The sequence below is a fragment of the Streptopelia decaocto genome (assembly GCF_964273445.1).
Source record: "Streptopelia decaocto genome assembly, chromosome: 1".
NCBI classification, from domain to species: domain Eukaryota; kingdom Metazoa; phylum Chordata; class Aves; order Columbiformes; family Columbidae; genus Streptopelia; species Streptopelia decaocto.
Genome location: NC_138663.1, coordinates 102256916 through 102329004, shown reverse-complemented (window position 1 = coordinate 102329004; position 72089 = coordinate 102256916). Strand labels below are relative to the sequence as shown.

The 72089-nt window shown below is 38.6% G+C and overlaps 2 protein-coding genes across 11 annotated transcripts; both read right to left on the bottom strand.

Moving 5' to 3' along the window:
- Window positions 1-33343: 33343 nt before the first annotated feature.
- On the bottom strand, window positions 33344-40653 carry TLR7 (toll like receptor 7). Of its 6 annotated transcripts, XM_082063519.1 has the most exons (5): window positions 40114-40146; window positions 39979-40025; window positions 38395-38474; window positions 36977-37048; window positions 33344-36495 (listed from the first exon to the last, which is right to left on the bottom strand). In XM_082063519.1, the coding sequence occupies exons 4-5, from the start codon at window positions 36977-36979 to the stop codon at window positions 33355-33357; spliced, it is 3144 nt and encodes a 1047-aa protein (XP_081919645.1). In that variant the 5' UTR covers window positions 36980-37048; window positions 38395-38474; window positions 39979-40025; window positions 40114-40146; the 3' UTR covers window positions 33344-33354. The 6 variants fall into 6 exon arrangements, with proteins under 6 accessions (XP_081919645.1, XP_081919643.1, XP_081919641.1 ...); XM_082063517.1 differs by having other exon boundaries at window positions 39979-40652; XM_082063515.1 differs by lacking the exon at window positions 38395-38474 and having other exon boundaries at window positions 39979-40653.
- Window positions 40654-43568: 2915 nt separating this feature from the next.
- PRPS2 (phosphoribosyl pyrophosphate synthetase 2) lies at window positions 43569-71798 on the bottom strand. 5 transcript variants are annotated; one of them, XM_082063561.1, is made up of 8 exons: window positions 71566-71788; window positions 60757-60940; window positions 58051-58071; window positions 54384-54482; window positions 53174-53298; window positions 50521-50694; window positions 46655-46814; window positions 43569-45709 (listed from the first exon to the last, which is right to left on the bottom strand). In XM_082063561.1, the coding sequence occupies exons 1-8, from the start codon at window positions 71685-71687 to the stop codon at window positions 45617-45619; spliced, it is 978 nt and encodes a 325-aa protein (XP_081919687.1). In that variant the 5' UTR covers window positions 71688-71788; the 3' UTR covers window positions 43569-45616. The 5 variants fall into 5 exon arrangements, with proteins under 5 accessions (XP_081919687.1, XP_081919690.1, XP_081919689.1 ...); XM_082063564.1 differs by lacking the exon at window positions 71566-71788 and adding an exon at window positions 71270-71418 and having other exon boundaries at window positions 60757-60941; XM_082063563.1 differs by lacking the exon at window positions 50521-50694 and having other exon boundaries at window positions 71566-71798.
- Between the last annotated feature and the right edge of the window lie 291 nt (window positions 71799-72089).

Here is a 72089-nt window from a genome sequence, read left to right as displayed (position 1 = left end):
ACTTTCTGCCAGTCACAGGAGCATGGATTTTGTGACAGAAGCCTGTGGAAATGTCTCGTTTCAGAAATCTGCCAGAGGGACAATATCTCTGCTGAAAAGGGAACTAACTACTTTGAGTTAAAAATATTGCTGGTGAGTAGGTTGCTATAACTAGTGGCATCACAGAGCAAATCCTGTTCAAGGATCCGAAATCCAATGGTCCATTCTGGCCAATAGTTAAACAAAGATACACAATCACATCAGTTTTAACTCATTTGGCTGTAAACTTCAGCAGTGAAGGAAAATGAAAATGGGATCTCTTTGCAGGTTGTAAATGTACCAATATCTGCTAGCGAATTTTCTCTTTCTACCAGCTACCAGTAGTGACATGTAACAGCAAACATTAGTCAGAAAGTTTGTTTTCTCAAGCTTTCATTAAGCATCACCAGAATTAAAGATAGGAAGAGTATGTAAATAACAATACTTGGTCTATTTTTACGATCTCTTTAACAGCAAAGAAATGAAAATAAAATCTGAAACTACTTGTGGAAACTCCCTGAATCTGGAAGAGTTACTTTCTTCATTGAAACAGCTTTTTGTTAAATTTAAATGGATGGTGAAAATAGATAGTGAAAATGCTGTAGTTTTGACAAATCCTTTTTATAACAATTTTTTTAAAAAAGCCTTGATGTTGTAGATGTGACACATCTGAAATTTTTGAAACTGAATTATTTCACATTCTGTTATAAAACTGAAATTATATTTTAAAATCATTCATCAATTTTTGTTGCTGAAAGGCTGGATTTAAAATTAAGCAGTTAAATGATAATTTATTTCATTAAAATTTGTAAAGGCTTTAGTTTTTTGAAATTTCTCAGTTTATAAGAACTTTCAAGATTTGACAAATTTTCCATGTTTCTTTGAGAATAATTTCTTAATGTTTCAGATTTTTTTTGCGAAGTAGAAGCCTGTGTCTGCACTGCTCAAACTGTGAGAAGCAATATAGCAGGAGAACCACTTTATTAACTCTTTTAACAAATTAGTCAAGTGTTGAATAAATTTAAGTCCTAATTGCATGGCTTTACTTCCATGTAGCTGAGTGAGGTGTGAATTTAGTGCCTTGTTTCATCACTCTTAAATCACTTGCAAAATTATCATTATCTCTTTTCTAACCTTAATTTAATTTTGTCTGTGCAGTCTGGTTCAGATTTTCCAGGGAACCTTTGGGAAGTAGGAAACTTTGAAAATCTCTTTCCTTATGAATAGTTTGGGAATGAACCACAAATGATGAAGGTGGAAGGACAACACCTTATATAATGTACAGATGTGAAGCAGGCAGCGAGGTGGCAACAGGACTATTCACATTCACTGGTTTTAAGATCAAAGGTAGATGCCCAGATCCTTGTAGTCAATGGAGGTGGTCATGCTCCCAAACATTATGGTCTGGCCCTTCAGGAAAAGCTTGTCTTTCTCTGACCGTAGGGGACCCAACATAGCCAACATAAGCATTTAGAATGCCACGTGAGAACATTTTCTCCTTGTGAAAAAGAGATTAATGGGCTAATTGTTCTATTTAGCACAAAACTAAAGGCCACCTGGAAGGGTAATAGTTTAGCAGCAACCTATATTATATGTATTATTTAATTCAAACAGTCTCCAAAAGCACATACCTATAACTGTCTCAGCTAATCTACTTGAGGCATTGTAATTGCTGGCAAATTTTCCACTAAGGTCAAAGAAAACAAGCAAAAATAAGTTGATTTTACATGGAAAGTATTTTTTTCTTTTCTTAAATTCAGTTTTGAAATCCATAAGGTTATAATCAAGAAAGAAAAAGAAATATTATTTTTAGGAATATTAATATCTTATTTGGGGAAGACAGAAGTGTCATCCTTATGAGTGAAATGATGTATTCCTCTAACACAATTAATATTCTAAGGAGCAAATCCATGTCTGTCGATGAACCCCTAAGTGCATCTTTGTGTCCTTCCTTTGTGTTTCTTGTCTATTATTAAGTAGCTCTAGTTCAGTCACTCAAAATAAATGATACTTAGCTGATGATATGAGCCATGAAAAGTCTGGACTTCAACCACTGCTTTTGTGCCTTCAGGGAAATAAATAAGAGAAAGTATTAATCCAGTTTCCATTAGACAGGAAAATGTACTAAAAGACAAGCAGGCGGTTGAGTACTTTGGTGGACAGGGAACTATTTGGACTGTAAAAAACATTTCAAAATGAATAATGAAAGAGGAAGAATAAAATAATTGAATGATATACAAAGACAAAAAGTATTTAGGAATGCCACTGGAAAGTGAGACCATAACTGTTTAAGCTGTGTAAATCCATAATATTTATTTTTAGCTGAAGAGTGTTGAGAAAACTTTTCCCCAAATCACCAGTTATTATAACATTTATGGTTACAATCTTCCATTTATATAATATGATCATGCTTCTCAGAAAATTAAGTCAGAGCTTCCTAGTTTCTGACTCTTCCAAACTTCTACAGTCTTTTCAATGCAAATACTCCTTTCCAATGAAATTACAGCTACCTTCACAATTCAGGCAATTTCTCCATGCTGATAAAGCAGTTTCTAGGGCAAAGGTTGATTTTTCTGCCCCATCACTCAATTAAGTCTGTATAAAATCTTCTGTTCTAGCTGCTATTTTCTGTGGGAGAAAACAGGCCCTCAGCCTTGCCCACCTCCCAGGCCTTTTCCTCCGGGCCAAAGCTCTGCCTCTTGGGTGTCCTGTGCAATGTGTGTGTGTTGTAGGGAGTGTTTTGTGTGGATAAGTACGGTAGACTGTCAAGGAATTTCTGGCAGGGAATATTACAAGGTTTGTTGTGGGATATGTCAAGATACACCAGACTACAAAGGTTTTTAATTTTATCTAAATAACTGTTATCTCCATCTTTTCACAAATAGCTAAGATTTTTTCCATTAAACACTAGCTTTTCAATAGAGTTATTGACTGAAATAGTCTCAGTGAGTGTAAAATGCCAAGTGACTTGATGATTGGAATGAACCACTGAGATCATCTAGTCCAGTGTCCATTGCTCAGAACAGGATCAGCTAAGGCAGGTGGCTCAGGATTGTGTCCAGCTGGGTTTTGAATGTGTCCAAGAATGGAGACTCAACAACCTTTCTGGGAAACCTGTTTCATGCTCATTTTGTTCTTCTGAAGACAAGGGTTGTGGTCCTGCCTTTTGCTTTGTTCCCCCCGCTTAGGATCCTGATCGCCACCATCTCATGGTTACTGCAGTCAAGGTTGCTCCTGACCTTCACATCCTTGACCAGTTCTTCCTTTTTCGTAAGTACAAAGTCCAGAAGAGTGCCTCTCCTTGTCAGCTCCTCAATCACCTGTGTCAGGAACTGGTCATCAATGGATTCCAGAAACAACCTGAACTGCATATGCCCCATTGTGTTTTGCCTTCAGCAAATATCAGAATGGTTGACATCCCTGATGAGGACCAGGATGTGCAAATCTGACACACCTTCCAGTTGTCTGAAGAAGTCCTCATCTATTTCTGCTTCCTAGTAAAGTGGTCTGTAGCAGACACCCACAGCACTGTCACTCATGTTGATCTGCCTGCTAACCCTGACCTACATGCTCTCAGCTGGCTCATCATGTTTTCTCACATACAGAATAACTTCACCACCTCACCATCCTGGGCTGTCCTTCCCCAAAACCCTGTATCCAAGCTCACAACATTCCAGTTGTATGATCTGTCCCTCCACATCTCTACAATCCTGATGAGGCTGTAACCCTGCAACTACACACAGACCTCTAACTCCTCCTTTTCTTCCCATGCTGTGGACATTAGTCTGTAGCCCTTTAGGGAGACATACACATGTGATTTCCAAAAAAAAAAAAGTGAGAGTTTCCACCATTATTCTGTCCTCTTGGCACTTCCTTATTGATGTGCAAACATCTGAGGTACACCTCCTTAAATCCTGTTTCTTTGCTTTCAAGGTCTTAAAAAAGAGATAGATAAAACTCAGCTTAAGTATTATCCCTGCCAGAGTAAGGTACTGCTTATTTTCACCAAGATCCAATGCTTCTAAAGGAGACGGTTCATGAAAAGCATAATGAGAAACTAAGTCTAGTTTATGACTGGAGAAATCTAAATAATTCATATTAAGTTAGAAGATAATATTGGTACCATTCAGAACTTGGCTAATGGTATTAAAAGACAAATTCAAACACAATATCCTCTAAACACCTTCAATTTTCTGTTTGTCAAAGAAGAAAAGCACTGTTTGAACTTGAAAGATTTATCAAAAATATTGCACTGAATTTTCCACAATATATCATTGCTTGGCTTATCTTCTGGCAAGGGCATATTATTTACTCCAGGCCTGTATCTGGTTTTGACTGATTTCCTCCTAACAGTACTGTTGTTGCCACCCAGCGATAAAGGTGATAATGCTGCTGCCAGGCAAAGAAATTGTACTTAGCTCAGTGAAAGATCGAGATCAACTCACTTGATAAATAGGCCTCCAAAACTGCAGGTAGGAAGATTTTTAAGATTTCTGAAGGGCTTTAGATGTTCATTATAAAGTCCTTGAACATCAAACCTCTTAAATACCGTTACTGCAGGGATGCAGGTTGCAGAAGTTGTTAGACATGTTTATGTACCTGGGATTGCACTTTTCTTCTGTATTTCAAAGATGAGTCAAGAAGCTATAAATGGTGCAGAGTAAAAACTCACTCCAGGCTGTATCTTTTGTTGAGCAGCTGAATTCAACAGGAGCAGGTTTTAGCCATAAAGCCAGCTGGGAGGTGTAGTTGGAGGGAGGCTGCAATGCCACCTGTGTCCTGGGTACCAATGAGTGGAGGGCAGGGTTTGGGAGGGTGGGAACCAAGAGGGCGAGGCTCGGGAAGCACGTTGGACAGCTCACGCCCCCTGTGGGTGCCGCCCTGGACCCTGCACTGTTGGGGTGGTCAGTCCTGGCCCCGGCCACAGGTCACCTGGGGAGGGGCTACTTTGCTTCAGCCTCCAAGGAGGCTCTTCACACACAGCTATGGTCATGAGATGTGGAAGCGGCAATAGTCTGTGTGGAATGGCTTGGGATTCTAGGGGGGTTTAGAGGGTGGTGTTTGGTTTGTGGGGCTTTGTGTTTGTTTTTTTGTTTGTTTGGGTTTGTTTTGTTTTATTCTTTTCCTTCTTTTCTTTCCTCCTTTCCTTTCCTTTCTTTTCTTTTCTTTTCTTTTCTTTTCTTTTCTTTTCTTTTCTTTTCTTTTCTTTTCTTTTCTTTTCTTTTCTTTTCTTTTCTTTTCTTTTCTTTTCTTTTCTTTTCTTTTCTTTTCTTTTCTTTTCTTATCATTGTAAAGCAGACTCTCCTCCAAATAGTTCTGCCACCATGCAAGTGATGAAAGAAATGTTGCTGACAGAAAATGAGCAATTATTTCTAAAATTCAGAGTAGTTAAAGAAAAAGGAAACCCAGCTGTTATTTTACATAAACATTTTCATCAGCCAGCAATTCCCTAGGATTTGTTAAGTTAGCAAAAGATTCATCTTCACTTTCCACCATTTTCTTGCATAAATCATGAGGCATTTCAATTACCTTTGGATAGTGGCTCCTGTCTAGATTTATTTTCATCAGCTTATGCAGAACCTGAAAAGAGTGTGCTAAAACTTTCTTCTTTTGGTTGTCTCGGAGTTTCAGTTCAGTTACAATTCCATGCTTTCCTTTCAGGTGGTGCATATGACAGCCAAGAATGACAGAGGAATTGTTCATAGAATCATAGAATGCCCTGAGTTGGAAGGGATCCACAAGGATCATCGAGTCCAACTCCTGTCCCTGCATATGACAACCCCACAGTTCACACCATGTGTCTGAGGGTGTTGTCCAGTCTCTTCTTGAACACTGTCAGGCTTGGGGCCGTGACACCTCCCTGGGGAGCCTGTTCCAGTGCTCCACCACCCTCTGGGGGAAGAACCTTTTCCTAATGGCCAACACAAACCTCCCCTGGCACATCTTCCTGTCATTCCCTCGGCTTCTGTCATCGGTTGCTAAAGACAAGAGTTCAGTGCCTGCCCCTCCTCCTCCCCTTGTGAGGAAGCTGTGGCTGCCATGAGGTCTCCCCTCAGTCTCCTTTTCTCCCGGCTAAACACAAGTTACTTTAGCTGCTCCTCATACAGCTTCTTCTCCAAACCTTTCACCAACTTTGTAGCTCTCTTCTGGACACTCTCCAATAGCTTAATACCTTTTTTATCCAGTGGCGCTCAGAACTGCACACAGTGCTCCAAGTGATCCACACCAGTGCAGAGCAGAGGGGGACAATCACCTCCCTCACCCAGCTGGCAATGCTGTGCTTGGTGCACCCAGGACACAGTTGCCCTCTTGGCTGCCAGGGCACACTGTTGGCTCATGTTCAACTTGCTTTTGACCAGAACCCTCAGATCCCTTTCTGCAGAGCTGCTTTCCAGCATCTCGTCCCCCAGTCTGTATGTACAGCCAGGGTTGCTGTGCCCCAGGTGCAAAATCTGGCACTTGCCCTTGTTAAACTTCATGTGGTTGGTGATTGCCCAGTTCTCCAGTTTGTCCAGATCCCTCTGCAGGGCCTCTCTGCTCTCGAGAGTGTTAATATTTCCTCTCAATTACGTGTCATCAGCAAATTTACTAAGCAATCCCTGAGGTCCTGAATCTAAGTCATTTATAAAGACATTGAAGAGTGCTGGCCCCAAGATGGATCCCTATGGAACCCTGCAGTGACTGGTTGCCAGCCCTACATAACCCCATTTACTTGAACCCTTTGAGCCTGGTCCGTCAGCCAATTGCGCACCCCATTGCTCATTACAATGTTAAGTGGTGACATTTTGGATACTTCATAACAGACTTATGACTGAGACATTCAAGTTTCCTTCAAAAAAGAGAATTTGCTTTTGCTGTTAACAGGTACTTAGCACTAGCTTTAAAAAATTCATATCATAAATACTTGTAGTCATGGACTGAGATTTTTCTAAGACATTTGTATGCTATCCCATTCAAGCAATTTAAAACAGAGAGGCTAGCAATTGAATTTGAATTCATGAAAGGTCTTTGCAGCACAAGGATGGCAGAGCTCATCTGGGTTTTGGTTGCTACTGTAGAGAAATTAGATGCCTCTCGAAATAAATAACAACAGCACAGACAATAGAGACTACTAAAGAGAAATAGAATTTATTGCTAATGGAAGATGAAAATGCTAGAAATCTTTCATGCCTCTGAAAGAGAGTCTCTGACCAGACTACTTTTATATGTTTGCATATGGGAATGTGTTTGTATTGCTATTATAATGTTGCAAAACCAGTTGACAGTAAAAAGACTCTAATTGAATGTGCCAGATCAAGTCTGTAGCATCAGCATTCAGGCATTTTCATTTCCCTGATTGGCTTATTTCCTTTCTTTTTTATGGACTGAAGGTTAAGAAAGATGCACCTGTCTCAAAACAAAAGTATTTTGAAGCACAGTCATACTTATGAGAAAAGACAAAGCAAAAATAATAACAAATATTTAAGAATATTATTATATAAAATAATACATCCATGGGTTAGAAAAAAGCTGTTAAAATGTTGCAGACAAGACTGAGATAGAGAAACATGTGAAGAAGAAGAAAAAAGGGGAAGAATGTGAGATGAAAGGGATAAAAGGACTATCATCAAACAGTCATTAAAATTGTGATTAAGCAGTGATATGATAGCTGTTCCACTGGTCTGACCACAGAGAAGATTGTGCTCTACAACTAGAGTGCAATAACATTATCAAAACCAATCAAACATATAAAATATTTCAAAAAAGCGTTTGAATTTCAGAATCGTCTGAAACAAAAATGAAAAATATCTTTAAAGTGAGATTACTATGCTTCAATGACAGCACTCAATATTTAATTAAAACACAGTGTTGTCTAAACAAATATAATTTTTAGAAATATTGGAAAGTTCTTATGGTTTTCACCATGACAGGGTTACCTGGGAGACTTCGTAAAGCAATCATAGCTTGTGTGATACTAAAAAGCAGACATTTTTATAAATTATTTTTTCCAGAAGTGCAATGATTTTCCAATCAGGAGCTGTGAGATTGATTGGAATGACACAGACACAAAACTATGTGTGAAGAGATATCAGTGTTTAGGAAGAGCAGACTCAGCCTCTGTTTTTTCAAATTCTTGGCAGCATTGTATGTGCTTTAAAAATGAAAATACTCATCCTCTTTATCTCTCTGCCATAGAAGATGTAATTCTAATAAAAGTTATCAAAAGATATATGGATCATAATAGCAAAACTGGAAGCTGTCATCTACTGATCAATTGGCCCAGAGGGACCAGAGTGTAGACAGGAGTGATCTGTGGTTCTCTAGTGTTTGTCCTGGAGTAACTGGAAGTTATAATGGAGTCATTTTTATACTTACCTGGATAGGAATATTAGTTCTAATGACAAATATGCCCAAGTGGCAGCACTATGAGCTGTTACATCAGGAAAGATCATGAAGCTTGTGACCCACTCAGGAGGTAAAGCACAAAGGAGAAGAAATGATCTGAGCATTGGGCCCACATTGCTCCATGCCACCCTGCTTAGTACCTTAAGTACTTTTGTAAAGACATATAAGGCCAAATGAACTCCAGCCCCAAGGTTTCCTTATGTACATGTACATTTATTGTTGCTCTCATAGGTCTTAAAAATAGAGTACACGATGGGCACATCTAGAAACTTCACTGATTATTTAAAATATTATTCTCCAGGGTAATGCTGACAATTTTTCAGTGAAGAGCTAGCAAGTAAGATTATAATGACTTTGAAATGTCTATACTAAATACTATAAATAAAATTATAAATAAATTTTATTTAATTTATGTACAGAGCCTGTAGCTTTATATATAATTACAGCTGCATAATTTATTCCCAGAAGCCTCAGAGACCATTAACAGCTTCTTTTTTTTTTTTTTTTTTACCTTCCCTTGGGCAAATTATTTAGAGAAAGAAAGTGCCCAGATGCTTAAATGGCTGAAACTTGTTCCAGTCTGAATTTTGGTGGCATTTGGGAAACCATATTACTTTTGATTATATTTGTTATGAAGCTATTTTCGTAGTCTTTACTCCAAAGATGACTGCATCATTAGTGAGCATGCTTATAAAAGCCTCATAAAAAAGACAGACATGTAACTCAGGAGAATATGACAAGCAGACAAGCTTTTGGAGCACAAGCAGCTGACTGTTCTCACTTGACCGTGATTTCAGTATGAATTTGAATAAAAACTCTCAGTATGTCTTCCATTCTGCTAGACACAACTGTAAACTTAAGGACAAACTCACAAATTTGGAACAGACGCCAGGGAGGGAAAGAAGACCAAGAATGAAGGATGAAAAAAAAAAAAAATTCTAAAGTGATTACCTGCAATTCACTAACCAGGCATAATCCCACTCTCTAATCAGAAAAGACACAAACCCCCCATATTTTCATTGTTTTCACCAGTGACATGATGTCATGGATCAATCCTGGCCCTATTGTGTTCAGTTTGACAGACATAAACACACCAGCATATGCCCAGACTAGGGGTTAGATGTATTAATCGCAGGAGGTGGGCAGGACTGCAAGCATGCCTCTCTCCCAAGGTACATCTCCTGCTGCTTGGCATAAGTACACCTCCACTCAATGTGCTGCCTGTTCTGAACTGCAACTTAAGGTGCCTTTCTCTGTGCCATGCCCTGTAGGAGAAACCTGTCTGAAGACTGTGAATTCAGCTCCCATAGTTGACTGTTGCCTTAAAGATAATTGTCTTTTGGGCCTTTTTTGTCTAGGTCCCTTTGAGGATTCCCCTCAGCTGGGCTGGAAGTGATTAACTTCATTGCGCCAGGTTATCTGATCTGCCAACTTCCATGATAGTTCCACGCAGGGAAGAGAGCCAGATAAAGCCATAGCTCACATGACTAAACACCAAGTCCCACATGGGGAGCAAACCTCAGAAAATGATCCTAATCATTGCATGCAACGTATGTGAGAAGGACAGGATCACCTGAAATGATCAATAGCAATATCTTGTAAATAACTTTAATAGCTTGAATATTGACTGGGCACCATTCTGAGAGATCCCAATGGATCTTCCCTTGGCAAGATGAGGCTCCCTGTGTCTTTCATCTCATTATCTCAAAGTACTTTACAGATGCAAAATGCAAAATGATTTGCAAAGCAATTCCTCTTATCTGCATCACACAGATGATTAAGGCAAAGTGTAAACAGCCTTAGAGAGTACTCCTGGGTCACTCAGAATGAGCAAACAAATATCCTTACACTCAAGCAGTAAACACTGTCAAAAGCAGAAAATTCTTTGAACATTATGGTTATGCCTTTCCCTGTATCTCTCTGAAGCAGCAGCTGGCTGAATTGTTCCAAACATTGGGAGAAGCATTGCCTTTCTACTATCTGGACATGTTGCATCTGGCTCCCAGGACCTTCCCTCTGGGCACAGCAGAACTGGACTCTCTCCTTTCCTCCAGACCAGATCAAAGATTGGTGAAGCTCAGTCACTGCTGCCTCTTTTGTGTCCATGTGATGCATGTGCTGTAGTGAGTGTTTTGTGCTGCTGTGGATATATAGCCAGGAACTTAGCTCAACAGGAGTGGTAGGTGTAGTGAGCATCCCAGTAAAGAAATATTTTGTGACTGTTGTCACAATTATGTTAGTAATAGTAAATAGGAAATTGTGTGAATGTCTGCAGACCAGTGTAGGTAGTGTCTGTTTGGTCCCAGGAGATGCTGGTTCTTTTGGGATCCCAGGAAGAAAGGCCCAAACACTTTCAGGAAAGTTAACCATGTTATTAATATCCCACAAAAAGTGATAACAACTTGCAGTGATACAGCATCAGACAGACCTCTGGCCATGGCATGACACACTGCCCAGAATCTCAATCCATGGTGAGGTCCACCAGCTTGCTGTCTTTAGAGTTTTTATAGGATTTTCTTTGATGCAAAGCAGCTCTAGTGATAATTTTTACTGTGGTACAAAAAGATGTTTATATGAAAGTATGCTGCCTAGCTTCAAGATAAAAATCAAGGGTGTGCTAATGGCATCATTGCTGGTGACAAGTGCATGCTGCCTACAGGCTCTTTGATTACAAATAGCCAGCTGCATTTATCCTACAGCAAGGGATGTGGGCAGCATAGCACAGTCCTCGAGGCCAAGCCATACATGTGGTAAGACATGGCACGGCACAAGCCTGTGCTGCTCAGCTCAGCATGGATCACAATCTCCTCTATGTGCAATGATCTGCCAGGTAGGACTTCCACGGGGTTATTGTTTTTATGGTTGTGTGGAGCTGCACAGTGATCTGTTGTTGCTGCCTGTGCTATAAAGGTGTTAGCAGGCTGTATCCATTTGACAAAGTGATTATTTTGTCAGTTTGCCTCTTCATGATGTACCTTTTCAAGCCTTGCAGGTTGACAGACTCTCTTAGCATGATCAAGGTACTGAGGACAGCCTTTTTCAACAGCCATGCCATAAAAATCTCTGAAATCCTGTTAAGCCTTATCAGCAGAGTGAGCCAGGTGTCTCTAGGTGGAGCATCAGCAGTCATGATAAGGCCAAAACTCTGCTCACGGAGTGTCACCTGAGTAAATGCACTGAAGGGTGTTAAGTCAAAGCCTTTCACTTAGTTGCTTTTCACAAGCAGCATAGTATGTGTGTTTCAGTTGAGATTGTCACTTGGTTAATGTGGGATATACCAAGATGTGTTATGTTATTGAGATGCTCTAAAAAAATATATGTCTTTCCCTTATCTGTTGCCCCGTAGAATTTTGAAGTGGTTTCCTCTGAATGCTGATTCCTCCAGAGGATTGCTGCTTGGATGGTTGTCTCTACATGCAGAAAATGTGTTCCAACACAAGCTAAAAACCTGCAGGAGAGGGAGATTTTCTGTAAATTTCTGCTGAGATATGGGTCCTGCCTGTTGGGGCTCAAGTCCAATAATTCTAGATTTCTAATTTCTTGTTATAAAAAACTCCAAGTAAAATCCAATATATTGTTTGATAGACAGATTTAAATATTTGAAATCACATAGATTGAATTCAGTGTCATTCAAAGCCTGACTAATGCAATTTGTAGATAAATTAAATCAGGTAATTTCCCCAAAGCTTATCAACTGCTCTGAGTTTAAACCGATCTGAGTTCATGAATGTGAGGCTTTTGAAGCCCAGATCCAGTGCTTTGCAAGGTCAGGTATGCAATTGTCTGAGAGCAGATAAAATAATTAGTCAATGTTTTTGTCCTAGCAAGAGTGTGGAAGGCTCATCTAGTCGCCTTTTCACAAAGTTAAATGGATTTTTTCCCCAACAAATTCTAATAGACTAGTCTTATCTTGTCTTAAAGGTGACATCTTGCAAATTAATTTCTGTGAGATTAACACTCTGAAAGCTAATTAAGTTGTTGTTGGTTTTTTTTCATAAAGTTGATCCCAGAATAAAAATGCCTTTCTTTTTTAGGAAACAGAGTTTTTGAGTGATGTTCATATAGGTCTTCAAAGACATAATTTGGAAGATTTAATCATTTTCAAGATACCAGAGAAGAAAAAGACTATGTAAGGTTTAGATACTGTCAGTATATTTTTTCTCAAAATTTAAAGATAACTTCATCCAGAAAGGTCGAACTCTGCAAGAATTTTTCAAAAGCTATTTCATTCCTTAAATAATTAAATATAAGGTGTAAACCAGTTCACTGGGGCACGCTATGAAACCAGATGGCAGGTACAACAGTTACAGAATGGCTGGTTTGAATTCAAGCATTTAATTTGTAAAGGTTTTGCAAAGCCATCAGGTGTTTGGATAGAGGTGTTACCCATGCAGGACTCACATACAAAATGAGCATTATAGCACCTCAGATAATGCCTGCTTAGATTAAGAGCTTTCATATTACACAATATATTTCAATGCCATCAATGAATGTTCTTTATTTAGTTAAGCAAAGCTAAAGTTCTGTTCCTGAGGAGAGCAGATGGAAAAGTGCTCTGGCAAAGCTGTTGAAGAAGAGAGAATGGTTGAATCAGTGAGACCTACAAAAGCTCCATCTCCTGAGTCAAAAATGTTTTCTATGGGGATTGCTGTACTAGCAGTTCCCTCTCATACAGGGCTCCTGTAAATAGAATTATCAGAGCAAACTCCTGGTAGAATGAACAACACTGCTCTCATTTAGTCCTTGTACAGCAATGGGAAATGAAAAACCCTTGGGTACTTTGTGCAGATTGTTACTGAGATGTAATTTCTCTAATTCTGTTAAGTTAAAAAAAAAAGGGGGGGGGGGCAAGTAGGATAAGACTGACCTAATACATTATGGTTAACGTTCTTCTTTAAGATTTGTGAACTTCTGAAAGATGTAATCAGAAAGTGCTTTGATATGAATATGGGAAAGTATCCAAGTGACAGCATTATTGCTTATTTCCATTTATTGTTAAAGCCTTCAAGCTTCAGTGATGGACTGCAAAGAAACTGATGATTTCTACTTCTGCAATATGTGGTAGTCTTCTGGGGTAACAGAACATTTCTGGTCCATGAGGATCATGAAGAGCAAGTGAAACAGTATTGGATGCAGTAGTTTTATTTCAAGGCAAAAAACAGTCTGAATACATTTTCTCAAGAGAGGACAGCTGGGTGAATGGCCCATTAATAACAGCAGTAATATGATAATTCTGTCCTATAGTTCTAACAATCACATTCTAGACCATTTTTAATTACACAAAGCATGCATTTATAAAAAGGTCACGAGAGAAACTGTTAGCTACTTTGTAAATATCATGGATTCTAGTTGTTTATGAGTTTAATAAGTTTTTGCCTCCCAAGGTTAAAAAGATTGCATTGAAGGAATTAATAGTATCTTGGGCTGTTTTCATGGACAGTGTTTAACATTGCTTGTACTGACTGATCAGTCACATCAACACTTAGTCTGGCACAACAGGACTACTTCAGAGAGCAAAACAGTTGGTGGTGAAGACCCACTGTCCACAATACATGGATTTTAGGGAGATTTATTTCAGAAAGATCATGTAGTCTAATCCTTAGACTGAATGCCTGTTAGCTGTGCTTCTGCAGAATGTATTCCAGTTTTGTTTCACCTGAGAGGAAATCAGATGATGTGTTTGAAGACCATTCCACATGATGAACTGAAGCACAGCAAGGACAAACAAGTGGAGGAGTTGCTTCTAATTACATTCACTCCGTGTCTAAACAAATATGTTGCTGTCAATACAGCCTGTGACAAGAAATGGGTGTATTTGTGTCTTCCTGCCCTAAAATGTTTGGCCACATGTAGCATGACTAATCTGAGAAATGACATCTATCTGCTGGACATGAATTGCTGAAGCAGAGAAGTAATGTGTGTATCTTCTCCAGCAGATTATCTTCAGCCTCACTGTGTTCCTTTTGTTTTCAAGGACATGGTAGAGCGATTAGCTGCACTGGACACTAGCCAGAAATAGCTTGTTAGGACTTTCTCCAAAGGCTGTTTAAAAAAGTGCAAGCCCTTCTAGAACTATATGCACCAAGAGACTTCCACATCATGTTACCTGCTTCACTGGAAATGGGGAAATGGTTAGAAACCCCTGAAATACTGGGATACTTTCTGAGTCCTTGGGTTTGTCCATGCTGAAGTCAGAAGATTAAAAAGTCTTAGTGGTGGACTTAACTGAAATGGAAAACACTCCGTCTTCAGCAAAAACATCAAAAATAAAATAATTTAATCCTGTTAAAGAAGAGACAGAACTGAATTCTGGAACTTTTTGGAATATAAACTGTAGCTCATTCCATTAACAGACAGGTGAATTGAGTAGCATTTTGAACAATATTGGTCTTTTTAAGCACAGTTAAAATATCTTAATGTAAAAAAAAAAAAAAAAGCTTGCAAGTTTTTAGAATCATAATATAACTTCCAGTTACCTGTATTTTTTTTTAGATTTACTCTGAAAGAGGAGGTGGTTTAGTATTAATATGAGATATATTTATTAAAGCAGCTTCCAAGGATCAAATTTTAAAGCAAAAATTGTCAGAAAAGACACAGACAGTAATTCCTCTAGGTGACTGTAAAAAGCACATGAAAAAGAATGGGAGCACATAAACTCCTAAACTCTTCAAACACTGATAGTAAAAGTTGGGAAATAAACTAACACAGATGAATGGCAGAGAGGAGAAAGGAAGCCAAAGAGCAATAAGCAAAAGCATTAATAAAAATGCCGTTCTAGATACTTATACAGCAAGAATGAACTAGTGGAAGAATATAATCTCTCTCCACTCAGAATCTAGCAAAAAAAGTTCATTTAATGCATTGAAAAAAATGAGAAGAAGTATCCTGTTTACAAAATGGTTTGTAGGATAGGTGACATATATGCATAAATCTCAGAAAAACAGAAGATTAACATTCAACCTAAGCACAAAGCTGCCTAATCAAACCATTAAAAAGGCATACACAAACAATTCTTGGTCTTTTCACTAGCATTTAATTACCTGGGTGACTTGACCTAGGCTTGCTCAGGACTCAGCTGCAGAAGTTGTTCTCAACTGTTTGCTCATTAATGTGAAGGCTTTTCTAAATACATCCCCAGGGCTGATGCTGATGCCACTTACCCAGCAATAAAATCCATGGTAGGTGCGGTCGCTGTCGGGCTCAGCAATGTCTTGAATTCCTGGCATCACTGAGCATGCTGTTGGAAAAGAGATGTAGTATGTTTGAGCCGCTGCTGCTGGTTATGTCCTTCCCTGGGTGGTGTTTCAAGAGGAGGGGCAGAGGTGCAGACAGCCTGCCTGCAGGCAGCCCAAGTGATGAGAGACAGCTGGCACAGCTCCCCACCTGGGCCAGGCAGTGCCAGCAGCATCTGCCTGTGGTTTAGTGCTACTTGCCCAGGGTGACCCATCTGACACTGGCTCTGGTATAAGCCTTCATTGACTTGTTGCAAGAACAGACAGATCAGCTCTGAACTGGGAGAGGTCCTGTCAGAGATTAATTATTTTGGTGAACCAGCATAAAACCACTGCAAAATCAGATAATGTTGTCACTCACTGCATGCTTCTACTCCTTAGTGTGTCTTTTGCCGCATTGGGTGTATAAAAAGGCTGTATAAGCTTATAGACTGCAAGTCACTGTGGTTATTATTCAGCAGCCACAGACATAAGACTTGGTTGCATACGTGCACAACTTTTCTGGCTTGGTCCTAAAGCAAAGGAATCTCAGAGGCCATTTAAAGCAGCACTCTTTGGGCTCAAATCCTTAAAAGTACTGAGGTGTTTAAATTTACATTTCAGAGAGAGCAGCATACTGAGTGAAATCCAAGACCTAGTTCTTGGGCACTTAAACTGCATCAAATTCAGCAGAGGGAAAGAAAATAATCTCTTCCCACTCCCAAATGCATCTCTAGAACCTTAGATTTTGAACAAAAGAAACTTTGTGCACCAAGGCACATCACCTCTGCTGGACAGATCATCTCTGTGCAGGACCCCTCTTTGAGGCTGCAGGGAAGCTAAGGATTTCAGCAGTGTCACCTTTTTCTCTCTTTGCTTTTATTGATTCCACGCTCTTTGACTACATTTCAGGAGAGCAGCAAAGTGGCAGTATTTTAATTTTATTTCCAGCAGCAGCAGCAACATCCTTCCCATCTGACAACTGCAGGCCTAGCTTAAGGACTTCTGTGCAAATACCTCCTGGTGTGGTTTGTAAGGGGCACTTGGCGACCCCAAACTCTGTGTGAAGATTGAGCAGTGACATTCTTTGTGGAATGGTACTGGAATGGTACACCTTTCTTTTTCTTAAAAGCAAAAGAACAATGCCTAAAAAAATCATTAATACAAATAAAGCTATTCCAATTTTCAGGTAGAGGGGCAGGCCTAACTATTTGAGCAGTTGTTTTTTGCCAAAAAAAAAGACATTTTTTCTGATCCAAGTTTGCTACTTGTTTAGCAGAGATGCAAAACACTCACTTCCTCTTATTTGTCTAATTTCTGTCCAGGTTTGGTATCTGAAGTCAGTAACAGAACGGATAGGATAATCAGGTTATGGCAAACAGGACTCAGTTCCCTCCTCTGCATATGGGTACATCAACACACAGCTCCTGGAAGCAGGGGGTATAGGATATTCTGAATTGTTCCTGAATAGATGTTTCTGCTCCCCTCTCCACTGAGTAATCAATATGACATATTTACTAGAATGGTAGTAGCAGTTTGTGGATTGTTTACTTTCCCATTCTGTACAGGCTTTTTCAAGATGAAAAATTAGGTTGTTTCATTTCAAAATTGTCACAACAAAATGTTTTCTCTCATTTCAATTTTTATCTTCAGTATCTTCTAGCTCATTGAACAGAGTTCATAAACCTGATGTACAGACGGGTATTTTGAATACTTAACCAAATACTCAGCTGCTATAGTAACCAGGCTCACTCCGGTACCTTTTCAGTTCAGACAACGTGAGGGAAGTCACTCTCCTGTTTATGAACTGAAGCAGACAACTCAAAGCAGCTCCATCACATTTGTGTTCTGACGGGAGCAGTGTTACCACTTATCTGCTTTCTGTGGGCACAGGACAGTATTTTCATATTAATAAAAATATTCTGCATGGTTGATGTCATCACACAGGTTTGAACAAGAACTACAGTTTGATAAAAATAGGGTAAAGAGATGCTTTTCAGTGCTTGCTTAGGGTGGGAGAGGAAGTTTTATGGCAACAAGAGGATTTCAGCAGCAATGATCCAACCAAGCAGAAAATAAGAAAGATTGTAGAAGATTTTTATCTTGAGCTTATTTTTGTATTTTCTTCTGCTTTGGGGTTAATACTGCAAATCCTGCTACAACATAAGATGTCATTAAAGAATATTTCTGAGTTTGTCTTCTATTTCCTGTACCAGTAAGTACTCATCATTTGGGTTGGGAAAGGTATGTTCCAGGCTAAAGCAGGAAATGCCTGTGATTTCATGTGATCCATGCATCTGCAATTTATAGATGATCCTGGGCTTTGTGGACATGAGCTATGGGATGAAACTTGAAAAGATGGTCCAGCTAGTGCAGTTCTCATATGCCCTCAAACAGGGCACGTTTTAAATCTAGAAAAAACTGACATCAGGTTTTGAATCCAGAAATTGTGGAGCCTAGTTCAATTAGAGGCAGATTTTGAAAAGTATTTAGAGACTTAAATTTATCTGGGCTTATGGAGGCATTTGACAGCTGCCAGTGCAATTCACACTGGAACAACATGAAGGTCTCTTGCATGCCAACAAAACTCATGAACGTCATCAAAGTTTTATGCCCAGGTTCTCCTTGAACAGTTAAGGTAAATGGGAACTTGCACAAATGGGTTAATCAAAATTGCCTGTCAAACACAGACTCATTCATTCAAAATCCCTTTGTCAGACATAGGCTTTACTACAAAATAAAAAGGACCAAAAAAAAGAAAAAAGGTTAAAATTATATGAAGCGGGCATGGCAGACCAGAAAAGCACTGTACCAGTATATTAAAATTATACTGTCAGCTCAAGCCTTCTAAATTACAAGTACAGAAAAAAGCCTTAAAGACTGTCCCTCCCCACAAAAGTAGACAAAGATACCAATCAGCCAAGAGAAAACATCCTCCAAAACTGGACCTACTGAGCAATTGAGCTGCTCCCATTGTAAGTATTACAGTAGGAGACAATACAATGCAAGAGGTGAGTCAACTCTAACTCGCAGGAGGATGCCAACCAAAGATGGCCACCTGAAGAAAAGAATGTCATCAGGTACCGAAGCAATGCCTCGCTTTCAGCAGTTTAAATAAATGTTCATCACCTATAATCAAGACCATATGTGTTCCAGGTTATCTTTACCAAAAGCCAGGAGCAGGTGTGCTCTACGGTGTATCACGTACCTTTGCCTTCCAGGTCTGGGGACCTGCTGGAGGGCACGGATCCTCCCTGTCTGGCTGAAGTTCTGAATTTCCCCACAGTGGGAATGCAGTGATGTGCAGGTGTTGTATATACCCAAATCTTTTCTCCCCCTATGCAGTCAGGATATGGCCATATAGCATTCGTGAAGACCATGCTACAGACCAAAGAGTGGTTCTCAGAACAGGGACTTCCTATGTGTTCACCATTCAAATGCACATGTTGAAAACACACGAAAAGCAGAAACAAGTGTCTAAATGAGCTTGAAAGCAAGTGCTTCAAAAAAGGCCTGGAAATCAGGCAGACTAACTGTGTAAAGAATATCAAGACTCAAAGGAGATAGCAACAACTGATCTACAAAGTTATTCAGAAAAGAAAAAGGAAGTGTACTGTAACTGTAATTCAGATGAAGCCACAGCAGCTGCTAGAAAAGGAAGTGACCAGACAAATAAACCCCTTACTAGACACTACATTGGTAAAATGCATGCAATTCCTCTTAATCCAAGGAACTAGCCAGAAATTCAAATTTTATAGATTACGCTAGATAATGAGGAAACCTGATGTTTGAGTCAGGCATTTTCTTATCCTGATTGTTCTGCAAACATTTACTAAAATAATGGGCAAGTCTTGTTTCCTTGGCCACAGCAAAGGTGATCCCAGCCACTCTAAATATTTTCCTTAGCATAAGTGTCCTCTTGGCCAGGACCTGCAAAGACTTTTCCTGGCTCCTTCCTCATCACACAATGCTGTCCCTGCTGCCTTTGCAGGCTTCTCCCTCAAGCTGTCTCACACTGCTCAGATCTCTCTCTCCCCATCATGCACCCATGCATGAGGAGAGACATACCTGCTTAGGACAATACTCAGCAAAGCATCTGTTTCCAATTAGTTTGAAATTCGTGAGCTGCCTTTGCCTTTCTTGTAGAAATCAGTGATGGTTGGTTGGAGAGTACTATTTGCCTGCTGACTTTCAGAGAAGAGTTTAATGACTTTTAATAAAGTGATGATGATGCCCAGCAGCTTCAACAAGGTGTAACACAGACTGCAGTAGCAGATGCATCTGACCTTGGCTGAGACATAAGGGTATCTGATAGTGCAGAAATCCACTACTATTCAGCTATCTAAACATGCAGATAGGTATCAAGTGGGATTTACAAAAATGCTGGCACCTACATTACTTTGTAAAGCTGCCCCTGAGGGCCTGATTCAAAGCCATTGTAGTCATGGAGAAATTACCATTGACTTCATTAGGATTCAGTTTAGATTAATATTGCACACTCCTTTGCTGCCCTTTGCAATCTTTCTTCCTGTGACTTGAATTGTTCTGTCATAACATTGCAAAAAAAAAAAAAGGTGGAAAGGTTAGCAGCAATGCATGGGAAATTGAATACTGATCCTCCTAGTTTTGACAGTGACTGTTCAACCCAAAAAAAATAACGTTATTTTAAAATCTTAATTAAATTGTTCTGTTTGTATCTTTAAAATATTACTGCATCTTTAAAAATTTATCTAAACCAAAAGTGAGATATTCCAGCTTGTTTCAAGAGAAACAAATGTGTATGCCACTTACTTACAAAATGGTGAAACCACACTAATTGGGGTAGACTGACTGAAAACCTATCCCATGTGTGTGCAGTAAACATCTCTTCCGTGGAAACTGGGTGCAAGAATTTGATTTCTGCATCACTGCAGAATACGTAAAATCTGCCTTCAATAAATCTTTTCAAATATATCAAAATGTCTGATGACAAGCAGCTAATGTCAAAATCTCCTTCTCTAGCTATCCTGGGCACCAAATCAAATACTTTATTAAAACATGACAGTAACAAGCTACCTGCAGAATAATTAATAGGACAAGTTTTGTGGGTTTTTTTGGTTTTGTTTGTTTGTTTGTTTGTTTTTAAACATATGTGATTGGATACTGTCTGAATCGGGAAGTGAAAGAAAAATTAAAGGGAAGATTAAAGACTCAGTAACAGGAACCAGTTATTTTACAGTTTTGTACTGCTGGAAGAGGAGAAGGAAGACAAATTGAGAACAAATGTAATGGCGTACAATTGGTCTGCGATGGTGAAGAGATAATTTTGAATTTAAAAGAGCTTAAACCTGTGATTGTTAAAGAGGAATACTGCTTGCAGAACTGCTCTGCATCAGACCCAATGTCCATCTTAAGCTCATTGATACGGGCTCTTACCCACAGAGTAAATAGCCTGACTGTTTACAGCATTGTTGCTACTTGCAGACAGGGGAGAGGAACCGGCCGCAGAAAGGCTGATCTCAAGGGGTGGAGAACTGCTTCTTGTGGGCACGTCCCAGCACAGTGTGGGGAAGGCAAGGGCCGGCCTTAAGTGGGGGAGGGATGTCACTACTGGAGAGAAGAAAGGTTGTCAGTCAAATAGGCTTGTCCTCTTTGGTCTGCCCCCTCACTTTTAAATATATGGACACCAAAAATCTTCTATAGCCATGTGAGTGTTCTGAATGTGCACTATCCCCAAATCCCTCAGATGCACACACACAGTGGCGCAGGGCAACCAGCTAAATCTATATCACACACATACAACATGCATGTCACAACTCTGCAACAGCTTCATCATCACTGGGAAGCATCAAATTTCCTGCAAAAAAACCTCAGTAGCTGATCAGCCCATGAGCAGTAAGCCTGACCCACTCAGAAGTGTTAGTCATATGGCACACGCACTGTGCATGTTTGCAACATTAACCACAAGGATCTGAATAGTCGGCTAGGTTGAACTTTTACGTTGCAAATGTTTACCAGCTGTGGGATGTGAACAAGCTTAACAGTTTGCCTTAGATGCCCATGTAAGAGATAAAGTGTACCGCTTATGTAGAATTCATTAGGTAAAACACAGATGTCTACTTTTGGCCTTTTCAGGAGTCCCTTTGCAATGAGTGGAGACAAAATGGCACTTCTGAAAGATAAGTTTTCTCCTTCTAAAGTAGGTGATGGAACAAGGTAAGACAACTACAGTGGCTATGCTGTGTACAACAGCCCAATAAGTGTGTGTTTGAAGATGGTGGCATAAAACAGTAACAAAATGGAAATTTATGACTTTTTAAAATATATATACATATATATATAGATTTTTTTTTTTTTTCCTAATAACCATCTATAAGAGCAAGAATGGCCAAGTAAAAATATTTTAATAACTCTCTCCTGGCCAGGGAGGCCTCCTGCATCTGCCACAGGTCCACAGCCATAGCACGTTTCGCATGTTTCTTGTGGGTGTGAACACTGATATTCCAGCACTCAGACACGCTGTACACAGCTGCTCGCCATGGTCATACACAGTTCCCAGACCCTTTCCTCTGAGCAAAGAAGGAACCACTTGTCCCCCTTTCCTCCAGGCCAGATCAAATTTCAGTGCTTTCCTGGTTGGTCACTGCTGCTTCTTGGGTGTCCTACACATTATGTGTGCTTGGTTGACTGAATTCACAATACTATTACAAGATAGGAATTTTGGTTTTCTGGAATTAACAGGTGTAATGAAAACAGTTCTCTTTTGATTTAAGGGAACGTGTATAATTTCCAATAGGAAGGTTGTCTTGTTTCAGGCTTGCAGTTGGTTACAAATAACCACTAGTTACAATGGACTGCAACTCCATTAGTTAACTCAGTAGAAATTTTAGCAATTTTGCTATGTCCCAGAACCAGAGTGTGAAGCAGCTGTTTGTAATTGGATAGCAGAGCTGTTTGTAATTGGATAGCAGTCTTTAACTGTACAGTCATCTGTAATCAGTTCTGACTTAAATCAAGCACCTTCACGGATTTAAAGCAGCTATTTTTTTTTTTTTCCAGATGAGAGTGTGTACTCAGTTATTATTGAGATATACTTTGCTTGAGCACCTTGGCAGATTTTCAAATGCCATCAGAGGGATAAATAAAAGTCCATTATGAGAAAAGTTAAAATGTGGCAGATATTTTAGGTGCTTAAACCACACTATATAATACATGTCTCAATTTCTGCATAAATAGGGAAATAGTTCTCCCTGAAGTCTTATTTTCGAAAGAAAGAACTTAGTTCAGACTTTACTGATGGAGAAACCTCATTTGAGTTTAAATTTAAAATCTTTGTTTCAGGAGCATTTTCAATAAATAGGTCCTCTTCTAAACATGCCATGAAAAAGTGTTGTTTCTTATAGCTGAGGTCTAATAACTCAGGGTTATATAATTCTTTAAATGTAAAATAACTGGTGAAATCCAATCTGTTAAGAGATATGTAAATATTACAGATTAAATGAAAAGATTAATTCAGTGTCATTGAAAGCCTCACCAAGGATGTCTAAAGACTAATTCAAACAAGCTGTGCCCTGAAGATCTTTAAACTGATTTGCACAAATGAGGAGAATAATTTTTAGACCCAAATGAAAGACTTTACTATCTGATTTTCAATGCTGATTTTCTGATTAGTAAATTTGCTCTATTTTGCTCTCAGAACATGTTAGTGATGCATGTGGCTTTGTGTTCTTCTTCCAGCTGTACAGGTAATCTGTCAAGTTGCCTTTTTTTTCTCACATATTTAAGAAAAATATCATTTTGTTTGTTTGTGGGAACATTTTATTTTCTTTCAAGGATAGATCTGTGATGTTATTAAATTCCTTGAAGACAGACATGACAGCTTTTCTAATAATGTTTGAATCAAGGACAGTTAGCTATTTAAAGGTAGATAGAAGTTTATGTGTGCTTTGTTTTGCTCTTTGAGAACACCCTTTAATATATAATGACTTCAGTGATAAATTCCTCTAACTACAATGATTTTAGAGATGATAAGTGTTGAGAAAGGTTTTGATTCTTCAAATCAATATACTTCTGGTAACTGAAAGATAAACCCTGCTCCCCTAGAGCAGATGAACTCTGCACAAGCCCTCTGGAGGCTATCACTTGTGTGAAGAATCAGATGCAAAAGGGATGCACTGACAAGTCTGGCAGTTTCTGAAAGCACACAGCAGGTGTTCTGGGGAGTCAGAACTAAAGTCTACTTTGTTAAGGATGCATTTGAACAGGAGGGTTTCCAGAGCAAGGTTAAATGGAAAAGTATCATTGAGGTACTATGACTCAGGTCAAGGTGCTGTAGAGGTGCAGGTAGGCACGATGGCACCTGGATCAGGTTGCTATGGGACAGCAACAACGGGGTCTGGTTGGTGAGAGTGGGACAGCCCCAAATTCTGTCACAAAAGATTTTCTATGGGGGTCACTAAAGCACCAGTTCCAATCCCCACTGATTTCCTTTAAGATTGTGGTGCTGAGAAAATGTTGTAATGGAGAAGATGCTGCTGGACTTGAACCTTTGATGGTTAAGAGGAGGTGGAAGGCTTCTGCTTACTGTCTTCAGTAATCATTGCCATTAAGATGCAGTTCCTTCAACTTTTTAAAAGTTGACAAAATTACATTTAATCTATACAAAGTCTGGACACCTCTCCTGTTTAGATTCTTTGGTCTTAACATACCAATTCCAGTTCAGTAACAAAATCTGAATGTTCTCAAAATGGCTAAAGTCCTCTTGAGAAATCTCTTCATTACTTTCAAAATGTCATGATTTTAGAATGCACCGTTTCTGTAATTCTCCCAGACCTCACTTAAATCTTGCTGATGCTACTTTCCACGTACTAAAATTAGGTATTTTTCCTGTAGTATAGACCAAGCAGTGTACTCAAAGTCTGTATTAAAGTGACCAGTGTGACATTAGATTGCAGTCTGGTCATCGACTTGAGGGCAAGCAAACACCTTCACATGAATAAAACATGTAGAAAGCATTGGCATTAGCTGTTGCCAGTCTTCAAAGCCTCTAAAGTAAATTAAGGATTAGCCTGAAGGAAAAGCTTTAGTGATGAAAAATATTATGAAGTCCTCTACACTGATAATTCAAAAATTATTTACATAAACAGCTGGATCACATACAGCAGCAAACCTGAAACATAATTCAATTGTCCAGCATAGATATTCCTACACAACACTGTCACAGACAATCACACAAATTAAAAATAAGGCAAACCACTTTCATAATTTAAAAAAAAAAAAAAAAAGGATTTATGCTGAAGGAGATAACTGTTTGCTTGCAGAAATGACAGATGCTGGCAACTAATGCAGTGGTTTTACTGCAGTGAGATGTGTCTTCATATGCAATATAGGTGTGTGTCTTCTGCATCATTGTAAAATAACATGAAGCTGTTTCCTAGATATGCCTCCAGTTAATGCATATGTATACAGATGCATATAAAATATCTCATACTGAATAGTTAGCATGAGCTATTTTGTCATTTAAAATGAAGAAAAAACATAATAACCAGCGAGAGTATAGATATTTGAGGTTGTGTTGAGTCAATTTTCTTGCTCTGCAGAAAAAGGAAGTGGAAGTGAGATAAGGGAGTATTTTTAAAAATTGTTAAGAAAAATAAGTAAAATCATTATGCCCACTTGATGGGTGGGTGGGCGTGCATGTGATGATCAGCAAGCAGAGAAATCTGAGGATACATTAAGAGCTAACTGTATCAACAGTACTCTTTCTCAATAACAGAAATATATCAAATTTGGGTCCTGATCATGCTCCAGTTTGTATTGTTTCAATTTGCCAACATATATTTTCCATTCAGTTATACTACAATAGATTTTCCAATACTGTCCATGAAAAATAACTGCATCATATTATTAAGGCAAAACAGTTACTGTGCTCTCCCACAGACTTGATAACATACTGAGAGAGATAAAAAGATACAGAGAAAGAGGGAAAGGGAGGTGGAAAGGACTTGTCAGAAATTCTTTTAGTTATAAGGAATTTATGAACAGAAGTTAATATAATTTTAGACTATATTTTTTCCTTACACATCATGCAGTATAAACCAAATCACCAAAAAAATCACTGTTAAGGACACATAGAGGAACACTTGGAAATGAGAGGGAAATAACATAATAAATTCACAAGGCAATGAGTTATTAAGTGCTCTTTGCATTACATCCTGATTAGTTAATCTTTCATATAGATAGCCTTAGGGTCTGCAGAATTTCCCTTGTCCTTCAGTCCCCACCTCTGCTCATCCTTCTCAAGGTCATGCTTAGTGAAATGGCAACTCTACCTCCAGCCAAAGACAATTAGCTAGGAGGATTGCTGAAGAAGTTTAGTCTCTCTTGTGCCAAGTTTGTCTTTAAACATCTGGCTGAGCCCTTTGCCCTGCAGCTGAATCAGAACAGTCTGGGTATGAGAAACCAGTTAAGCCTTGTGGCCAAAAGTGTGAGCTTTATTTTTCCCAAATAAATGACACAAAAGAGCACCCGGGAGTCTGCAGCAGGTTGCCTCATGGAAGGACAGTCTGGACCGGAGAGTTTGACCGGTGGGGGAATCCACACTGCCCCTCTTTAGCCCCCCAGTGCAGGATCCTACAGGTGGAAGATCTCTCTGCTGGAACTCTTTGGGGACAGCCTGGCTTCTCCTGAGGGAGGACTGCTTGAGGCAGGATTTAGGTCTGAGCAGCCTGAGCTGCTCCCTCTTAGTTTTGGCATGCAGGCCAGCTGCCCACAGAGGGGGCAAGTGAAGCATCTGCCTTTTTCCCTTGCTACTCCCTTATTCATGGTATCACCCACAATAGTTCAGAGTGCCTAGAGACTAGGAAAGGAGAGCTTTTCTTACTATTTTTGAGAAGAACTGGTTTATCAAAGAGAAACAACTACTTTCTCAATATACATTATGAAGTTGCTCATTGCATGTGAAATTAGTAACATAAGAAAATACTTGAGAACAGTGCCAGACTCAGACTGTCAGTTAATTATTTTGTTCCTGAGAACAGAATATGACTTTGAGAAAACATGTTTCTTTTGTCCTCTTAGGTTCCTCTTTCTTTAGAGCTAGTTGTGTTTTTAGCTTGCCTTAAAAGTTCTGCTTCTTGAGGTTTGTGGGTTTTTTTCCTTTCAATATATAAACCATAAACTTTCTGTGAGATTTATCAACTGACTTTAGTATGCTGTTGACAAAAAAAAGGAAACTGCTGTTGTTTGAAGCATCCTTGTTGTGGTCCATGATATTAAAATTTACTTTTTTTTTTTCCCAAAGCTGAAGCTTTTGGGATATAAATATATACATACATACGTATAAACTGCTATAGGATTGGTGTCTTTAATGAAAGGGCAGAGTCTCAGAAGGTCTTAGCTGCTGCAAAGCTGAGCTCCACCACAACTACTGCTTGCAGAGGTGGTTGCTCCTCTTCCTCTGTCAGCTGCAGAGCTGTCCCCATGCTGGCAGTTGCTCTGGGACCAGGGTTAGAGCCAGAGGGGGTGCACAACACCCCTCAGAGCCGATGCATAAACACATGTACAGTCACATCAGTCTCAAGGAATTTCAAACCCATAAATGTCTGTAGTCCAGAAGATTAGGTTTCCTGCCAAGCACTTTCTATGACTGGACGTCACTTCAAAGAAGGGTTTCATTTGTATCCAGCCATAGGAAGCTGAAGTAGAGTTTGGGAAGAAGCACTATTATTATTAGAGGAAATCTGTTGTCTTTGATCCACCCCTTAAATACATGTGACAACTGTGACTGAGAAGTATTTTACAGACACTGTTTCTGGTCCTTAAGAATGTGTTTAGTAAGCATTGCCAACTCTTGTAATATTATTCCATTTCTTAGTTGGAAAAAGTGAGAAAATAGGATGTGCATTGTCGAGGATAAGTATCACACAATTAAAGTTATGTCATAACTTATTCTTTATGTGCATCACTTACTCTGGAACATGTTTCACAATGCACTTCCAAGTGCAGCATGTCCCTCTCCCAGCCACCACTGAGCTGAGTTGACATGCCCACCTACAACTGACTGACAGCATCCTCACCCTTCCCCTTCTTTCCAGATGCACATTAAAACCAAAAACCAACATGGTCACCCACATGAGTGGTTTCATCTTTACTCAATGCCTGCTGTTAGAGTGGGCCTTGTGTAGAATCACAGGAAATATCCAATGTGAAAAAACAGGAAATGTGGTACCAGCAATATCACAAGGCTGGACGCTAAAGCCACTATTTGCTGCTTCCTTTTTCACCACATTGGTGACTAAGTTTCCTGGAGTTAAGTATAGGCTATACATCACTGCTCCTTCCTCTTCTTGCAGCAGCCTGAATTGCTGGTTGGATCTCAAAGATGAATAGTCCAGCTCTGGTATTTTGATGAGCTGATGCCACTGCTGCATGAAGTGTGTTTTAGGACATAATAGCTTCTGTCACAGTGACACTGCGGAACATCCGGGAGAAATATGTGAGGTGAGAAATGACAATGAATTATGGAAGGGCTTTAAGATCTGTTTTTCCGAAGGACCAAGGGTCAATAGAATCTTTTTTTGGAAGTTTTCACTTTTGCATCAGGAATGGGAGTTCAGGATAGATAAAGAAGAGCACAGCTTGGTGATTGAGCTTCTCCTAGACTAATACTAGAACTAAAAGTAAGTCATAGTCCAAGATAATTAGGTTATTAGGTTAAGAGATTTTATTATAAACAGAATACAGCATTCAGCTACGATGTTCAAGAGCATAAGCTTGTATGAATATAATTCTTCCTTGTAGACTTGTGGATCTCAAGTATTCTGGGTAAAGGATGAGGAAGAATCATCTGCAAACAAGAAAACAAAAAATATAAGGCAAAAACCCTCTTGTTTTATGTTTCAGGAACTTTTTCTTTGTTCTTGTACACTGGGAGATGTCAGCGAAAAACCAGATTTCAATTGAGTTCTTCAGTTAGCAAAAGATAGGCATAAAAATAGGGCAGGAAAAGAAGTCATTCACAAAGAAGGTCTCATTGACAGAAAAGTACTACATCTGTAGGAAAATACAAGAATGGGCATGTGTGTTTTTAAGCAACATGTATTTCCAGAACCTCTCACTCTTGTGGAATCTTAATGAAATATTGAGAAAATACATGACGCCAGAGTTGCAGATATTACTATGTGGAGTATGATATAGATAAAACTAACAGCTAAGACAGTAAGGCTGTAACTTAGCTTGTAAAATGAAAGAAAATATTCAGAAAAAGCTTTAGAAACCAAAAGTAGAAACCTTCCATTTTACAAGCTTGCCACTTTTCCATAATTATATAAATATGTTGTCACTCCTTTAATAATCCCACTGCTTGAAAAAGACTGAAACTTTATGTCCTTAAATGTTTCTGAATTTGCATGAGCAAAGATGGTTTTGATTTTGGGATGTTTCTCTTAAAAAAATCCTCAGTTATCTAGGTCTGCTTTTGCTCAGAATTTTAGCATTAGCAATATGTCTCAGTGACAATAAAGGAAGGAAAATAAAGTGCAGAGACATATGGCCATGGTTTTAGGTCAGTGGCTATTCTGATACCACTTCTTTGGCTCAGGACTCTGTATCTTGAACAAAGATACTATCCTACCAAAGCAAAAAAAATACACTGCAGTTTTATAGAACTTAGTATGTCTTCCTACTGTCTCATACTTTGCACACCCAAACTAGGAATTTCTCACCAGGTACACATTTGATTGTCAATTTTTGTGATTTTTCTAATTTTCCCACTTACGCTTCTGGAGATAATGGTGGATTAATGTGTATGTCTTTCACATTTAGACAGACAATTTATCTTCCCATATTAGGAAGCCTACTTCCATATATATTCAATGAAGTTGAGCTCCTCAAGAGGCAACTGAGAGGAATTATAAACCAAATGACCTAAATGTCTTCCTCAGAGCAAGTGGAGAAATTCGTCTTGTACCTTATTTTTTTCAGGTGAACAGCCTGTCACAGACCCTATTTCTAGAGGTAGATACTTTCAGAACAAGATTGAGAAAATGAAAGGGCAGGGATTATTCAGAAGACAACAAAATATATTCACTGTTTTGGAGAACCTATTGCCTCAAAATATGATCTACTACAAACCAAGGGCTCCTGATCTTCAGAGAGTTTTTTGAAAGATGCTGTTATGAAATTCCTTTACAAGATATGTTTGCTACATAGCACCCCAACTTTATTGCAGAACAATGGCCTAAGCAAGCTAATGCTATGTTGAAATTAGACCTGCTCTGACTTCCAGAGATCCCTTCTAACATAAATTATTCTCACACGGAGACACCTGCGAGTTCCTCCTATCTCAGTTCTTAAAAACAGGAGATCAAAGATACAGAAGAGGATTTTATATTCATATAAACCTATGCTATAAATAAGGATGTTTCTTGTCAGTTTTCATTGATTATATTTCTTGTGCTACAATAATGATAGGACAGTAATCAGTGCATTTTCCTGCTGATTCCACAAGGACAGTAAAAACTTGATCAATTTGCCATATATTCCTCATCCTTTCTTTTCTTTCTCCTTCTTCCACTCCATTTGTGGTCTTTCCACACCACATAGACTGAATACCAAGTCTAGCCATTTTCTGGTACAATTTCCTTACAGGAAAACAAGAACTGATGAAGAACAGTTCTGGTCATCACAATTGGTGTTTACAGTATTTCAGATATTTTGATGTCCACATGACATAGTCATTCAAGACCAACTTGCCACTGACTGCACATGTAAACCTGGAGCAGCAGTCACCTCACCTAACTGAAAGTATCTGCAGTGCACACACCTACATCTGAGCTGGTCACCATGGGAACCCTTCACAGATAGCGGGGAGAAATCCTGGTTTTGCGTTGCAATTACTTTGGCCCATCTTAAACCTCTGCAATAGGAAAAGTGATAGTCATAAAATGTCTCTATCATCTCACATCTGAATGCAGAATGACACATTGACCTTTAGATGTCAACATTTAGGCTAGCTGAATGCCCTTACCTCTTCCTCCTCATTGACCTCCTCCAGATCACAAGCTATACCATAGTGAAACCCTGAGGTATGGACACCTCAGGACTCTTTAGTGTTTGATAAATTCAAACACTACTACACCAACCAGGCAAGTAAGCTCCAAGGTTAAAATCCTCATACAGTTAAAGTAATAAATTAGTTTGAATCTGCCAAATAACTCATAACTCCTACCTTTTTCATGGTGCTCCATTATTAAAAAAAAAAAAAAAAAAATCAGGAAGAATGAAGGGCATGCCCATTTATGGCATTTCTTAGCTATGAACCTAACTAATCTAAATTCAGATTATTTTTCTTGTTCAAGAAAGGTTTTGATTAATGAAATACTCTTAACTACTATGTATTAAACTACCTTAAAAAAAGCCCCAAACCCTGTTGTTCTATGACTACAGAGGTAATCTTCAGTCTGCAAAACACACATGGTCCAGGACAGTAAATGGCCTCCTTCTAGCGTACCGTGAAGCACTGAGAGAGAAGGATGCAGCCATGGCTCAGCTCATTAGGCTGGTACCTCCTTCTTGAAGTATGGTAACTACATAGAGGTCTCACAGGATACAGAAATGGGGTAGGGAATTACCTTCTTTAGCTAAAAAAATAACTTCCTGTTTCAGTCTTCCTTGGTCCCTCCTTATTCCTCTGGCCGTGTTTTTTGCAAGGGAAGAGTGCAGGTATCAGAAAAGGTTTTTATCTCATGAAACTAGCTGTGGGCTCTTCTCCTGGTGACCCAGGTGCTGGCTGAGAGTGCTGACCCTTGCAGTGGGCAGTGCCATACCAGCAGATCGCTCCTTTCCCACTGCAGACCACAGCACCATTCACTGTCACTCTTGGATATTCAGAAAAGGGTTGGTGCAGCAACCCCATCCTCTCTGCAGCCTTGTGCTGCAGCATGCATAAGCCCCTTGCCGTACTGTCAGCTCAGACTTTTGTGTTTATTGACATATGCGTTGTTACTAATGCCATAAAAATCCCTTGGATTCCTCTAAATGGAAGAGTAGGAAATGCTTCTCCCCTCAACCTTGGAAAGGCCATATGACCTTGTGGCCACTACCCTGAGAAAGAGACTGAGAAAGAGGATCTTCTCTTGGTAGAAATGATGTAGGCAGGTAGAAGGAGATTGTGTGGGAGTAACTGAGGAGTAGAGGTTCCCATTTCAAGCAATACCTTATGAAGCAACTCATATTACAGCTCCTGTTACTGTATTTAGAGATACACATTGTTTAGGCTTACAAACAGAACCATCAGCAAGATGTATTATTAAAAAAAAAATATATTAAAACAAAACCATAAAACTACAGTATTCTTAAGCAGTCCTCCTCTTTTTCCTACATATGTTTCAATCAGTAAATATGCTGTGACAAATTGGGAGGAAAACCACTTTGTTATATGTAATATTATTATATGAAACTTGATTTTCTTGTTTGTGTTTTTGTTCCTGTCTGTCTGGATACCTCCAAATAAATGAAAATGGAGCTATTTAAAGAAAGGACAGACAGACTTGTAGGAGTTGTAACACAGGACCTGGATGGAAAAGGGGAAGCCAGGCTCCTGAAGCTGATGGCACAATGCTGGCAAGGAGTTCCGAGTCCTCGGGGAGGAATAAGCTCAGCCCAGGAGGCAGGTGAAAGGCAAATTGAAGAGGTTAATTGGAAATGATCAGTAAATGCTTCTTAACTTCTATCATGCCCAATCTGGCTGTCTTTTTCGCTGTTCTTTCCACCTCTTCCCCCTTCTCTTTTTTATTTTTACCTTCCTTTCTTTGTCTTTTCCTCTTTGTTTCACTGGATTTTCTACATCTCCCTTGTGCAAAGGCTTCCCTCTGCTGTCTCTTCTCGCTCCCACAGAGCAGCTCCATGCACGACGACTCCATTTATCTTGTAACTTCTTCTGACCTACCACCTGCAAACCCTTGTGAATTTGTTTCTATTATGTTACTATTTTAGCCCATACATGTTCTTCAAAGTCTCTTCAGATTTATGAGATTTTTGACATACCACACCCAAGCTCCTGACAGCAGTCCCACCAAAATTCCCTCTCCCCAGCCATTCGGCCTGTTGCCCACTCACACACAAGCTGTAGGCTCAGCAGCTGCAAGCCCAAGATGAAATAATAATCATTCTTACATTTCCCCAACTCCTAAATTCAAAGCACGAGCTTTGCTTAGAGTATTTTCTGAGACAGCTGTGTCAGAAAATACTTTTCTTGATTTCAATAAATACAGCAAATACAGAATCCATAATTTTCTATTAAAATCACATTTACTCCAACAGTGATCTGAACAGCAGCAGCTTCAGGCATGGCTCAAGTCCTCCCAGCAGTCTGTGTACTAAAGTAAGCTGGGCAGGTGTTTCACCCACGCTTGACCCAACCCCAGGAGATGCTGAAGGCCTCCAGTGAACTGAGAGCTGGAAGTGGTGAGTCTGTTCAAAACCAGGGACTTCCAGTGGGTAGTGCATACTCTCTTATTGTGCAGCAACCAATATCAAACAAGGTGCATGCCAGATAAACTTCTGTGCTGGCAACAATTTCTGTTCAGTCTTGTCATAGCAAAACAGGCAAACTATAAGCTTTGGGACTGATTGTACATTTTGTTTTGGGGTAGGATGTCACAACTGCATTTACCCTCCATGCTTCCACACTGTCTCCAAATGAAGTTTAGGATCTTTTTCTCACCGTGCATCCTAAGAGTATTTACAAGGAAGGGTAGAGCTAAACAGTTTCTTGGAGAAGCTTGTTGTATGCCAGGGTATTGCTCATTGCTATTGCATTTTTCAGGCACTGCCAAAAGTAGGGCTGAGATCGGGGGTTAGTTGGCCATTCCAGGACAGAATTTCTGCACAGCCTCTTCCTCAGCCGGACGTAGCGGGACTTCTGCAAAACCTTCTCCAGAAATATCAAGATAATGACATCTATTTTTTCATCTAGAAGCCGCTGGTGGGCCATGTAAAATGTTGTCTTGAAACTGCCGCTTTGAATGTACTTGTTTGTCAGCACAAATATGGTCTTTTTGCTCAGCTGAATGCTCTGAGAAAGGTTGACAAAGACTGGCTGTCCTGGCAGCCAATCCCTCTCTTCCAGACACAAATTGAACTGTCTGGCTTTTTGATCTTCCAGCCTTTCAACCAGTTCACTCAGCACCCACTCATTCACAGCTGGATCTTCATTGTCATAGGCAATAAATGCATCGTAGCAAGCCTCTGGTAAAGACAAACGCCGATAGCCCCTCAGCTTGGCAGCGCAGTAATGGTAACTATACCACACATCCCAGAAATAGAGGTGGCTTGTCACTGTGAACACCATGAAGCCAAGCACAGTTGCAGCTGACACAGCATACAGGACCAGATATGAGGTGTCCAGCTCACAGGTATACAGGTCCAACAAAACCAGGCTCCTTCCCTTATGTGCCCCTGGGCCAGCACAGGTCACATCTGTGGCCAGAAGAGGAATAGTCACTTGAGTCTGGTTGATCCACCAAACAAACCACACAGCATCACAATTGCACTTGAAAGGATTGCCATGCAAAAGCAGCATCCTCAGGTTGTTAATGACATTTTCAGGAAAGCTCGATTTCTTGATTATTTGGATCTGGTTTGAGCTGAGGTCCAGGTATTTCAATTGAAAAGCACCTTTGAGAAAATATTTGGTTAGCCGCTGAATGCGATTGTTTCGGAGCATCAGTTCTTGCAGCACTGAAGAGCAATTGGACAGTTCTCGGGGAACAGTAGTCAGAAGGTTATTGCTGAGGTCCAGAGTTACTAGTCTCTTCAGATTCTGGAGGCTTCCCCAGCTGAAATTCTTCAGCCGGTTATTAGTTAAGTTGAGGACCTTGAGTTCTGGAGGCATAGCTTCAAAAACACCGGTGGGCAAAAAACTGAGTGAGTTGAAGGAAATGTCCAGTTGTTCCAGGCTGGTCAGATTCTTGAAGAATGAGAAGTACCTGGAATTACCATCCATCCATAAAACATCTAAACGATTTCCTCTGAATTCTAAAATCTCGAGAGACTCGCTTTCCATTCCTGTGCTAATAGAGGTAGAAATCTCATTCTCATTCATCATCAGCTTCTTCAGACGAGGTAAGTTTTTCATAAAACTAAGCACATGAGTAACACCTTCTGCCAGAAAATAGTGCTCATTATTGCTTATGTCCAGTATTTCTAAAAGTTTTAGCTCTTTGAATGCAGTTGAGTATAGCAAGTCAATCCTGTTGTTAGAAAAATCCAGATATTTCAATCCAGACAAGTAGTAGAATTCACTTCCATTTAAAGTTTGACTTATTGCATTACCTGACAAGTTGAGACATCTGAGGGATCTAAGTCCCTGGAAGTCTGAGGGGTTTATAAAAAATATGTTGTTTCTGCTTAAATCCAGAGTTTCTCCATATTTCAGGCACTCTTCCTTAACTAATGATCGAGAGGAAGCAGCCTCTTTGTCTTTGGACCTGCAACTTCTCCCATACTCATCATACCTGAAATAATGCATCTCTTGTAATACTTGCCTGTTGTATTGCTCCAATGAAATCCTGGGATTAGAGCAAAATCCATTAAAGTTGCTTTCATCTGAGGAAGGAGAAATTTTATTCACTGAGAGGTCTATGAGTTTAAGAGCTGGGAACTCCTTGAATACTCCCAGGTCAGCTACTTTAATAAAATTAGTCCCGAGATCCAACACTGTTAAATTTCTAAGACTGCGCAATGGATCTAGATTTTCCTCTCTAAGTTCTTTAAAGACATATCCCTTGAGCCGCAGAACTTCTAGATTAGAGAGGAAGGAAAACGTCTTAGACAGATTCAAGAATGGAGAATAGACCTTCACTTCAAAATTAAAAGACAGATCGAGCACTACAAGGCTGGGGATAAACTTCAAAAACTGAGCATCTTCAATCTCCTTCATAAGGAAATTTTGGGAGAGGTCAAGCTCCTTGAGATTCCTAATGTTTTTAAACCAAACGCTGGGTATGCTCTGCAGAGAGTTACTGTGAAGCCGCAAAATTCTTAAATTTTTCAAGGAATAAAAAGCGTTTGAGTATATCTCAATTGTACCCTTAGGGCAGGGAGTACAAGGATATGGGGCATTATAGCAACGTGGACAATTACCACTAAGGTCAAGAATTTCTAGGTTGTGAAGGGCACTTAAATCATGGTCTTGAACCACTTGAATCATGTTATTGTAAATATACAATTCCTTTAAAGTAGATGACAGATTGGGTGGAATCTGAGTTAAGTTGTTAGACTTCAGGGATAGTATTGTTAATTTTTTCAGCTCCAGAAAGGCTGTTTTTTCAATTTCAAAGGAAACATTGCATGGGTTACGGTAGTAACAATTCTGTCCCAAATACAGTACTTCTATGTTTCCTAGCTCTAACAAATTGTGTTTTTTGATAGAAAATATATGGTTTGCTTCCAGGCTCAGCAGACTTAAAGTAGCAGGGAGACCCCGGGGTATTTCCAACAGCTGGTTTGCATCCAAATACAATGACTTCAGACTTGTCAGGGCAGCAAAACTGCCATTCTCAATCTTCGGTCTCCTGATGCACACATTGTCTTTGGGCCCCATTCTGGGAGGCACACAGTTGCATCTGAAGTCAATCTCCACAAGGTTTTTAAGATGAGCAAAGGATGTTGGATTGATATGGGGGATATGGTTAATATTCAGGGTAAGGTTGGTAGCATTTGCAGGAATCCCTCTGGGGACTTCAGTGAGACGTCTATCAGTGCAGTCCACTGTCACAGCACCTTCAGAGGCTTTAACATCACAGGGCAAACTTCTGGGAAACCAAGATCCAGACAGAAGTATTGGAAATAAGAAGAGCAAGACCAACAGCAATGTATTTGGCTCTTCTGCACAAAGTACCTAAAAATAAGGAAATAGGGAAGTATTAATTTACTGCAATGAAAACATCTCATAGTCCATCATACCGATCACGTACTTGCTCAGATCAAATATACAGCTAACCTGTGGTCCATCCTCTTACACTAGCTAAAAGTGAAAGCATATGTGGGATTCTAAGTTTGGGGAAGGCATATGTTGGTACTTCCTCAAATTATCTCTTTACTGTCTTACCACTAAGTATTGTAGTATTAAGATAAATATCACTCTTTAAATAATGAATCTTTTAAAAAAAATCTACTGAAAAAATGACAAGGGCTATGATTAAAGGCTACATTGCTGTTAATTTTCTTTTCCTTAAGGAGAAACAAAGAGCGTTAAACTTCTAGCAGGTTGCCGTTGTATGACTGTGTAAATGAGCAAAGTTAATTATTTGAAGGATATGAAAGACAGAGAAAATCTCTAGTCACTTCCATATGTTTAAGTGGTGTAGCAGGTCACTAACCATTTCTTCTTGGAGTATGTGGGGCTCAGTCTGTTCCCTGTGTCTGTCTTCCAGCTCAGCCGGCTGGGTACCCTGAGAACAAGCAGTCTTACTGTTAAAGACTGAAGCAAAGAAAGCATTAAGTACCTCATTCTCTTCCTTAGCTTTTTTCACTATGTTTCCCCCTGCATCCAATAAGGGATGGAGATTCTCCTTAGCCCTCCTTTTGTCATTAATGTATTAAAAATATATATATATAAATAAAACCACAATTTTTTGTCGTCTTTTACTGCATAGCCAAATTAAATTCTAGTTGGGCTTTGGCCTTTCTAATTTTCTCCCTGCATAGCTTCACAGCATCTTTGTGGTCCTCCTGAGTTGCCTGTCCCTTCTTCCAAAGGTCATAAACTCTCCAAGGAGAAACAGGTGACCAAGAAACTGACCGACAGAGTGTAACATTCCATTCACGTGAATACTTCATATGAATTTGGGAGATCACAAGGATCTCATCCTTTTTCCTTTTGGCCAACATTAGGAGAGGACCTTACTAGTTGCCCCTGTGAACTGAGGCCTAGTGACAGCCTGAATCCAGCTCTGGTTGGCTGCAGAGTCCAAACCAGAACTTCGGGTGCCGGCTCTGCAGTTGCTGAGAATTTCAAGATTGGTTTTGTATATTTTTTATTATTTTCTCTATTCTTATTATTAGCATTAGTAAAACATTTTTAACTTTTCCAACTCTCTTCTCTCTGTCCTTCTTTCCCTCTCAATCGCCTGTCCTTAGTGGGAAGGGGGGAGAGGGAGGAGCAGAGAGGGGAAGGTGGAGGGGAGGGGGTTAACAATACGTCTGCCACAGTTTTATTGTCACTCCGCAATCAAAACACTGACAGGTTTACAGCAATTCAGTTTAGAAGTTCACCCAAACAGAGGCCACTGGGTAAGACAGTTCACCAGTGTCTTCGGTACTGTCTAACCAATCAGCTTTAGAGGATGATCAACTTTTTGATTTCCTGATGTAAACAAGCACTTGGATGAAAGTTATGAATAAGAATAATCTGAGTAAATGGGGAGCCAGTTTGGAGGAGATATAATGCATTCATTTCCTCCCACCATCCTAGCTTACTTTTTAGAACTCTTCTTCCTCCACTAATGTGGGCAGGGATCTGGGAGGGAGATGGAAGGGCTTTACCACTGATATTAATTACATTGAAAACTGAAAGTCTTCCTTTGAATGAAAAGGGACATTGCAGGAGAAAAAATCTGAGTATGTCCTTGTAGATATTTTACTTTTTTTTTTTTTTTTTTTTTTTTTTTTTAAGGGACACACTATATTAGGCATGGAAAAGACTTAATTAGACTAACAAAAAAAACAAAGAGAGCCTAACCATAACCTAATGTCCCATGGTGCACCAGCTCCTGCCTACCTTGAAATCTTGCCTTACCAGACCAACCTATCCCAGGGACCAGGGTCATCTAGCCAAGGCAAGTGCCCATAGAGTGTGGCAGGGACCACAAAGACTCTCTGCATGACAAGATGTGTCACTCCATCACATGGACACCATTTACTTTTGTCTATCGATGGATGCTACAGTAGAACGTGAGGTGCTGAGCCCCACCAGCCATGGACTCAATATCTGCAGCCACTGAGGGAAATACAGACAACCACCATGGAACAGACTTCAGCAGCCCATCTTGCTCTAAACGAAGGAAGGAAAACCACTTCCGCTAACTGGGAGTTAAACCACAGATTTGCTGCTCTTGAGGAAAAGTTAGTTACAACCAACATTTAAACATTTGCTAAAACAAATTAAAACCTCTTGTCCAAATGCTAGAGTAAGACCTGATCAAGGTGAGATTCCAGTCTAGATTGCCACAAACTTTCTACATGAACTCATACTTGACCACTGCACTCAGGCACCTAATTTTAGGCACTCACCTAAGCTCCTCAGTTAATTGCCTTCAACCTGTGCTGCATTGACAATAAATAGAGAGTGGCAAAGAGGAGAGAGGAGAGCAGTGGCAGAGAGAAAGGAGAGAGAGGCGCCTCTGCAGGCGCTACTCAACTCTGGAGATGGAGGGACCTCTGCCTGACCACACACCAGAGACCAGCACTGCAGGGTTAGGTGCCTAAAACTAGATGCAATTACTCTGGGCTTTAATAATCTTCACAAACATGTTTGTAGCTTTCCTAAGAAGTCAAAAAATGCCTCTTGAGACATTTGCAATGCTCAGATTTTGAACTCTCATGTATTGCAGTATTTTTAGGAACTGTTGTTGCAGAGCCAGCCTAGCTCTTGCCATCTTTGAGTTCCATTTCTTTGTATATCCTCGTCTTTCTTGACACCTTTTTAATGCATTAGCCGTTTTAACTATAAACTGTTACATTCTGGTGCTCTGACTGTTTTAATGTGTAAAACCTTGTATCTGTTATAATAGCAGCACAAATTAAAAACATTGTTTTATTTAGAGGAAACAACTTGTGCAACATCTTTGCAACATCTTTGCAATGAGAAGCTAGTTTAAAATTACAGCTAGAGGTATGCACGTGAGCTGTCCTTTTCTCTGGGCTCTATGCTTGACTTTATAAAAGTTCAAAAAGCACTAATTTGCTGGTACTTAGTAGGATGTGCACAAACCCATACTGATTTAGGTCATTCTTGAAATATTCATCGAGAATACAGCTAGGTGTTTCTGAAGGAAGTTCTTCTGTAGATGTTCAATATGTACTTAAAGAGATGAAACGGGCAAAGCCTAGCAAAAAAAAAAATCACCTCAGAAGTTGCAGCAATTAGAAAAGATATTATTATACCAGTTCTGTAGCACAGTAGTACAAATAAGCCCTAGCCAGTTAGTATTAGCACACGTAAATGCTTTACTTTCCTGTCTTTACGTATTGCAACTTCTAACCACAATAATCAACTGGAATATTTAGAGAGCAGAAAAGGTGATTATGTTCTTGAAAGTCTTCCATGATATTTCCAGTGAAAGTGGTCTAAGAGCAAATTTAAAATGAAAGTTTAACCTACCATTTTCTGTGTGCTTCCAGATCTGGCAGATTTGTTGCTGGAGAAAACTGTAAATCAGAGCAGAAGAAAACAACATAAAAGAGGTCCCCACTGGTTCTACTCAGGTGCAGAGGAGAGTATAACAACATAACTCACTTGAGACAACAGCAGTAATCACTATTCTACCACTACTCTTCAGCTGGACTGTGTCTTGAGAAATAATTGAATGTGAAACAACTGCTGCAACCTACTTCCTCAAACATTTGCTCTTAAAATTAAAACAATACCGCACTTAGTCCTCCACCTCCTATAAAAATAACTGACTACTCTTATTTTTTTTCCTTCTAAGCAAACTCTCACATTACTCATACATCCACGTGCTGTTGTGACAAAAGATCTTTTTTCCTTTTCATCTGAAATGCTGCAGTTTTCTCTGTTCTTTGTTACTTTTCATTTCAAACTGTGTGTTTTACGTATCTACAGTCTCACACCTAAAGATCTGTAGTAAGACCTACTCCAAAAAGATGAACATCCAAGCCATGGGGAACCCCAAAGGAGGGCAATTGCAAAATACTAGGCAACAGAGAATGCAATCAGTCAGATAGGAGACAAATGCATTACAAATATGTAACATTCACTTCAGACAACTAAAAGTTGCAGCAGCTCAAGTTCCTTCTGTTTCACACACGCCCCCCTTTTTTTTTTTTTAGTGTAAGCTCAGCAAACAGACACAGAAATATTAATTGACATTAACAATATTTTAGATTTGAAAGTTTAGTAATTTTTATTGTTACTTGGGGTTTGTATCTGCTGCAAATACTTCCAAGAACTAGGACAAATTGCTTCAGCTGAATACTTTGTGGAAGAAATGTAAATGGAGTGAATGTGACTTCTTCAGGACTCCAGGGAAGGGAGCCAAAATAAACCAGAAAAAAAAAAAAAAAAAAAAAAAAAAAGAGTAAGGATAGTGGTAGGAGCACTGAAAGCAATATACAAAAAGGTAAAATTTGTGTGGGACTGTGTAGAAGAGACCAAGTTGAAGATGACATAGATAGACTTAAGCTGCAGACAATCCAGAATTTCATGGAACATGATGTCTGTTTGAGAGTTTCTTATTCTAGAAGTTTCTATGCTTAGCAGGGCAGACTATTTTAATGGTTATGGTATTGGGGGAGGTGGCGGGTAATATCTTATTTCCCCACATATTTGTCTTTACATTTTAAATAGCAGTTCAAAATTTCTGTCTCTCGTGGATCTGAGGAACTCATTTCAACAGACTGTAATCTGAAGAATGAACAGTGAAAGAATTTGCAATCATACTTGAATATTCACTGTTTTTAATGGCTGAGTCATATAGATATAAACCAAACCAAGAAGGTGCACAGCATCATTACCATTTCAATCAAGGCCTAGAAAATAGCTCATATATTCTCTATAAGTTCAGGACTATCTAACTTTCTCACTTTTTTGCCTGATTCCTGAAAGTACTGTAACAAAATACAATTCCTCTGCTATTTACTGATAGCTGGATTATTTTTTTTTCACACAAGATGTACTGAGGTTTTCATTGGGGGTTATTATAACTGATGGAGACATGTCACTAAAATCCTGTTGCATTCAGCAAGGCCATTCAACACATTTCTGGTAGGAGGAAAAACCTTCATTGCAAACACCTTACACTAGCTATTCCATTCTGAACATTTCACAGCTTGATTGTCACCAGAAGAGAAAGTTAGTTTCAATTCATTTATAGTTATTCACCTTATTCTAAAGCAAATGTGCTTAATTAATTGTGAAATAAAGAATGACTTGGCATGAGCTGGATTGTTGAAGTTGATTTTTTCAAGCACCTAACCATATTTCAGGTCTATGACACTGGAATACTGCTAAAACATGAGATGCTTAATACCCATTCACTTTGGTTGAAAGCAGGTTTTCTGAAGCACAGTGTCCAGTCACTGAACCATGTGATGTTTGACAGGAGCTCAGCGTGCTTGCAGATCTTCTTTGCAGTCTACACCTACAAACATCAGAAATTTTAATAGGCGTACTGATGCTTTGCTTTTTCGTTTGGTCTAGGCTGTTTTTACTTTTTTTTCATATCAGGAACTCACTGTCACTCAGCCAAGAGCACAAGAGTTTCAATTCCGCACAGAGTGAAACTGCAGCTTTAGCTGAACACTAATAGAAATGCAGAGTGATTTTTTGCCTTTTTCTTTTTTTCCCTTTAACCTAAGAAACATGGGAAGCAAATTACAGCAATATTTCCCTTCAAAAAATGAGCGGTAAATGCAAGGGAGCTCAGCTGTCCAGAACTTCAGAACTATAATTTGATTTTTTGAGTCAGGGAGAGTCACCCATTTACTGATTTTAAAAGTTCAGGTTTCCCTCAGATATTGTGCCTCTTCTGAAAGACAGTAGAACTGAAAGCAGAAAAGTACTTCCTACTGCATCACATGCCAGAGAAAGATCCACTGGTAACAACATGTATTTTGCCACCTCTGTGTGCAAAGAATGTAGTTTTAAATAGAGAAGAAGTCTTTAATTGCCTTAGTCCATCATTAAGGGTTTGCTTTGCAGTTGGACTGAAATGGGACTGGTGAACACCACATTTTCTTTTTTTTTTTTTTTTTTCATTTTTCTTTTCTATACCAAAACTTGCAGCAAGTTGCTGTAGTTTATTAATTAAAATCAGGATTCTACTGTGTTTGCGTTAAAGCTGGGTAGTTTACCTGAAGTCTTGAAGTCTGGTGGTAATGCTTTTTTTCTAATGTATTAACTCTCATGCTGCTAACTGTGATACAATCCCACATATTCATGGTTAATAAAATGTTCAGTGTAATATTGCATAATTTACCCAGGAAATCATCCAAGAGATAAGTTAATTTGCTCAATTTTTGAAATACATAAGTTGACTCTTCAAACTGATATAGACAGATGTATGAAAAGAGGCAGAAATAGACAAGGAGAGCAAAACTGAGGAAATTACAACAAAATCACTTGCAGAGTAGTTTATGAATCTATTCACAGCTCCTGCAGTCTTCCTTGCAATCACTTTCCAGCTCCAGCAATAGCCTTTCATACATATCACAGCCATAAACCTTGGTGGTCGCATGCTTGAACAGGAGCTCTGTGTGGCTGCATTGATTCTACCAGGTGCCAGAAGCTCAGGAGAAGCAGGGGACACTGTTTTTTGCTAGGGGAGAATCATGCTGCTCGCACCCGCTGCCAAGTGTCCACCCTGTTTCCTGTTCTTGAAAGTGAGTTACCTTCAAGGGAGGCAGTAGGGATGCAGAAATACCTGAAATAAGATGCAATTAGTTTCCAGGCTCTCCAGGGTCAGCAATGTGACTACACCTCTCCCACTCCCCGCTTCCTAAGGGGTCAATAAATAGGGTAGCCAGAGAGAGCACACTTACAAAGATGTGTACCAGTGTGGTGCGATTAACAGTTCATCCTTATGTCCAAGACAGCTGGAGCATGATTTATGAGCAAGGGTTGCATGAGAATCAATGCCTACAGTCTTCCCTATTTGACCTGTGCATGGTATGGCCTCCAAAAAAGAGCATCAAAAGAAAAAAAACACACAAGCAAACTCTTGGCATAAGTAATTTTCAAGATTTATTTACAACACTTGCACACAGTACAGGAAAATTATTTGGCATTTTGTTTGTAACAAAGATCTGATCTATAAAACAACTGAACTGATACTGTGCATTAAAAGTACTATATACCTTTTGTGTAGTAATAAGGTCTAAGCTTTGGTATAATGATGTGGCCACTGACTTGCGGTTAACAACTTAACTACAAAGTAATATTTTCAAGAAAATACTTTAAATAAACTTTAAAAAATTGCTTTACCAAGTAGAACAATAATGTAAATTAATTTCCATTTGGTTATAAAGTATTTTTGAGGATTCAGCTGTAATGTGGAATTCCTCTGAGAACTAGTGGTTAAACTGAATTCTTATATATCTTATATACCCCATTTTCTGTACTCATCACGGAAAGCAGTACAGGTGAAATAGTTTTACTTATTTTCATATAGGAAAACAAAACCCACAGAAGAAATAGAAAATTACTGGAAAAAAATTATATAGACAAAAAATTCATTTTCAGAGAAACCAAAAGAACAGTCTGTCTGGAAACTGTCTTATACAGAATGGGAAAATGCGTTTTATAGTATAACATCGTTATAAATATATACCAGCATAAGCAACGTAGGATGAAATAACGGTATTTTTAAATGCAGCTCCACAGTACAGAAGTATCTCTCAAGCATGGCAAATGCTTTTGTAATTAACAACTGCAATTTCAGGTGGGAAAAAAAGTTCTCATGATCTAGGTGCAAGAACACTATCTTAATACACACGAAGTCTTCTAGCAGGAAGACTGAAAACACTCCATAGAACGATTCAAAGACCTAAAATTACAATATTAGATTTGTTCTTTTCCCCTAGAAACCATTACTGACTGTATTGCCAGTACTTAAACATAAGCTTTCACAGTATATGAGAGGCAAAACTGTTTTCACAATGGTTTTAATTCTCTAATGTTAGAGTATTTTAGAATAGTTAGTCTACCATAGTTCACTGACTACACAGTAAAGTACTGTGGTACTTCGTAATAGAAATCTGGAGCTCTATTGACTGTGCAGTTTGAAAATAATAATAATAATTAAAACCAAAACAATAACAAAAACAAACAACACCAACCCCCACAAAAAGTATTTTCAGATACCTTTTAATCATGTAAATTTGGGAAGAGACCAGCTTGTATAAATTTAAATGTGTTTAAATTTGCTGTTTGTACTTTGCATGGTAAAGCTCTACAATATTAACAGGAAAACTGCTATGAAATGATTCATATGAATGCAATCAAGAAATGTCAAAAACTACGGAGAAAAAATAAAATTTAAACCAAACTGCTCATGATTACAGATTAGTCCTTATTATTGTAACACATGAAATGAATCATCCCAGGAATACTGAAACGTTAATCTTACAACTGAAGACAGTAACTGCACCAAATAGATGTTAAGCAAATTATTTAATGTAATGAGAGCTTTACAAAAGGAAGCAGCAGTCACATACATCTTGTGGAAAAAAAGAACATGAAGTGTATGAAACACAGTTAATACCATGGATGTGTCAACAGTTCTTTAAAATTAACATGAAATTTACATTCTGTTAGGGCTTACAAAATACTATTCATGGTAGTTAAGCATAACAAAACAAAAACCAACATCTGCTTGCTGACAGGTGAATAGATACAAGATATCCAAGGCTACGGCATTTAGCTTAACACAGAAAATGGTCTTACATACATACATCCCATTAAGTGCTATGGACAGTTTGTAGTTCTGTAGAGAAAAACAGATCCAAAGCAGCAGTTTAGCAGGAAGTGAGGATGGGCACATAAGAGAACTTACACAACACATAAGACTTCCAGACTCAAGGGAATTCATAAAGTTTCTGCAAGATGGAGATTTATTGGCCAGTTACAAAGAACAAATGGTAATTACAAGACGAATATAATAATTAAACATATAAGCTCTGGAATTGTACAAAGATACTTATTTCTTGTGGTTGAGATGCATTGTTAAAAACAAGTGCTAACTGAAGGGACCTTTGCAAAGATGAAATGTTATCTCCTGCAGTTATAAGGGAACATGACTGAACAGGTAAGACACAGATTCACCATTGTGTGTTCTTCGAATTGCCTCAGCCAGGATCATGGAAATGTCAATAAACTGAAAGAAAAATAAATATTATAAATTTTATGGGATGCCAGGAATATTAACCCATACAGTTTAGAAATATATGAACAAACATTCACTTTCTAGGAAGTAAAATAACATTAAAATATTAAGTACTTAACATATGCATAAGAACTTCATTGATACAAAGTGCAAACCCCAAAATTGAGTAAAAAAGCATTGAATAAGATTGCTGCACAGGCATATTGCTCAAGACTTCTGGCACAGGTCATATTGTCAAACAGAAAATATTCTAGCCATCAGATGGCACTGTTCACTTGACACAAATACAGTTTAACGGAAGTACACCTTTTAAGTGCTTGCCTTGTTTCAATAAATATTAAATAATTTTAAAGCTTTTTAAAAAAGTAAATGTTGCATTAAAAACAAAACAAAATGATCTTTTATGCTTTCTTCCACTATGTTCTAAGAGAAAAAAATCCAAGCGGGACAACTGGCTTCCCAGAACGATCCCATGTAAAAACTATTGACATTGTCAGCTTTGTATTTTTAGTTCAGATATTGAAGAGTTTGTCATTGTTATCTTGAGCATTTTTTGTAGTGTATTAAAAAAAAAAAAAAAAGTTGTCTAAAGTTTCTGTGGCATCCACAATAACATAGCTAACTTAAGTTCCTACATACTAATATTGTACGACTAATACTGACTAAAAAAAAACCCTCACAACACCAGCCAATTTTACATTTGCCACTCTTTCTCAGTCAGGAATATTCAATCTGTTGCAAATACAAAATATTTTGCAGTACTACATTGCACTACCCGAATCCCTTAAAACAGTTCTTTGACATGTTCTACAAACAACAAAGCTGTACAATGTATTTTAGAACATTATTTTTCTGTCAAGGTACAAATTGTAGCATCAGTTAACAGTAAAAAACAAATCCAGAGTTTAAACAGATGACACAAACACACCACTGTACCTGAATTTTTGGGCAGTGTTTCATTTTCTCTTCCTGGGGAATTGTATTAGTTACCACAACAGCCTCAAACGATGCATTATTTATCCGAGAAATAGCAGGACCAGAAAATATGCCATGAGTAAGAATGGCATAAACTTTGGTAGCTCCAGCAGATACTAACCTGTAGAACATGAAGAAAAAGTATACTGTGATATATGTTTACATACATGGCTATAGAAGAAGCCAGATAAAAATATCTGTAAAAGAAATTTTACACACAAATTCCTCCTGAAAGCTATAGAAAACTACAAATATCTACAAAATAATTCAGAGAATTTTCACCTTTTTCAGTTTATACAAATAAGTCTCACAAAAAAAACCCCAACCTGCTAATTAAATTTAATAGTTCTCATCAGTAGCTGTGATACTAATCTAAACGACCACGCTTTTGACTATATTAACACAACATAGAACTGAATTCAAGTATGAGTTTTCTATCTTAATCAGGCAAAAATAAAGTGGCAGTATTCACAATTCCATTGTGTCTCTATTATTGCCCACCTTTATTTTCATTTGCAATTCAAACAATTCTGAGGAAGAAGAAATGTTAATGATTAAAAGCCTAGCTTACTGCAAGCTTGTGAGAAGACATATTGCTGATCCAAGCACACAGTGAAATGATGCAGCACAGGAGGGGAAAAAAAAAAATAATTAAAAAAAATATATATATATATAAAACAAAAAACTAGAACACCTTCTCAATGAGTCAGAATCTCTTAATTTGGTTTTGACTGGCCTCTCTGCCTCCAGACGCTCAGCTATGTCATAGCTGCCTTTCTACTCTTGTAAGCAGAGACCCTGAAGAGTGGTATTTTATCAGATCATAGCATAAGCACGGCAAGATAAGAAAAAAGACAAAACCACAAAACCAATCTCATTTTGAATGACACAACAGAATGAAAAGTTTCCTGGTCATCCTCAGCACTAAATTTAGTAGCTGCAGCCTACAAGGATGACGGACTATGACAGAGTGAATGTGTATTTAAGTTTCTACTTGAGCAAGTTGATCTGTTGTATCTGAGAATACAGTTCTTAGTTCATCTGCTTGATATGCATCTAGGTTGCTGAGAATAAAAAAGGTCTACAAAGTATTTTGGTGAGCAAGTCTAACTAAGCACAAAATGCATCTCATCTAGATTTGGCATTAATGAAAAGCACTACTTCATGCTGAAAACATGATTCTAATGCAGCACCATTTACACAAAAGCATCTTAGTGAATGCTGCAGATACATTGAAGGTTTCTGTTGTTTTTAGAATTTGCTCTATAGAAATCTGCTGTAAGTAAATAAAGACGTGCTTATTTCATAAGAGGAAAGCAACAAAGGCCTCCATTTTGACAATAATTAACTTCCTCTATGCACAGGAATATTTTAGAAAAACATCATTGGTGAGGCAATTCGTGATTTTGATCTGCAAAGGGCAGAGCCCAGAGGAATGTTTTGGAGTCTAATGCAGATTAGTATGCGGATAGCAAACAGCTGCACAACCTCTCTTTTCAAAATTCCATCAGAAGTCCATCAAAGGGAAAAGAAATGCAGGAGTATATGAATCTTTCTACCATGAGTTTTTGACATCCTTTTTTATCTAGACTCAAATAGCAAGCCTGCAACTAAAGACTGTAAATTCATGGGATGATCTTTATTTCAAACCACCAACAGTAACATCTAGGTCACTTAAGCTGCACTTGGGTCACAACAACCCCAGGCAGCGCTACAGGCTGAGGGAAGAGTGGCTATAAGCTGCCTGGCAGAAAAGATCTGGGGATGTTGATTGACAGACGGCTGAATATGAGCCAGCAGTGTGACCAGGTGGCCAAAAAGGCCAACAGTATCCTGGCTTGTATCAAGAATAGTGTCGCCAGCAGGACTAGACAAGTGATTGTGCCACTGTACTCGGCCCTGCTGAGGCACCACCTTGAATACTGTGTTCACTTTTGTGTCCCTCACCACAGGAAAATCATTGAGGTGCTGGAGAGAGTTCAGAGAAGGGCAATGAAGGTGATAGAGGATCTAGAGAACAAGTCTGATGAGGAGCAGCTGAAAGAACTGGGGCTGTTTAGCCTGGAGAAAAAGAGGCTGAGGGGAGACCTTATTGCTGTCTACAACTATTTCAAAGGAGGTTGTAGAGAGGTGGGTGTTGGTGTCATCTCCCAAATAATAAGCATCAGGAAGAGAGGAAATGTCCTCAAGTTGTGCCAGGGGAGGTTTAGTTTGGATATTAGGAAAAATTTCTTCACTGAAAGGGTTGTCAGGCATTGGAAGAGGCCACCCAGGGAAGTGGTTGAGTCACCATCCCTGGAGGTATTTAAAAAATGCATAGATGTGGTGCTTAGGGCCATAGTTTAGTGGTAGGCTTGCCAGTGCTACGTTTACAGTTGGACTCAATGATCTTAAAGGTTCTTTTCAAACTAAATAATTCTATTATTCAAATAGAGTCAGGCAAGAGGTACCACATGGACCAGTTTTGGGTGCAAGACTGTTTGATAGCCTTAGAGCATCTACATATACCTTAGACAAGAATATAAATTCAAAATGCTCTCAACTGAGACATGGTAGCTTTAGAAAGGATTACTTCTAAGTGTAGCAATGCCACAGGAACATCAGGAATATTCGGGAACATCAATTTAAAACCTTCCCATGTCTTGCTCCTCCTGCTCCTCAACAGTTCCTTCCCCATTCCATCGTGCGCTATTTACTAATATATGGGTTTAAGGTTTGCTATAAGCAATATCAAAGAAGATCCTTGAATAGAAAATTTAAAGCCCCAGGACTCTAGCCAAGTTTAGATTGCAGCCTTTGACTCCCAGATCAAAGTTGGTAACACGTTTGGATATGAGTGGATGGGCAGAAACAATTTAGTCTAGTATTGCTCAACTGTAATACCTCACATTTATTCTTAATGAATTTCAGTCCATTTCTCCAATTTGTCAAGACAATTTTGAAGCTAGAGTTACTGCCATACATATTGAGTTGTGAAACTACAGCAACAGGAAGAATTAATTGTTTCAGGAATCAGCAGGTTTCTTAACAGCTACAGATGTTGCCAAAGTTCAGTGCAGTCAATAATGCCAACTTCTGTGGAAAAAACACTACTACTACCCTAAAATGTACCAGCATAAAGCCAGGTGGAAAACCATAAAGTAATCCTTCCTGCTTAGCACTGCCAAGGCCTCAGTTAAGAGTCAAGAAGTGGACCAATGGGAAAGAATCTAGAGGGCATCAACAGAGCAGAAGTCTAGAAACCATGTAGAAAGACTGAACAAACTGAAGTTTGTCTAGAGGTGAATGAGAACCCTCTTCAAGTAGCTTCCAGACAAAAGGCAGGAAAACTTATTTTCACCTCTCCAGATGAAAAGTAGTTTTACACTGAAGATGAACATTAGAGATTGACAGTAAACATTCATTGAATACTGGAGAGAAAATACTTTCTGGTGGTAAACCTAGTAAGCTTTGTGGAAGCTTGTGTAAGGAGAGTAGAAAGGCTCCATGATGAGGTTTAAGAAGAGAATGATTTTTCAGTTGTTCCTGCCTTGGAACTGAAAAATGCACTAGATAGCCCAAGTCCCTTCCAAGTTATATGACTTGCTATTGTGTCCTCTTTCTAAACATAGTTAATGTATTTCTATAAATACTTTCTCAGTTCTACATTCTAAAGAAGGAGACAGATTTACCACGGGACTGTGACCTATAGGCTCAAGGATGAAAGGGACTTCATTCTACAGAGGTCAGGTTGGGTTATAAGCATGCAGGACACAGCAACTGTGTTCATCAGCTACATGCAGGTTACAGTACAGTGAGACAGTGGGCTGGTTCATAACAACACTTACTTCTCTGCTGCATGACATATTGTGCCACATGTGTCAGCCATATCATCGACAAGAATTGCTACTCTGTCTTTCACATCACCAACCAAGACCATTCTGTCCACTTCATTTGCCTTCTTTCTTTCCTTATGAATGAGAGCAAATTCCACATTCAGTCTGTCAGCAATGGAAGTAACCCTAAGTTACAGGAAGGAATACATCACATTTAGAGAATTATTTTAAAAGGAAAAACAAAGCCATACATGTGTATTTGTCATAAAACACAGTTTATGTTTCCTGGCTTTCAAATTACCATGACACAAACTTTTGTGAGCAGTGAGACAGGACAGAAACAATCTTAATTCACTGGTAATAAATACAACAAGTCTTAAGCTATACTCTAGAAATCGATTTTTTTATTGAATTGACTTTGGGTTTCCTGTCATTAACTACCTAGCTTTCAAAAAATTTCAGCTATTTACAAGGTTTTATTAAGCTTCTGCAATACCTAGTCACACTAGATCATTTAGAGACAGCCTCAATTCTAAGCCTACAGCAGCATGGATTTTAATGTCCTAACTGAAAATACCATTGCAGGAGTGTAAAACCAAGCCACAGGGAAAACAAGTTAAAAACAAGTTAATAGAGATAAATAATTCTTTTAGAAGCACTAGGCTAGTACTTCATTAGTAATTCCCTTAGCAATACATCCGCTTGACAAAGATCTCTGAAAACTATTCAGGGTGACCTCTGGTGGCCAGACAAACCTTCAATAACAATTTGTTACAGACTTCTGATTGCTTTTTTCACGTGTTTGTGTTTTTCTGGCCTTGTTTTTTGGTGTTTTTGAGGGGTTTTGGTTTTTTTTTTGTCTGGTTTGTGAGTGTGTGTGTGTGTTTGTTTAGTGTACCAGAGCTGGTAGGTATAAAGACACAGCAATAAACAACACTATGCTTTTTCTATGTTGGTGCAACCTTATAACCTGTCTTTTTAGAATATATATAGAATGTCATTAACAAGATTATTAACATGCACAGTTAATAGACAATACAGGTTTGTTTTTTTTTTCTTTACTGCTTAAATATGAAGGAGTTGTTAGTTACTGTATTTCAATAACTAGATGATAAATTAAAAAAACAAACATTTTGGGCATTTTTTGTGAACAATAGTCTAATTTCATAGCAAGTCTCAGTACCTCAGAGTCATCAAGATATCAATAGAATTTGCATGCCTTATATCAGTCACAAAATTTAATAAGCTGGGGAAATAAAAAAAAAAAAAAAAACAAAAACAAAAAACGAACAACACAAACAAGCAAGAAACAAAATAATCCAAGTATTTTAAATTAGTGCAAGATGTATTTTTAAAATTTTTCTTTAATGCTTACAAATTTAAGATAAACTTTCTTCACATTCTATTCACTTTTCATTAACCCAAGTATTACTTTGTAGGTTTACATGTTTTAAATGGAAAGGCCAAACCATTTTCTTTACATTACATTACTGGAGGTGAAGGAGAAGCTGTGAATTTTTTGATAGTCACATCTTCCCCTACTTCACCAGCAACTGTATGGTTGCATTACAACAGAAAGGTACCAAAGATAGACTCTATCCAGCTATGGTAAACATAGACTCTATCCAGCTATACAACGAATGTGGTCCTCAAAAAAACTCTTATGATCAACTTGATAACATAAAAAACCAAACAAAACAAAAAACCCCACACAAACAAAAAACAACTGTGAAAACAACAGTGTCCAGATACGAACAAAGAAATTTGATTAAACTAAACAAGAACAACTATAGAGTTCTAATCAGTCTTATTTCCTTATTAATTATTAGAACATGAAGATTTACAGCAGACCGAAGGACTTCAAATCAAATTATAACAGCCTTTCACATTTTCCCCCATACTACATTCCAACCATTTAAATTACTATGAGCTTACAGGATTCTTTCTTCATTTTTGTTCGTTCTGATTCAGTTTTGTAGCAGCAGCATGACCAATAAAACTTGATAATAAGCATTTCACCTCAGTGGCATGCTTTATCACCTCACCAGTCTGCATGCTTCAAGTTTTTACATTAGTTTATACTTGATAGATACCAAATAAAAGGTAGTCTGCTAAATGAGTGACACAAGCTGCAAATGAAGAAACACTAATAAACTAACTTTTTCTATTTTCACCTTTTGCCACTCAAAACAAAACTTCATTCCCTTTTTCTAGCATTCCCAGTGCACGACTTGGGGTCAATAGAAACACAAGTCAAGCAAGCTCTTACCTAAATGCCAGCAGGTACAGTGGGGATAGGCCAGATGCTTTGACAGAGAAGGGAAAATTAGGCAATTCCAGAGCAAAGCAGGAAGAGGTGCAGCAACTGGATTAAAGAAGCAAGCAGCAGGAAAAATCTCTGCCCTCCTGTGAAGAGATTCAGCTAACGAGGCCATAGCCAGGGAGAGAGAAGATGATTTTCTTTAGAGTATAGAAAGCGCCTGGATGTTTTCAGGCATGAACAACATTGGAAGAACTAGTTATTCTGTTTTTACAAGACAGCTGGATTCAGCAGTGATGTACCCTATATCTTGCACAATTCATAGACAAAAAAAGACTACTAGACAAACTACTTCATTAATGACTATCTATATAGGAAAGTAATAGTTTTAGGCTTATATAGTACCTTTTTGCACCACCTGCATCAGGTGAGACTATGATACAGTTTCGCCACTCCAAAATATTCTCTTTAATCCACTGCAGCACTGCAGGTTCTGCATACAGGTTATCTACTGGAATGTCAAAGAAACCCTAGTCCAAAAGAGAAAAAGAGTTTCAGGAATATGTGTTTATGTCTTACCTGGAACAGAGACACAGGGAAAGAATTGAGCCTTTGCCTTTCATGTATGGTAGAACTTTAACTAGCATTTTACACCGGTGTAACTCTACCCTCTGCTATTACTGTCAAACCAAGCAGAAGTTAGACAAACACTAAGGTCTGTAAAAATGTCACGCAAGAGTAGTGAAATAAAGAACAGATATTATTGAATTATATAAAAATCAGAAAAGATCACCTTCACTCAATCAAAGGAGCACTCAAGTAAATTCACGCTTGTGAAAAGCTCTCAAAAAATCCAGTAAGACTCAACTTCCATAAATTTCAACCATTTGACATGAACAGTAGTATTTCAATGTGGGAAGATTCAAGTTAATATCACTTAAGCGGCAGAAATGGAACCTTTCTTTTTGTGTAGGTTGTAATGACAAGAAATCTGTGTTAGGCCACAAATGAAACTGCATTTTACTTGCATGACAGCCTTCTAGCATGATGGGAAATTCTGAATAAACAGAATACCAGAACTGGAAGAAAAGGTATTTTTCTAGAGAAAAAAAGTCGTATTGAAAAGAGGTACACATAACAATGACAAACAATGTCTGTTCTGTGTCTGAGGCAAGAGTTTTGTCATTTGGTAGACTACGCAAGCAAGCCAGCTAGGGGTTGCCAACCTCCATCTCCACTTATCTTAAGAGAATATTGTCCACTTGGTTGTAACAACAAAACTCTACCTACGGCAATACTATAATCTCTGACAAGCCAAGATTAAGAGAACTAGTGTAAGAAGTTGGAGCTCTTACACTGGGGTTGGCAAATTTCACCGAGGACTCCAATGCACGAGTATGCAAAGTGCCTGCAAAATCTCCCCATAAAAAGTGAGACTGGTCTCTTTCGAAAAAGGGAATTTAATTAGAAACAGGTAACAAGATTTTCTCTTAACCTGGAGAATTACACTTCTGTACATAGCCTTTCAAAACAATGAGAAACAACAGAGAATTGTTAGCCATTCACATTAACTCAGTAGAGCCCCTAGCCACCGTTAGTAAGAATGGATAGTTACCTGGATCTGAGAAGCGTGCAAGTCCATGGTGATGATGTGGTCAGCCCCTGCAACTGACAGCATGTTGGCAACAAGTTTTGCAGAGATTGGAGCACGGCTCTGAAGAATAAAGCACAAATGCTTACATTTTAAAAATATTTTGACTAAATCCAAGAAGTCAGGAAATTAGCTACTTTTATTGATTTTTTTTTTTCCTTTAGAACATCTCAGATCTAGATATGAAGAGCCAAACTAACCTGTCAATAGCTAGTCTTTCTACTAGGGTTTTGAAACTCAGCAAAACATTTCGGAATATTTAAATCAGTTTTCACAGTCTGTCTAATAATGCTTTGTAGTAATTAGACTAACAAGCAGATACAATTGGGATATAATTTTCCAGTTCTTCTATTTAGCACTTTCAGCTTGTTTTTCTATAGCAGAAGGACAGACAGACTCCATTTCTCCAAGCCGCTACCCTATCTTAACATCCAAATCTCAAGCAACTATCCTGTTCTAAAAAACACCATAAAAAACAAAGATTGAAGGTGGAGTGAATGCAGCTTTTGAAAACACTGCTTTAAAACATGGTTAGTATCAAGCTTTTCTCCATGATACAGCAAAGCGTGTAACAGATCTGTGTTGGCAGGGGTCTTCTACCCTGGCCTATTTATTTATTATTTTTTGCTAATTCAGGCATAATTGTTGGATGCAATTAGGAGACTAGAATTCCCAAAAGGGACAGGGGGGGGATGAAAAAAAAAAAAAAAAAAGTGGAAAGAACAAAAGAAGAGCAAAAATTTAATTAGCAAATTTAATGTCAATGTCAAGAGCTTTTAAAAAGTGTCAAGGATGCAGAACAAACAGCAACATAAAAATGAGAAGACAGAAAATCATGACTGGAGGATAAATCATTTTTTTTGAGCAAATCCGAAGTTTTTTTCTGATTTTTTTTTTTTTTTTAAGTTCTGAAACATGCTATGTTGCCATAGCTTTCTCTGTAACAGAAATCAGAGGTTTTGTTTGTTATTTCTTTCTGCCAGTCTCTAAAGAAGACTAATAGCTAGCAGTAACATTAGCATGAATGCACTCTGTTAGACTCTGATTTTTCAGTATTATCTCCTGCTATCTCTCTTTATCAAACAGCCGTATCTAGCCTCCTAGGAATCCCCTCTCCCTCCACAGAACTACAGAGTAACTTCGCTCACCTTCCACTGGTGCTCAAGGACATAATCTAAAATAAACTGAACCACTGCAAATTTAACCTGGATACTTTCTTGCCTGTGTCATATCGAGGAGACAGTATTTTCCTCAAAATTTTTGTTAATTTAGGTGGAAACTCAGCATTTCTCTGTTTTAACATACTTCCAGAAAACAAAGATATTGCAATCTTTTTAATGGCTGGATCAAGTTTACCATCATCATTACAGAAATCTTCATTTTGAAACTCATCCCTTTTGTTTTTTTGTGTTTCAAAGAATATCACCACCATTTAGTTTGTGTAAGATACAAGGAAGATGTATGGGACAGTTGGCACTTCCCTAGATCTCTGTAATTCAGATGCACATAGCTTCCGTAAGAGCTTGCTACCATTGGCACATCAGCATGGATGATTTTCCAGTTACTGAGGACTATGCTGCTCCTCACTTCAGTTCAGTTCTGTAAGGATGCTATGAGGTCCAAGCCAGCCAAAGCTTTCTGGTTATTTGTATTACTAGTACTAAAGTTTTGGTTCATGCCATTCAAATTCTTGATCACTTCAGCTCATCTTAGCAGTACAAACTGACATTTTTAAGCTGGACTTGAAAATACTCTCAAAATTCTGACAGCATCTAATAAAAATTTAGTTTCTACTCTCTTGACTCTGTCATGATGTTCTCTTATCAGCTCTTTGCAAAGATCTGTTTTGACATTACAGCTAAGCTGGACTGACAGGTGATGCTGAAATCAGACATTTGCTCCCCTGCTTGTCCCATCCTTTCTTCCCAGGCTATGCACTTCCACCACCTCCCTTGTGCTGCACACCAGGACTTGCAGAACCAACAGCAGCTGGATGAAGCAGCTCAAATGGAAGAGAAGGGGAAAAAAAATGTGGCAAACCAGGACCGCCCACTCTGATTGAAACAAGTAACTCATTTGGGCTATCTGCTAAAGGCAAATAACATTCTTCCTGCAACACAGTTTGCTGTTTCGACTCCATTCAGCATACTGAATTTTGATTTTTTATTTGCACTTCTGTTCAATGTAAATACAACTCAGCTTGTCTCATGTAGCAATATCATGAGTATTACCATCACAAAAAACCCCACAAACCCACAAAATACTTTCCTGCATCAAATACTAATATATACATTACCAGTTGGTACTTCTTTCAGCTGCTGGCCTTGCAGGCTGCCTTCCCAGAAGGAAGAACTGGAAGGTTTTATCACTAGGTAACTTGTTTTAGCAGACATGCACACATCACAGATTGCCTACGTGTTGGTGGACAGAGGGTCTTGGAAGGAAAGATAGCCAGACACCAATATCTGTTTCTCAAGAATGGCCCAATAGGAGATTAAGACAAATGAAGTTTGCAGCTATCTGACAGTTTCCTTTACACAAAATTGTGCATTAAAAAAAAAAAAAAAAGCACACACACATGACATGTTCAAAAGGATTTAAGATTTGATTTCTTGCATGGAAAATAAGTTTTGTGCTACAATATGATCCAAATTGAAGATTATGTTAAAATCAAAAGAAGTTTATTCATGGGAACCTCAGATAAGCTGGCCTCATTATTCAGAAACTTGGATGACAAAGGTAGATGAGAACTCAAGATTTTCTTTAACTTTATCTTCAAGTTTGTAAGGTTTGCTTCTGATCAGAGAGGCAAGAGCACAAAGAGATTCACAGTATTCATTGTTCCATTCTTTGGCACAATTTGAAATTAGTTTCAGGATTATTAGTGTGAAACATAACATTACATTATGTACAGAAACTAAATAGTAAAAAAACCAAAATCACTGAGTTTTTAGTTCCTAAGCAAATTCTCTCTTACATATAAAAAGGTACATAAATTATTTCTTCCGATGTGATGTTTTACAAATTTACTCACAATTCTTAAAATTACCAGGGCAGGGGATAATCTACAAATCCAATACAAACAACCTCACAAGAGTAACCATGCAAAGGACAAATAGCTGATAGTAAAAGCTGTCCATCAAGATTAAAGCTCTCTTGCCTTTAAGCATCTTATTACATTGTCTTGCTCAAAATGCATCACATGCATACTGAAGAAAAAAAAAAAAGAAAAAAAAAAAAGGAAGCAACCCCAAAGATTTATAACTGGAACTTTCACTTCCAAGAAAGCCAGTTGTGAAGTGTATGGATACTGAATGTTAACTAATTTATTACCTAAATTTTTCATTTCAAAAATAAGATATGCTTTGAAGCTTCAGAATTTGACAGCCATTACCTTGAACGTCCAGATAAATTTTTAACTAGAAGCTAGGAGTTTTCTCATAGGAAATTATTCCACAGGATTACTCTCATGGCCTAGGTGAAACACAACTGAAATCAAGAAGTGAAATTGAAGACCTTCCCAGTTATACATAATGTAACCCAGTAAGTTTCACCCTTTAAGGCCACATTAATGGAAATGCATAGCGTTAGATTGGAAAAAAAAAAAAAAAAAAAAAAAAAGGATACCTACCCAACGCTCCACGGACCCCTTCTACAAATCAAAAAAACAAAGTTACATGAGCTGTAGAACACCAAACTTACCTGTCACTCTACTTCAAACTTAATCTGAAAGGCATCTCTGTAGCATCCTGCATAAATGTGTCCTGCCCATGTCTTGGAAGATTAGCATAATTAGAGGATGTATAAACACATCTCTGGCCAAAGCACAGACACATCTGAGCTAATTTTACATTAGCTAGCTTATGTATCAGAAGTATTCCAGTTTATGGCAGCGCTTCATTGTGTATAAATTAATTTACCAACTTTTCTACAATTGTCAGGAAGCCTTTTATTTATTTTTTTAACCTGTTTCTCATTTAAAGCTAGTCCGGGTTTCATGCTAAAATTTCCAGATGAGATTACACAGCATGATTTTTTTTTTCCTCCGCAATGCCCTTTCCTTAAATAAATAAATTTTTTTTAAAAAATCAAGAGCACTTTCTTTGTTCTCAGCAATCATAATTGCAACAGAGGCATGAAAAACACAGACTTATTTCAAGCAGCATGCACTCAGTCCATTTAGTTCTTTACAGATTAAAGTAAAAAACTTAAATTCAAACCAGAAATCATCATCCAGCTAGTGAAGATTAGACTGTAATCTAGCAGCATAACGTAGCAACGTACAGCTACAGACAAACTACAGCAATATCTTCCCTGGGAGAGAAGAAAATGTGTATATAACCACAGGAAGAAAATAGCTGACACTTCACTGACATTTCAGGCAGCATACAAAGCTTGTGTACTCCACATGGTCAAAGACCAAGTGTTGTGATGAAATCCAACAGCAGGAGGAAAGATCTCCCTGTCAATAAACTGCCCAATGTTGACAGCTATATTATAGCTCATTTTGCAACATGGAGGTCAACTACCAAGGTTAATTTCCAAAGATGACAAACATTTTCTCAATTGCAAAATAGGCTGGGGAAAAAAAAAAAAAAAGGAAAATAAAAAAAGAAAAAAGGCTTGAATGGCTTGCCTGGAGTTGCAGGAGAACTCAGTGACACACAGAGAACAGTCTGGAACCAACGGTCAAAAATCTCTGTTGGTGTCTTAGTTACTTTCCTATGCTATCCATCTTCAGATGGCATTTCCAAAAGACAAAATGCTCCTGGGCAGCATGCTGGGCTAGCACACTGTGGGTTTTAACTGGAAGTCTGCCACATGGATTTTTGGCTACCCTTGCTAAAGGATATCCTAGATGCAAGGAAAACTTGGGACATACTCATCCTTTTCCCACACTAAGAACTTAAAGGATGGTCCAGCAGAATCTTCCAATCAGAATTTGGAAATCAAAACATAGTGAGATGCTTTCCTTCCCTTTCAACAAAACTTTTATCACTTCCCTTTCAAGCTCATTTTATTAAAAGTAGTGTTTCAGCTCTCCTGATCCAGGGAGAGTGTTATTCAATACAAAATGCAGCAGAAATGAAGTTCCAAAACAGGTAGGCAAAGAATAGGGATCTATTATCTAACTCCTGAATTCCATTTTTGGAAGTATAACAAATGGATCTTGATAATATTAGTTTGGTGTTAAAGAGCCTGCAGGTGAAGAATGAGTTTACCAGAAATAACGAGTTTACCAGTTTTGTTCTTAGACACCACAGGCTGACCATTACATATTTTGTAGTATCTGTCATTATTTTTAGCTTCTGTATTACTTCTTAGTCCTGTTATATTTTATATAAAAGAATGTAAAGAACAGAAGTCTTTCAGGATGGTTTGCCTGATGCCCAAAGTGAAAGTGAAGGTGCAGTCCAATTATGGGAAGCATTGGAGAGGGGCAATTTTCCAAAAGCACAACCACTGCAATCTTAAAGCCCAAATTCATATTTCTTCTTGTTAGCTCTTTTCAAGTAAGTTTAGGTAAAAGTAACATTCATGTGACATATTAGATGTTTTTTTCTATACATGGTAGAGATGGGAAAGTTTAGTTCTGTATATTTTAAAAGCAAACTCACTGGCCAAAGAGAGTTTGTTGGTGTGTTATCAACTTGGCTGAACTGGTGTATTCATCAATTATGGCAGAACAAATTCAGGAAAAGGGCACTGAGATCAGAAGATCAGTTTGCACACAATTTATGGTCTGCATCAATAAAAATAATTATTACAGATATAAAAACTTTTTCTTTAATCTGTCTTGCAGCATAATGTTTTTATTAATGACTGTTATGCATTGCAAATTTAATCAGTTCCTTCCGTTTGGCTGTCAGTTTAACCACATATGGTAAAGCTGACCTACGTAACGCTTACAGCACTTCAAATTTAGGACTTAATTACATGCAATTAAAATGTTTTAAAGGGTATGCTCTCTTCATATATAGGAGTAAAAAAAAAAAAAAAAAAGAAGCTAGAAAAAGCAGGAAAAACAATCCCATAAGGTGAGGTTTTTCTGGCAGAGTACTCTGCAATATACCACACACAGAGGATATACCTACTTTTTCAAAGTGGAGGCATGTTGATTTTCAGAACACTAGCAAAAAACATTTTATTGTCTCACATTATTCACTTATGGATTGTAAAATTGAACATTTTAACAACAACAACAAAAATGGATAAAAAAGCAGCAAGTCTTTCAAATATCTTAAAAGTTTATGAAAATATGCTTCATCTCCAAAAATTTCAAGTGAACAAGCTGAAAAAAAAAAAAGCCTTTGAAAATTACACAGTTCTTACCTACCTTGTCTTTCTTATCTTGCCTGGCATATGGAAAACATGGAATTACAGCAGTCACTCTAGAGGATGATGCAATCTTGCAAGCATTGATCATGATGAGCAGTTCCATTAAGTTGTCATTTATTTCTCCACAGCCACTCTGGATGATATAAACATCTTCTCCTCTCACACTTTCACCAATTTCTACACTGAAAGAGCAGGAGATGACCATTTAAACACTTGAATTATTGGAAAAGCATTATTAAAAAAGAGAAAAAAAAACAGTTCTGTTTTAAAAAACTCTCATTGGTTTATCCCCATTTAGAGTAAGATTTTTTTTTTACAGTGATCTGGATAACTGTCCCCTTGATACAAGGTCTATTTCAATATAAGCCAGCCTAAAATTTACTTCAGCCCAGATATCATCTTTGTAAGGTCAGCACCAAGCAACATGCAATTATGGCTATAGCACCTATGTAGCTCACATTGTTATTAAATTTGATAATGCTTTTTTGGTTTAGTCTGTATATTCTGTGTCGTTGCCATCTCCCAAGGAGATGGCCATTTAACAAACGACTTGGCTGATAAGTACAGAAATAATAGAGCCAACTTTACACCATTAAATGCTACCTTGCATTAAAATACCTCCTTAAAAAGAGCAACTATTTTTCTATGATAATTAAGATACTACTAAATTCGAGAAACTACTGTGTTTTGGAAAAGATAAATATCAAATCACACCCCAAAACCAGAAGTTGGGTTAAAATTTACATCTTGGTGTTTAAGCAAAAATATCTTTGAGAAAAGTTAAAAGGGCTGCCCATCAACAGTTCACCATGACTCAACAACTCACACTACACCAGTTGTTCTATTTGCTCTAACTATGCTTCCATGCTTTGGTTCCTTATGATAGTATCTAAGAGTTATTTTATTCTTCCACAGATTTGAAATGAAATTCTGGCACTGATCACTGCTCACACCACAGAATTAAAAAAAAAAAAAAAAAAAGCAAAAAAAAAAAAAGCGCTTTTAAATAAACAGGAAAATTAAAACAAAACACCTGAATGTGGATTCTTTTTCAATTATAGACCCAAGCAAGAGAAATCTACTGTTGACCCACACTAACTTTTCTGTTACTCCAAAACTCAAAACTTATATATAAAAGTAGGAGACTAATCTTCATTTTCTCTAAATCCATGTACAACATACAAGAAACATACAGACTTTCTAAATAATGAGGCAATGAGACCTTTCAAACCCATGCTCTGCTAAGTCTTAATTATTAAATGCTAACATATCTTTGGCCCTTCTTTAAAAGGCTGCATCTATACCCAAGGCACAAATAAGCACAAGCTTCTGGCTGGAAACCATTCAAATGGCCCAGGTGTGGGTAGAATAATTTCTCTGATGGGTCCTTCAACACTGAGGCTTTTTCTAGTCAAACACAGCCCAAACAGCTTTCGTTTATCAGCTTTCAGGGTGTTGTGTAAGACTTATTAGCTTTGTGTAGCTTCAAAACACAGAAAGGAATTTACTGCTCAAAAACATCTTAATTATTACCATCAAGATAGTTGAGTCCATGCTCTCAGCTCCCCTACTTGACTTCCTTGCAATCCCAAACAAGCTATAAAAAGTTTTTGTCTTAATTTTTGTCCTTAAAATGAATACATTTTTCACATAAGAATGCTACTAGCAGGATTTCTTCAGGCCAAAAGAAAGCAAACGATCTGGCAAAGACCAGGATCTCTGAAAGGACAGAGGTAGACATTGTCATCTGCAGATATGCAAGTGTTAATACAGAAAACCTTTTGGAGGTTTTCATCATGGCAAAAAGATACAATTTTTTTAGCCATAAAACTCACTCCACTGTCTTAGTTTGCGATCAGTGGAATAAAGCTGTTCAGAGAAAACTGTTTCGATCACAATATTTTCTTAGTTTGTTTTCCTTTTTGGAGCTGAAAAACTTTCGGTCAACATAACTTAAGTTCAGCAAGACACTAAGCATATTCCATAATTGGAAGAACTGGTGAGGCTTAATTAGAAGCCCTGGCAAGAACAGTTCTGGTATTGGAATATCAGAGTTCCACTTCCCAGAATAAATGAAACCAAATAAATAAACAAACAAACAAATAAACTTTTTGTTGCTTCTGAACACACAAATCCAGCTCCAACTAAAGCATCATGTTGTGATAGGACAAGAGGTAATGGTTTTAAACTAAAGGAGGGGGATATTCAGGCCAGACATGAGGAAGAAATTTTTTACAATGAGGGTGGTGAAACACTGGCTCAGGTTGCCTGAGAGGTGGTAGATGCCCCATCCCTGAAGACATTCCAGGCCAGGCTGGATGTGGCTCTGAGCAACCTGATCTAGTTGAAGATGTCCCTGCTCATTGTTAGATGAGCTTTCCAACCCAGACTATTCATATTCTATGACCTAAGTGCATGCAATTCGGCTTTTACATAGGAAAATATGAGTTCGCTACAGAGATGTCTCTTTGTCTGCTGTATGGGAAAAGCTGTGTGGCTGATATGAGGGCCATTTTTTTCTAAATACAAAAATAGAACTGGTATCTTAGACTGAAATTTAATCTTGGAAGACACGAAAAAAAAAAAAGCTGATGTTTCTGATGTTCCCTTGGAGAAATCTTACAAAGATGCATGTGAGTCTCTGTTTCACATGAAATGGGGTAAAGAAAACAGTTTGTTCTATGAAGTAAATAATTGAAAAAAATCAGGAACAAATCTGGAAACTTTTATATCAGTGCTATATATATCAGGGATGAACAATTCAGCACTTGGCTGTAACATTTCCCTCCCATCTCCCCTTCAGCATCCTCCAGCTCTTCCGCTGCAGTTGTCTTGGATGAGATACGACCTCATGATATCTCGTGTACCCTGATTCCTTCAGGTTCAGCTGCTGCAGGGTCTGGGAGCTGCATCACCCTCACTGGAGTGGATGGTTATGGTGTTTGCAGTTCCTTAATTGTGGAGTAGGCAAGCTCAGGTGATAAACTGGTGTTAAATCAGCTGAAGGAGGTAGGGATTAGGGACATGATGGATGTGAAGTGTCTCTTCATACCACCCTGCTGCTGAACGAGTGATTTGTAACTGAGGTTGTGCTCTGCCTGTGTCAGCAAGGGCATCTGTTTCCCTTGCTCTCTTCTTGCTTACACTGTTGTGAGCAAAGGGAGGTTGGAGATACAGAATTTACCAGCTTCGTTGAATAAGATAAATCTTGTTTCTGGATTGCATGTTTTGTGTGTTTTGTTTTTATAGGGAACCAAAGTAGCAGCAAATATGGTTATTTATCACATTTTTCGTTGCTCTAATCAGAAATGGCCCCAAATGCTTCAAAGCATGTTTTAAGACTTCCACTTTATTGTCTTTGCAGCATACTGTGTATTTTTTTATCTTTAAGTAGATGCTAAATCCTTGAAATTTAAAAAAACATGGACCCGTTTGAGCCTGCTGATCCCACATGTCCTTAGTTGCAGAGTTTGATACTCAGCCTTTAGTGACTCTCTGCATGTGCTCAGGCTTGTAAGACCTTTGTTTCTGAATTTCTGAGGGTTCCTTTTGGACTGCATGTTGCCCAACCCAGAGTGGCTCAAGTGAAGGTGTTTTTCTCTTAGCGTGGCAGGCTGTGTGCCAGAGTGGAGGGTAAGAAGGTTTTTCCCATCTCGTGGTGCTTACCATGCCAGTGCTCACCATTAGGACAGGTCATTTGCCAATGAAGATCTAGATGGGGGTTGCTCTTGGAGCTGTTCATCTAAATGGAAGAGCCTAGAGTTGAGGGGATACTATGAGTGCCAGGAGATATGAGATACCTATTGATTTAAAACCAACTATGGCATTTTAATTATATTTTTTAATTGCTTTGGGCTTTGCTGATACCCACTGTGTTATATAACGTCACAGTAGTTGAAATATTTGCCCAGTAAATTGGAGGTCTTGTGTTAAAAGGCCTTACTCTGCAAAATGCATTCCTAATGCTAAAAGGTCAAACACACCCCTCTGCTAAGGGCTTTCCATTCGCTGAGTTTCAATGAAATGCAAATTCAGTGTGTGGATTTTTTTTATCACTTTTGAGATATTGATTCTTTTTGCACACTGTACAAGGACTCTAGACCTTAAATTTTGGCCTGTTCTCTAGTTATTCAAAGTGTCCGAAATACACATGTACTTTATTGGCACCTAAATTGCTTGAGAAATCTTCAATAAGTATAGCTAGAAACTTAATCTTTGAAAGGGTACATAGAGACCTTTTAAGTGCATTATTTGAACAGGATCCCCGTTATAGATTTACATTATTTACCGTTTTAGTCTGGTTCTGCATACTTATTCTCCTGTTTTCTTTCAACTGTTGTTTTGTTTTGTTTTTCAGTTAAGATGTACAAATTTTAAAATCCCATTGCTAGAAGTTATTAGGAGTAGACTATAAATCTAACTCAGAAGGAGCTTAGCTTGCCGCTAGTCCTGATTTTGAACTTTGCTTAATGAGTGCTTCAGCCATTAAAATATGTTTGTAACAAGGGTGGGTTTTGAGCCTTATCCTTAATTCATGGTAATTAGTCTATCCAAGTTTCTACTTATTAAACTGAATTCTCAAATTAGTCTTTACAAGGTGAAGGCAGATACCAACACTCAAACTCATTTTTCATCATGTCCTGTCTTATGTGTATTTTTACTAGCTGGAGACTTGTGCTTGTAGATTCCATGCATTTGGCTCAAATAAATTTAATTACATTTGTAGGCTAGTAATTTCTATAATTTTTACTTTAAAACACAGTTGTGTGGTTTCAGGGCTTTTAATCTTCAGGTTCTGTTGACTCTTCTCAAATGAGAAGTTTATTTAAACTGAATGTTACCAAATAGCTCAATTTCATTAAATTGCATAAACCAAACAGAGTTTGTAATCTTGAGGCAAGAGCTTAATCCTGTGTCCTTCTGTGTCCTCACTATGTGAAACTGTTTAAATAACCCCCCCAAATGGAGTGACAGTTAATTAGGCCACGATATAGATGGTCTAAGTGGAATTTAGTAGTAATATTAATAAGAACTGTCACAAACTTTGACTGTTGTTATCTTAGTGTTTTCAAATAGATTTTTGAGGTACAATAGTTTTTAGTCTCTTACTGTTTGTCTGTTTAGAGCTGAATGTGTGTAAAAAGAAAAAAAAAAAAAAAAGCCTGGGGAGAGGGGCAAAAAAACCCCCAAACAAAACAATCCAAAACACCTCCACCCCCCAAAAAAACAAAACCAAACAAATAAACAAAACCCAACAACAAAAAACACCAACAAAACCCCAATGTGGTTTGCACAGGCCATGTCATCTGAAATACTGGCAGCACAATGACTGATTATCTTTCACAGTGCGGCTTCATGAAGGTAAAATAGGCAGCTGTGTGTCTGTTGGTTGAGTCTACACAATACCTCTCAATATCAATCAATATCAATCAACATACACAGTGAGAGATACTCATCTGTTGCACAGCTGTCTCCAGCTGATTGGGAGAAGAACTTTGTGCAATAATTACATTATGTTTTTATTTGGCACCTTTAGTTATGTTACTCTTGAGTGCAATGTAAGTATTAATTTAAGTTTGATTTATTTTAGTCTGTTCATAACTTTGGTCTCCGCAGAAAAGGTATTTCTATATACATCTACACATCCATTCACATTTCAATGTGCCAAATAAGGCCTGAAAAGCATAACCAAAAAAAACAAACAAACAAACAAACAAACAAAAACATTTCAAATGCACCAAGAGAGAAAAACGTATAATTTCCATTTTCTAAGTTGTTTACAAGATGAAAAAGTTATTGCAATGTAAGAGGCACCACTTCAACTCCATTGTATTAACCAGATCTATATTTATCTCAAAGTATATTCCTTGACCTTATGAAACCTGTTATTTCTTAGTGGTGTACTTAGAAATGACTGTTTTTTAAAGGAGCAAAACAACTCAGTGTTATAATTCAGGCTTCTCTGTGTACGTAATGTACATTATGTTCATGTATTTTTGTAACTCAGTGAAGTATATGAAACTAGTGGTAACTTTTTATCTTCTACTAAAATCTTATTCTGCCTGCCTTTGTCACTCCAATAACATCCTATCCTAAAAAATGATGGTGTTTACTTCTGTCTTTTTCTATCTTCTTCTCCTTTGTAATGACTTCCAGGTTAATTTCCAGACCTGGAGTGCAACTTCACAGTCTCGAGTTTAAAGAGGTACCATAGAGCTTTTGCACATGGTGGTGTTTGTCTTCGGAGCTATTCCAAAGATGTCATATGTGACAAGCCTTGTTATTAAGCAAGTCTGTGTAACTGCTGAGTCAAGTGGCTATTGTCATTTTTCAGAGCCCTCATAAGGATAACCATGAATCAATAATGATGACCAAGGTTGTGCCCATAACCTAGCGGGTAGACAGAATCACAGAATAGTTTGGGTTGGAAAGGTCATCTAGTCCAAACCCCTGCAATAAGCAGGAACATCTTCAACTAGATCAGGCTGCTCAGAGCCCCATCCAGCCTGGCCTGGAATGTCTCCAGGGATGGGGCATCTACCACCTCTCAGGCAACCTGAGCCAGTGTTTCACCACCCTCATTGTAAAAAATTTCTTCCTCATGTCTAGCCTGAATCTCCCCTCCTTTAGTTTAAAACCATTACACCTTGTTCTAACACAACAGGCCTTGTTAAAAAGTCTGTCCCCATCTTTCTTATAAGCCCCTTTAAGTACTGAAAGGCTGCAAAAATGTCTCCCTGGAGCCTTTTCTTCTCCAGGCTGAACAGTCCCAACTCTCAGTCTGTCCTCACAGCAGAGGTGTTCCAGCCCTCTCATCATTTTTGTGGCCTCCTCTGGACCCTCTGTAACAGGTCCATGTCTTTCCTATACTGAGGGCTTGGTGTTTCTGAAACAACTCAGCTTCAGCGGCTAAATAAGGCTGCTGGTAGGGAGCCTCCAAATTCACATGTGCGAGGCAAGACTTTAGTTCCCTTCCTCATGGATCTGTTGAGAAGATCTGCAAGAAGACTCATTTCAGCCAGGGCATCTGACAGGAAGAGGCAAGGAAGCTCATGGGAATGGGTGGGATCAGTAACTGCTTCCACTGGGAGAGATACGCATAAGAGAATGCCACCTATGACTTCAGTTTCTCCATTTTGAGAATAATAGATATTTCAAGGATGGAGTGAAAATAAATAGTCTGTAGAGAGGCAAACATACCATACATTGTAGGAAAATATATTTATTTAATAAGTAATGTACATTCAATGTTTGTTTTAAATCAGCTGATTCACCAAAAATACCTGCACTAGGATATAATTGTGTATCAACTATAAGTAAATGCCATCTTGGTGTATTTGGAGACAATTTTAGTGAAAAACCTCAGACTGTTTATCTAATATGTGTATACTTCTGTTACATGTCTGTCAAAAGGTTTCATGATGTAGAGGCTACAACAGTCATGCCTGTTTAAGGACTTCCATTCCTTTCCTCTACCTCCAGCCTGCCAAACTCTGCTCATGATGGTTGCTTGTGGGGTTTGAAGAAGATAAACTGGCTGAGCCCCCACTGAAACACTAACATTTTGCCAGATAAGTGAGAAGGTGGTGCTACCCCAGCTCCTACCATGACACTGCAGTTGGCACTTAATTGACACACAAGCTTTAAACACTAAACAGAGTTATCTTCCACAACCAGGTATTACTGAGGAGCTCTCTCGCTGCTTTAGTTACAGTTGCTTGACTTCGGTAGTCAGCTGAAGGAAAGAATTCCCATTCAATTTAGATGGAAGGAGGAAGAAAAAAATTGGGGCAGTAGTCAAATCTACCAATGATTCCCCTTGCTTTCTCTAGCACAGACATTGCGTTTCTCAGTTACAGACCTGTGAGCTCACTTAATGCCTAAATCAGAAGAGAACTGTGATATTACTAGAAACACTAGTCCAGTATAAATTAAAATGAGAAGCCTTTCCCATTTTAAATGTTCTTGAGTTGGGAATGTACCTGCCTGTTTAGCCACAGTGCTTGTCAATGGTGGTCCTATCCCTGGATAACCTCGGGGTACAGCTTCAGTTCCTCAAACCCATCTGCTAAGGATTGAGACTGAGACCTAAAGCCTGTTTGAGCTGAAATATAACGCAAAATATTTAATGACTCTTTCCTCCACTCTATCCTGCAAGCCTGACTAACTGCAGTTCTCAAGTAAAGGGTTTCCAGCTAGGACCCTTGGACAAGGATTTAAGCCTGGGGCTGCACACATCAATTTACACATAATTTACATTTAAGAGAATGCAGCACCCAGCAAAACAGGGATATTTTTTTCTTTTTTTAAACAAAAGGTGAATCTTCTCTCCAACTTGCCAACTTAACAGATCTGACAAAGCACAAATTTGTTCCCCTCAGGCCCAGGCTTATCTGTTTGCACAGGGGTTTGCCCTAGTGCCATTGGAAAAGTTTAAAGTTCTTTGAGCATTTTTACTATCAGGTTCTAGTACTCTGCAATACTGCAAATGTATTTTGTAATGCAAATACACTTGCTTATAAATTTTAAAATGCAACAAAAATGAGGAAAACAAAAACACTATGCTGGAATGTATTTATATAGGAGGAAATAAGTTTCTGCTTGCATATATACAAGAAGAAACTTTGCTATATAGACAGAAAAATCCAGATGCCTCAGGAAAGGACCACCACAGCACAAATATCTTATCAACTTCAGGTGTGGTTTAAATTCAAATACATTGTTGAGGAATTCTCATATTACTAGTGCTGATTTTTTTATTAGCAACATAAGTGTACAAAACTGGAAGGCAAACAAGCTGAAATAAGTTGCTAAAGAAATTGAAAAGATTAGCCACTTAAAACATTATGTAGTGGGTACAACGGTACTTCCTTAAAGGGGAAACAAGAACTTCATTTTAGAATATCAAAAGTGTGAAGTTGTAAAAAAAAGTAACTGCTTAAGTGTTTCATTTTGGTTTATGTGTTAAGGCATTTTAAGTCCAGGAAAAAAAAAAAATTAAAAAAAGACAATGTCAGCCTCACAGTATTGCAACAGAGGCAACCAGAAATAACATTTAGATTAGATATATTCCTCATATCTGCACCACACTACATCCCAGCTTGCCTAAGAAAATAAGCTGGCACCATTAGATTAGCCAAACCACTAACATGCAGTCACCACTACCTACTTGTTTAAAGGCAGAGGCCAATATTGCACACCTGGAAAAACAGGAGATTTTTATATCCTGAAGCCTAGAATTTAATGAACTTATCTCACAAAATAAATATCCAAATTTTGGAGATAAATTTCTACCTTGGAGGAAATCTAAATCAATTAAACTCTGCTTAAAACATAGCAAATAGCAGAACTAAAGTGTATCTGGAGAACAAACACACACAAAAAAAACCCAAACAGATGCAAGTTAAAAAGAAAGTCATGCAACCAAATACACAAATTTTATCATGCAGAAAAGAGATCAAAGGGCAATAAAGTGACTATGGGGCTGGAAAGACTTGAGAGATTTAAACCTTCATTTAATCAGGAATGAACAGAAGAGTTAGGATGTGCAAACATTAAGTAGCACAAACATCAATGGAAGAGGGTTTATAGTAATGCCAGTGAGCATAACTAGAACAAGAGCAATTAAACTGAGAATGCAAAAACATAGAATAGAAGGACAAGCTTTGTGAAAGCAATTTTAGAATACACCACATTAATCCTTCAAAGGAAGTAAAGAAAACATGTTGGTTCAGGAGATTCAGAACAAGAACTGAAAAAAATAAGCATACAATAACCTCAGAGACGGGCCAGCTACTTACAGTTGGGAACTTCTGTTTCAAAATCAGCTGGCAGCCTAGTCTCATACACCTATATAAGAAAGCAGTTGCACAGTCTTACCAGCTCATGGGATGAACATGGAGCTGTCACTTAAATTCAAAAGTCTTTATTAAAAATTAGTAAATAAAAGATGTCAAACTAGCAAAGAGAGGCAATATTTGTAGGAAAAGCAATAGCAACCACATTCTCAGAGGGTCAAGATCAGCAAGTTGTCCTCAAGGTTTCATGAAGGATTTTTTGCAATGTTATCAGAGTCACTGTCTGCATTTGGTTGGCCAGGAACCTAATACTGCACTTTGAGTAGTGAGCCAAGGCCATCCTAACAGCTGTATTATCCTTATGTAGGACTGACAGTCTTGGACTAAGGAGAGAGCTGTACAGGAGCTGTAACTGGTCCATGACACACACAACTGGTCGCTGATGTAAAATAAAGAAAAGTTGCAACAAATTGTGAGCTGTGATTTGACCCAGGCTCTTTTTCAAGTGTCCAATCCACCATCACCACCCTGTTCTCTTATCCACTCACATACAGACCTACTTACAAAACTGCAATTGTAATTGTAATTCATAAAATGAAGATTATTTTATCTTTACGGAGAAAAAGCTGATCAACAGTTTAATAATGTATCTGTGAGCAGGGGTATGAGCCTCACGTTGCAGACTGGCTGCCTGTTGCCAATAGCACACTCAACCCACCGGAGGATGCTCCTCACCCGGCCGGGGGCCGTGCCACCTCTTCCCGGGAGCAGCGGCTGCCGACGGGAGCGCTCCTGAGCCGGGTCAGCCCAGGCGAGCCAGGACAGCTCCTCCAGAGCGCTTGTGCTCCGCCGGCCCCTTCCGCCGGCAGCAGGAGGGAGAGCCGAGCTGGGAGACCGGGCAGGACACACCAAACCATCCCGTACCCCGGCGGCTACAGCCGCACCTGCTGAGGGACACCCATGTGCAGCGCTGTCGCCGCCCGCCCGCTCGCTCGCTCGCTCCCACGCACCTGGTCTCCTGATTGCTGAATTTCTTGGTGACCACCTTGCCCAGCTCCAGCCCGAGCCGGTCCGCCACCCGCTGGGACAGGTCGCGGTGGGAACTGCCGCTGAACAGCACGATGTTCGGCATGGCGGGAGAGAAGGCTGCGGGGAGAAAGAACGCAGGGACCACGGCGCGGGGGCGCAAATAACCGGCGCGGCGGGACCGCCCCCTGCCCGCTGCCAGGAGCAGGGAGGGGCGGGGCCGGGGCCGCGGCCGGGTGTCACAGGTAGCACTGGCGCCCGTTAGTCGGCCGAGGGGAGGCGCTGAGGAAGGAGCAGTGCTCGGCCGGGACATTTCCCTCCACCTCCTCCCCGAACCTTCCTGCCCAGGAAGTGCAGGAAGTGCCCCTTGCGAGTCAGCGAGCTGCCGTCCTGCCTCTGAAGCAGGGTTAGGCTCGGCTTTAACTCAGGCGGGCACAGCTCTGCCTTTGCTTCTCACAGAATCACAGGATGGCTGGGGTTGGAAGGGACCTCTGGAGATGATCTAGTC

Coding starts and splice junctions, on each gene's coding strand:
- TLR7 (XM_082063515.1), bottom strand. Junction 36,496..36,976: donor ACATACTCCAAGAAGAAATG/GTTAGTGACCTG, acceptor CCTTATTTTTAG/GTACTTTGTGCAGAAGAGCC.
- PRPS2 (XM_082063561.1), bottom strand. CDS start 71,687: ATGCCGAACATCGTGCTGTTCAGCGGCAGTTCCCACCGCGACCTGTCC. Junction 60,941..71,565: donor TTCAGCAATCAGGAGACCAG/GTGCGTGGGAGC, acceptor CTGCTCTTTCAG/TGTAGAAATTGGTGAAAGTG. Junction 58,072..60,756: donor GGCAAGATAAGAAAGACAAG/GTAGGTAAGAAC, acceptor TTTGATTTGTAG/AAGGGGTCCGTGGAGCGTTG.